At 40.4% G+C, this 60215-nt stretch overlaps 9 protein-coding genes across 9 annotated transcripts; 5 read left to right on the top strand and 4 right to left on the bottom strand.

Moving 5' to 3' along the window:
* Positions 1-11457: 11457 nt before the first annotated feature.
* MELLADRAFT_42023 (uncharacterized protein) lies at positions 11458-12908 on the bottom strand (the record flags this gene model as incomplete). Its single annotated transcript, XM_007405454.1, has 6 exons — positions 11458-11524; positions 11596-11743; positions 11810-11960; positions 12045-12359; positions 12456-12576; positions 12654-12908. The coding sequence occupies 6 exons, from the start codon at positions 12884-12886 to the stop codon at positions 11494-11496; spliced, it is 999 nt and encodes a 332-aa protein (XP_007405516.1).
* Positions 12909-16528: 3620 nt separating this feature from the next.
* On the top strand, positions 16529-17691 carry MELLADRAFT_74108 (uncharacterized protein; the record flags this gene model as incomplete). Its single annotated transcript, XM_007405769.1, has 3 exons — positions 16529-16582; positions 16656-16733; positions 16820-17691. The coding sequence occupies 2 exons, from the start codon at positions 16673-16675 to the stop codon at positions 16963-16965; spliced, it is 207 nt and encodes a 68-aa protein (XP_007405831.1).
* Positions 17692-18567: 876 nt separating this feature from the next.
* Positions 18568-20786, top strand: MELLADRAFT_46921 (uncharacterized protein; the record flags this gene model as incomplete). The annotated part of the gene is made up of 6 exons (XM_007405770.1): positions 18568-18843; positions 18918-18930; positions 19031-19213; positions 19298-19681; positions 19806-20087; positions 20124-20786. 6 exons carry the CDS (start codon positions 18568-18570, stop codon positions 20681-20683), a joined length of 1698 nt encoding a protein of 565 aa, XP_007405832.1.
* Positions 20787-22726: 1940 nt separating this feature from the next.
* On the bottom strand, positions 22727-23621 carry MELLADRAFT_92283 (uncharacterized protein; the record flags this gene model as incomplete). The annotated part of the gene is made up of 5 exons (XM_007405453.1): positions 22727-22793; positions 22858-22871; positions 22957-22994; positions 23070-23553; positions 23619-23621. The coding sequence occupies 5 exons, from the start codon at positions 23619-23621 to the stop codon at positions 22727-22729; spliced, it is 606 nt and encodes a 201-aa protein (XP_007405515.1).
* Positions 23622-37926: 14305 nt separating this feature from the next.
* MELLADRAFT_33545 (uncharacterized protein) lies at positions 37927-39143 on the bottom strand (the record flags this gene model as incomplete). Its single annotated transcript, XM_007405452.1, has 5 exons — positions 37927-38262; positions 38361-38498; positions 38578-38684; positions 38778-38893; positions 38980-39143. 5 exons carry the CDS (start codon positions 39141-39143, stop codon positions 37927-37929), a joined length of 861 nt encoding a protein of 286 aa, XP_007405514.1.
* Positions 39144-43673: 4530 nt separating this feature from the next.
* Positions 43674-45317, top strand: MELLADRAFT_59860 (uncharacterized protein; the record flags this gene model as incomplete). Its single annotated transcript, XM_007405771.1, has 1 exon — positions 43674-45317. One exon carries the CDS (start codon positions 43674-43676, stop codon positions 45315-45317), a length of 1644 nt encoding a protein of 547 aa, XP_007405833.1.
* A 1056-nt stretch (positions 45318-46373) lies between these two features.
* On the bottom strand, positions 46374-48031 carry MELLADRAFT_92280 (uncharacterized protein; the record flags this gene model as incomplete). Its single annotated transcript, XM_007405451.1, has 12 exons — positions 46374-46389; positions 46488-46565; positions 46640-46655; positions 46744-46789; positions 46866-46952; positions 47074-47085; positions 47173-47246; positions 47368-47383; positions 47470-47505; positions 47547-47677; positions 47758-47853; positions 47986-48031. The coding sequence occupies 12 exons, from the start codon at positions 48029-48031 to the stop codon at positions 46374-46376; spliced, it is 654 nt and encodes a 217-aa protein (XP_007405513.1).
* A 2059-nt stretch (positions 48032-50090) lies between these two features.
* On the top strand, positions 50091-52873 carry MELLADRAFT_115324 (uncharacterized protein; the record flags this gene model as incomplete). The annotated part of the gene is made up of 8 exons (XM_007405772.1): positions 50091-50204; positions 50291-50346; positions 50424-50891; positions 50962-51062; positions 51144-51284; positions 51394-51865; positions 51977-52373; positions 52496-52873. 8 exons carry the CDS (start codon positions 50147-50149, stop codon positions 52672-52674), a joined length of 1872 nt encoding a protein of 623 aa, XP_007405834.1.
* Positions 52874-56544: 3671 nt separating this feature from the next.
* MELLADRAFT_115323 (uncharacterized protein) lies at positions 56545-58346 on the top strand (the record flags this gene model as incomplete). The annotated part of the gene is made up of 12 exons (XM_007405773.1): positions 56545-56643; positions 56714-56744; positions 56807-56902; positions 56976-57020; positions 57090-57125; positions 57207-57222; positions 57282-57387; positions 57471-57482; positions 57547-57633; positions 57705-57759; positions 57839-57932; positions 57996-58346. The coding sequence occupies 12 exons, from the start codon at positions 56545-56547 to the stop codon at positions 58021-58023; spliced, it is 705 nt and encodes a 234-aa protein (XP_007405835.1).
* Positions 58347-60215: the final 1869 nt, after the last annotated feature.

The raw sequence follows: 60215 nt of genomic DNA, 5'->3' as shown, positions 1-60215 counted from the left end.
TGGATCTTAGTCCCTGTGTATCTATAGTGTTTTCTGCCCCAAAGGTTATTGCAATTAGGGGGATCATCAAAGAGCTACCCCACACAGGAACAGTGAATTTGAAGACAGTCCTCCTCTGAGGCTGGGTGAGACTGGGTTTATGAAGGAAGAAATAAAATGATATTTACAAATTTAAATCTACATTAAAACAATGTATCATAGGATCCTCCCCTCTCTCTCCGTAAATGTCCTTTGTTTTGAACAGTTTGTTACCAAATGTGAGAGATGCACTTCTGAAGTCTTAGCTGCCCAGAAGCCTTTTTGGGAATATTTGGTGCTGTGGGATAACTTGCCATAAACCTTCTGAGGCAATTATGTTCTTGAAGCTAGCAGCTGAGCCACCACATACACACAAGCCAAAACCCAGTCAGTCCATCAAGGAATTGACATGTGTGTTGGGATGTCTACTCTAGAATTTGAAAGCATGCATAACCAATGCTATGTTCACTGGAGCCTGTGACCTTTTGTAGGTCCTTGAAGGAGGCATATTTATCAAAATTTATTGCCACAAATGATCTGTTCAAGTTGCGGTGACAGCTCAGGTCAATTGTCATGCACACCATGGCAAGATGAGGGAGATGTACATTTCTGTAAGGCAGTAACAAGCTTGTTGCACTGCATGAAGTGACATGAAAAATCCTGCCCCGCAAGAACTTGTCACATCACATGGTGCACTATCTGGTTTGCGGCAAAATGCTCCAGGGTGGCATGTGTCATCAGTTCTGGGGTGACAACAGTATTGATTGGGCAGCAACATCAAGCCCTGAGAGGCAACAGAAAAAATGGAGCAGCAACATAGATGCCTTTGTGGCAACATTTACCAATATGTTCAGAAATAGAAATACATGTGTGGCAACATATAAACATGTGTGGCAACTCATATACATCTGTTGCAACACATATACATGTGTGGCAAGAATCAAGATAAGCACATGTGTAACAATATGATGTATTATATGCATCATTTGGGATACTCAGGACTGTGGAAATTTCTAGAATGTTCCAAGATTTCTGTACAATTGATTTTTTGCGTTTTTTTGCAAAAAAATAGCATCTTGAAACTAGGGTTCCAAAATTCCTGCTCAAGCCTAATAGGTTTGAGTAACATAATTGCACACTTGTGCAGTGTTTTTTTTGGCCAGGAAACTTGGCCATCATTTCACACTTGTTTGATTGTCATTGACACTTATGCTACTTTTGTAGACTCTCAAGACTTCACAGAAGGTTTGATGTATGAACTCACTGACATATGTATGTCTATGATATTCATGTCTGTGATATTCATGTCTATGATATTCATGTCTGTGATATGCATGTAGCTACCTGGTGGTGGAACTCTTGTGGGATACAAAGTAGAATCCGGGCACATGCCCGGCTTTGTGCCCGGAATTATTTTGGCAGTAAAATTTGATTTTCTGGGCAAAAGTCCGGGCCCAGAATTCTAATTTACTGCCAAAAAAATAGGGGCATTTTGCCGGGCACGTGCCGGGCTCTACTTTGTATCCCGTATATGGACCAGCTCTGTCCGCGCCTGCCTGTGCCCAATGACTTCCCGGGAAACAAGCAGTACGCACTTGGGTTTAAATAAGCTTGACCTGAGAAGTCCAAACAGCCCCATCCTGGGCCTGATCACCTAGAGTGTTGGCCCTATCCTGTCAACACAGCCTTGGAGCTACCCTGTTCAGCTCGATAATACGACTGGTGTCTCAGGACGGCCACATTGCCCCAGGGCCAGGTTTTAGCCTACCTGGCAGTCATTTGCAAGCACTTGGTTGGGGTTTGAAAGTTCAGGACCCAAAAAATTGTTGTGCCAAACACACTCTTGCACTTATGTGGACAGATCACACTTGTGTAAGAAGTTCACACTCTTGTGGGTGGATCACACTACTATGCTCAGATCAAAGTAGTATGGGCAGATCACACTTTTATGAGTGTTATGGTCCCAAAGCAAGCTTATTAGGTAGGGAAACAAACAAGTAACAAGATATGCATGTCTTATTACAAGTGTAGAAAGTAGTACCTGATGATCTTGAAAATAAAAGACAAGAGAGTGAATTGAATGGTAATCAGGCTGTGGCCACAACTTATGTTTTTAGGGATGATAAAGAGTTCATAAGGGGTATTGAGTGTTATACGGACAATTGGTAAGTTTTGGGTAATCTTTGTGAATTGGCAAACTCATTACATACAAAATAACTACATGCAAACAAAGAATCACATGTAGTCATATGAGTCATAAAATATAAGAACTAGTTAAATAGACAATAGCTACATGTAATAATTACCCTTGTGCTTTTTAAATCAAAAATTTTGGTATTCCATTGTATTTGAGTTCTTTCTACCTGTCAATTGATTCATCAATATCAAACCTATATCTGATATCCTGCAGCTTTACTCAAGTCATTCTATTTCCATTTTTCTTGTTCTATAGAATTCTGCCTATCCAGTTTCTGTTCAATCCACTGTTCAATCCAAAACCTTTTGAGTAGTCGGATATGTCAGGCTTGGTGAGAAAAAAATGGGATACAAGTTTGGGTGTGAATGACCCACATCTACATGCTTACTTGGTACTGGTTGAGACAAGATGTGGTGGATGAGAAATTGCATTTTTTGAGACATGTAGTAATCACACATGTTTCAAAGTTCATCACACAAGTGTAAAATGATGGCTGAGTCTCCCGGGAAACAAAACTACAAAAGTGTGCAATAATGGTACTCAGGACTATGAAGCTTGAGCCAGTTTTTCAAAAACCTAGATTCAAAATGGTTTTTGTGGGTAATGAATTGTACATAAACCTTAAGAAACTCACAGAACATTTTCCTGCCAAAAAACAACCTTGAGTTTAGGTTTGAGAGGACAAAGGTGCTGCAAACGCAATAGTCTTGAGTAACCTCAATTATGCATGAGATACATCATGTTGCTGCACATGTATATATGTTGCCACACATGATTGTAAATTTTGCCGCACAGCCATTTATGTTGGCATTCATGCTGCCCCAATTTTGTTGTTGCCTCCCAATGATTACTGTTGCCACACAAGAGTTGACAACCCATGCCACCCTGTAGCATATTGCTGCTCACCAAATAGCACACCACGTGATGTGACAACTGCAAGGAGTGCGCGTCAGTTGGGAGTACTCTTCACTAAGGATATGATAGGAAAGGTAAAGTGTGGTCTTCATGTGGTACACCCAAGTGAAGACTACAGCTAGGTAACCTCTAAGAAGAGGATTTGAGGAAGAGAAAAAGAGACTAAGGGCAGTAAAGAGCTAGTACACTCTAACCTTGTGAGACTGTGAGGGGCAGGCTTTACACTTTGGTGAACCAAAGATCCTGAAGGCTACTTTAGACTCTGTGTAATGGAGGAAGCTTTGCTGCTTTACAGTTTATTTTTAGAGGCTATGATTTCCTAGGGCTTGTAGAAATCAATACCAGGGGTACTCAGCAATGAAACCCATAATGCTCGAGTTTAGTCTTTAGACTACACAACTAATCACATACTCAAGGATCCTCTTAATGGGATTTCAAGTATAATGTTATTCTGATGTTGTGATGTGTTAAAAGATGGGGGATGACTCAAGTGAAGAAGGGGGGATTATATAGCCACGGGTGAAGTGTCAACTTGTGGTTGGCGTGTGATCCTTGTCTCAACTTGTAGTTGAGGCTTGGGTTAGGTTTGTTATGTATTTAATACATTATGTACATGTGTTTACGTGTTTATGTGGCTCTTGAAACTGAGCATTGAGATGTACTCATGGGTTCATACAATATCATCATAATATCAAATGTGGTACTCTTGGCCTGTGGTCCAGTAATTGGGGCTCAGGGCTGACACCAACTGTCAAAGGAAAAGAATACGTGGCTAAAATCATGCAAGTCTCCCACAAGGGGTTCTAGCTCACACCGCGGGAAATGTACTGTCGCAATCCGCGGTCCGACAGTTGGTCGCCGGCCAACCCGGGTATACGACAGTACAGGTGACAGAAGGCTTTCACGCTGCGACAGCTGCCTCATATACTGCGACAGCTGTACATAATTGTACACTACCCTGCGACAGCTCCCCCCTTATCAACTTCTCGATATCATTCACCACTTTCCTACGACCCACCACACCTTCTGAACAATCACCAAGTCAATGCCTCAGGCAATGCATATATGTACATGCTTGATAGCAAGGATTTTAATTTCAAGTTTCGAGAAAAATGTACGACGAAGTGAAATGAGAAGATCGTGATCGAACTTTCGAGGCTAGAACATTCTAGAGCTTCAGTCCTTTCAAGTCCTTTGAATTGATCAGCAGGGATCAGTATCTCACGAAAATACCCACTCATTGAAGGATTTCAGGGTTCTGCCAAGTCCTTTGAGGCGGTTGTATCTGCCACGCGTCATGATTCTAGCTCGTTCGAGACCTCGTTCGAGTCGTTTGGGAGTGGGAAGTGGAGGTGCGTCATTTGATCTTGGCCTTAGTACTGTTTTGGACAAGTATTTGTGCGTGACCGGTTGTAAATTAATGACCAAGGCGGTTCCAAAAGGATCGGGTGGGATGAGCATCGAGGGTGAGTAGCGTGAGTTACGGTATGTTTGGTTGAATTTATGTAAAAGTTGAAAATAAAAGGATCGGCCTTGGATGACCTTGGATGAATGATGAATTGATTGGAAGAGTCGCAGCACCGCTGGTTTAGTGCGCCTGCTGTCGCAATCCTCAAGCAGTTGTCGCTGTACAGAAGCTATGTGTCGCTGGGACTGTATGTTTCACACGTTGTTACACGTCAGACTGTCGTATCACATGATGCGACAGTACATTTCCCGCGGTGTCATCGGTAGAGCGCTCGCTTAGCATCTTCCATGAGAGTTGCGAGAGGCGCTGGGTTCGATTCCCAGGTACTCCATACAATCCTTTTTTACCATTCCCTTTGTTGCACAGAGGAGTATATTTCTTCAACTTTGTGAGCATCACCACTGAATAAGTATGTACTTGCGGAAAAGATATGACAGCATTTTACTCTGCTGGACCCAAACCAGTAAGTTACAAAAGGAATGAAATTGAGTCTGTGCACCAGGGAGTAAAGTTGTGACAGGTGTTGATGTTATGGTAAAAAGTATGATATGGTATTACGTCAAGTTCATCAGAGCTAGACTGATATGAATAGTGGTCCGAACAGAGAATGGTGGAGGCAGCCGTGTCTTTCTTTTAGTTATCATTTTCCTTTTTGAGCCAGAAGTATTTGTGCTAGTCAACTGGTTGTGCTAGCTCGCTTATTCAGTAAGAGTGCTAGTAGTCTTTTGCTTTATGTATGTTGCTTGATTCTTGTGTGCAATTCTGTCTTATATACCGGCTCTCCCTCTTGAGCTCCAGTTCCCTCCTCACCGTGTGGAACTGGATGGAAGCTTAAGAGTAGGTCCTTTTGACTTTCTCTCCCAAATGATTCTCATTATCACCGGACAGTACTCATGTTAGTGTGATAGGTCTCTTTTCTTACCTATCACATCATTCCTTGATCTGTCACAGGTAAGGCATAAAATCTCATTCTGCCAGTTTGTCTTCATTCAAGTTTGATACTAAAACTCCCTGTTGGTTGTTTGTGCAATGAAGTCTACTTGCTACCTCTGTTTTGTAAATGGCTAAGAACACGATGTACCTAATAATCAGTGCCAATACGTGAGCACTCTTCTCCTGTTCTAAGGTAGGCACACAGTGCCCGTTGAATGGGTCCTCGACGTTGAGGTCACATCTAGTGTGTAATTTTGTTCAAATTTTGTTCGCGTTTGTAACACATCTCTTTGAGAAACATGAACAAAGGCCAGGTTTTGCTCAGAGACAAAAAATAGTAACTTGACTCTTACACAAAGTTGTTCAGCTCCTTCTCTCTGAGTGCTCACCTACCGTCAGGGACTCCAAGGCAAACTACTCAGTTCCGACTGAAGTTTGAATTTGAATTTTCATCAAAGCAATTTGTTTTGCTGTTCTATCAGGTCAGTGCACTTCATTGTCGTTTTATGGTTGTGTTTATCCATACTGACACCATTGTTTGTCATGTAGCCATCATCTCTGCTATGCCTACGTCTGGTGAACGAGACTAAGAAGCTTCCAATCCGTGACGAGTCTCTTGATATCAATACCTGATCCAACAGTATTCTATCCTGGCACGTACTGAAATCACTATAGTGTGAAGAGCATAAACATCACTAATCATGTTCTCGCCTGTCTAAAATCCAACTCTAATCTGTTCCATGACGTGAATGATACCAGCAAAAAGAGATGCACCGACCCACCAATGAGCCCAATATCAATCATAATGGATGCATATGATGTTGACAGACTGTCTGTAAACTCAATTGTTCAGCCGTGAAGATTAAGGGTACCATCCTTCCACAACTTTATCACCACCATCATCAATATCATGATTGGCCCTATGTGGTTGGAAAAAGTGACAATCAGAAGAAAGATTCATCTTTTAGTCCTTGACAACTAAGCACCAATAAATTTCTCCAAAAAAAATTGAAACAAGTATTCCCAAAAATAAAGTCTGACAACACAAAAAACTTCAAATTCATTACTTCCTCATCTTTGTACAACAAAACTGCCATCCAGAAGAAATTCTCAGCAGAAAGGGTTTTTTTCTTCTTGGGTATATCAAATAAAACTTTAGAAAAATGTTTTAAGAAGTATTGAATTGTGTTTCAATCATCTCCATTATCTAAAAACAGCAATTCAGTGTCATTCCTTTTGCGAGCCCAGACATCAAGACCTTCATATTCTTTGATACAAGCCTAAAAAGAGATCAAACCAAAAATCAGTTTTCAATATCTCTTTTAATCATTTAAGTAACCCCAAAACAATGAATCATAAAGAGACAACTTCACATACTATAAGTCACATGCTGGGCTAATCGTTCATCATCTTCTCGTTTAGGTTTATCTAGTATCAAAAACATCAAATTGACTAAGTAATGCAGCTGGTAAATTGATATCATCTACTGGACTGGTTTTTGAATTTTATTGACCATGGAGTGGATTGGCTGCTGCTAAGATTGAGGCTCTTGCATTCAAGGTAGTAGTGACACCTGCTTTCAAAACCGAACTCGTTTGTTGTCCCATCACTTCAGAATCGCTGTTCAATCAGATTTGTCCATCTTAACAAATCCATCAATACAACAGATTCCATGACCGGCTAATACTAAACCTCCACCCTCTAAATCAAGCAAAGATACATAGTCAATATTCAAAAAAGTTCCAGAAGATATACAGTTCAATAATTTCTTCGTGTTCCCCATCCAGATGTCCTGAAGTTACTGGTATATTGAGAAAAAGTCGCAACAATGCTTTTGAGTAAGTTTGAGTGAAGGTGTATCTTGTGAATGACTGTGCAAGAGAGGTTCCGGTTTTGAGCGAGCTTCATCAGCCATTTGAACGGCAGGTATGTAGTGGTGTTTGATAAAAGTGATCAATAGCCTGGAGAATCTTTAGTGACTATGTATGTACATACATACACGTGAGCTGTACCAGGGTTTGGCGCTTTCTGCACAAAAACAAAACCCAGCATCATTTATTTCAAAACTCTCAGTTCATTGAGGTTGAAGAGGTAGTGTAAGTTCATCATAGTCTCAGCATCAACGCTTGGTCACACTCATTAGGTGTTGAGATTAAGTCAAAGGCTGATCTTTGACTGTATAAGCCCTTGTCCTCAGTCGGCGCTGAACATGGATTTTGTTTGAAAACGGTTCAATTGCGAGCAAAACTGTAGATAGCATTGTGACCTCGACGTCGAGGACGCATTCAACGGGCACTGTGGCAGACCTTTTCAAACTAACCTAATAATCAGTGCCAATACATGAGCACTCTTCTCCTGTTCTAAGGTATGCAGACCTTTTCGAACTAACCTAAAAGTTTCGGAGGTAATAATAAATGTGAGAAACAAGTTGAGCTCGAAGGCTCGTAGATAATGATCTTTAAGGAGTTCTCTTTCCCAAAAGATAATGTTTATATTACTATCAACTAACCTAATAATCAGTGCCAATACGTGAGCACTCTTCTCCTGTTCTAAGGTATGCAGACCTTTTCGAACTAACCTAAAGAGTCACAACACAACAACATAATAAAGAAAAGCACTCAAGATAAGAAACTAATAGTTGGATATCAAAGTTAAGAAATGTACCTAGAAGTTTCAGAGGTAATAATAAATGTGAGAAACAAGTTGAGCTCAAAGGCTTGTAGATAATGATCTTTAAGGAGTCTGACAATGTTGACAATATTAGTATGCTAACGGTAGTACGAGAATTTAGAAAAATGACTTACTCTCTTTCCCAAAAGATGAGGAAAGAGAGTCAGGAAAGGGGGCAAACAGACTATACATAAGTGAACTCAAACAAGAAACGAAAACGGTTGGGATTGATCAATGTTAGTGTTGATTGGGATTTCTCATCTGAGACTAGGAACAACACAACGCTTCTGTAACTCTACCATAACCGGTCATGTCTTGATTGTATATCAACATGTTTTTATCTGCATTTTCTTTTTGTCAAGGTAAGTCAATAGAATGGAATAAACAAGGATATCAATCAAACACGTGGATTGCTATTGTCATTGTTTTGTTGTATGATAACAATTGAAGATAACAAGAGAGACCTGCAGAAAAATACAGGGACATTCCAAAAAGTGTGACTTGAACTCAGGCAAGGAACATTTTCAGTGACCAGACACAGCACAATGAACCAACTGTGCTATAACAATGTTGGCTTCCCTATGCTTACTCTTGCTCCCAACCCATTCATTTGTGAAGCATATTATGTGATCTGGCACATAAGTTGCACACCTGTCACAACTTTACTTCCTGGCTCACATACCATCTATTGATTTTGAAAAGGAGATGATTTTGTTCCTTTTCCAATTGACTGTAACTGTAGTGACCACATAATTGTTCTAATAGTCATCACAGGTATGTATGTGCTTGGGGCCAGTGGACTAAACTGGTATTCTGTCTTTTCTGTGAGTGCTTGTACAATGTGAACACCAAGAATATGCTGGGTTTACTGATTCAACTTCGATGTGAGCATGGTTTTGGGCAGTGTGGTAGGCCAATATGTACAATGAGGTCCAACTTCTATCAATCATGCCTGAGGCTCTGGCCCAAAGCCTCCTCAAGGTGGCCCACCTATCTGGTTAAGGTTAGCCACTGCCAAACCCTATACATGTAACAAACCCCAAAAGTTTTTTTACAGATTGAACCATTGCCAAAAGCTGTGTCATCCACCAGGACCACCAAAAGATCTGAGTGAAAAACATGATTGAAAGTGGTCAAAATTCCCAAATACATAGCATTAAAACTGGTCAAAACCCCAATTTTGAGGTTGATCAATACCATTCTTGTTGGTAGGTTTCTACAAAATAACTCATAATAAAAAGCCGTCACTCACCAATGGTACATCACCAATAACAGTAGTGTCTCTTACTTGTCCCATTCCATGGGATGGACTCTTCAGCGGGCACTGGCAACCTCAACCAAGTGATCAGGGGCGGCTGAACTCTAAAATTCCTAATCATTGACAAGAGTTACATTTCTGCTACCTTATTGCATGCCAATCTGCACCAAGTTCATACTCAAGGGGGGAATGTCTCTGGCATTATAATGTCTTGGAAAAAGGCCTTTGACAAACATCAATCTGTACCTATCACATCAGTAGGTCCAAACTCAAAAACTTGACCCTCAAACCCCCTAGCAATACTGAGCACCCAAAGCTCTCCTTGTCAGCTCACGGTCTAAATGACCCTGGTTCAGCATGGGCTGGCCTGAGCAGCCCTGGGTCTAGGTCAGATCCTTGAGCAATATTGAGTGAAATTCTACAATGACAAGCTTGAGTATTTTATACCTTTGATGATGGCAGTGGATTGAGATGCTGGAAATTTACAAGGGTGGTGCAGCCCTGGTGACTTCCCAGGACTACTCTTTAGTGTCAATCAGATGATGTGATGATTGAATGTTGAGATGCCAACAAGACCATTCTGTTCACACCTATAAGATCTCAACCTAACAGTAATTTGAGTCAACAAATGCCTTGTGAATCACAGTAGAAAATGTACATTCAATAGACAAGTCCTCTATGCCAGGGGCAGAAACTTTTGCAGAGATGTTCCTGAAACTGTGGGATTGTTGTCAAACATTTTTGAGTATGTTCTTTGTTTTGATTTTGTGAGATCACAAAATCTAAATTTATCGCTACAAATTATCACTTCATAGTATAACAAAATCAGAACATGCACCCCCAGTCTAAAACAAGACCTGCTTGAATTTTGTCAAATAAAAGCATGATAAATTGAATATCATAAAAGATTGGATACATGGAACATTGATTGGGATTACAAACCATTGATTGGGTGTACTCACCTTAAGGATATCATATGTGTATTCCTGAAGGACTTTGACTTGATTGGCTCAAGGTCAACCATTGTGATTTTGAGCTTTACTTTTTGGTTTTTTTAAGAACAATGAAATTTGGTTGATCTTTGCTTCCAAAATCACTATTTTGCATCTTTTGAATCAAGATATGCATAAATGTCATAAATCAGAACACCTATTCAGGTGTCCCAAATCAAAAATTTGTTGGTTTCATGAAGTTTTGTTATGCACAACTTCTCTAGATGTTTAAGAAATACATGTAAACAATTGAACTTGAAACCCCTTGATGTATATTATCCACAAAACCCCTGGAAAGTATATACACACCTCTGCCAGCCTCTGCCTATGCAGTACCAGACAACAGGTGCTTGCACCAATACATTTTTCTACCTGTTGCTGTCCATCTCCTTGATCCATAGGTGTTTGGACTATTAATGTGTTTGAACACAAATGAAATTTACGTGGTATAATCTCAACTTAAGTTATCATCTTTGTGATGGGTCTTTGTATAATTTGCCCAATGATTTCAAAATCTTATGGTCTTCAAAGACTATTCCTGCAATCATAGAAGGGAAAGCAATAAACCAGTGTAAATGTCTACCAGTCAATGGTTTTTTGGCAGACTTATTTGATACATCAATCTGCCAAAACCCAATGCCTGGATAGTGGTCCCCAGGCCGGCAATCATTTAACAATTGGATACATTTTAACCCCGTTCAAGATCGTTGTAAAAAAAGATGCCTCCAAATTTGCCCTTTGGCTTCTCTGCATTCACTCATGTGAATGTTAAAATGTTTGACATTGTGAGATGATTTGCAATATTTCATCTGACAAATCATTAGGATACTTGATTGTAATAGTTTGGCAGTTTGATCTTGTCTCAAAAGCCCGGATTCTCGATCTCAGTCCATGTACCCCCTTACAGGCCTGGGCAGTTATGATAAAGTTCCAGGCCATTATTTTCAAAAATATTGTATTTTTGGCACCCAGGCAAATATTCCATGATGCCGCGTCAAGGTCAATCTTTGCAGAATGTTTTTGAAAACGACTATGTTGGCTACTAGAACAAAAATTTGAATGGGTATCCTCCACTGTAGATAGAAGACATGGTCAATCAGTAAACAAGAGGGGCGGAGAAAGAGAAGGAGGAAAAGCAACTGACTTTTTCATACGGAAAATGTTCATCAAAAAACTTGACGTGGTCAATAAGACGCCTAACCAGACATAAATTGCAATTCGCTGTCGAACAGGATCATCTAGTCTTGAGACAGTGAATGCTAATGTATAGGCAGCGAAGGCCGTAATACCATCTGATCATAAAGAGTGAAGATCAATAAAAGTAAGGCTTTGTCTGTGAGGGAGCGTGAAAATCTCACATAGAGCTGCAATCAATTGTGTTTCTACTCCATACTGATTGCTGTAACCCGGTGCAATGTATAATGGGGTACCACCTTGTTGACGGGTCATATACGGTGGGTTTCGAATCTGGTTCCACATCTGTCCTCCAGTCATCAACAAGATGAATGGCTGATGAATTGAGGAGAATTAAATCTGTCAGTTCTAACAAAGCTTGTGTTCGATAGGGTTTCAGGGGATCAAGTGAGCACATACAATAGTGATGACGGCCCAGATGTATCGACTACCGAAGATAAGAGAAAGAATAGGCCATGCGACTTTTGCAGTGATGAGGGTAGCAAGTACAACACAGACGGTGGCAAAGATTTTGCCATAGTCAGGTGGGCGCTTGAAGAACTCGGGAAGATGGGCGGATTGACCAGCCCATTGACTGAATTGTTCGGCTGTAAGGGCTGCTTGTCCCCCTCGGTTGAAGTCATAGCTGGCTACTTCTGCTTTAGGATCGGTGATTGCTTTGGGACCAACGTTTGGCAAGAAGTTACGGGCCTGAGGTGCTGTATTCAGTCCAAGCTATGATCCCATGAATGATAAAAACATCATGAGTACATCATCCAAAAATCACAGCATCAAAAAACTCGAAAGCCTAAACGGAAAGATGAAGCAAACCTTTTGGAATGTTCCCTTTCCTTCCTTGAAATCGAGCATCGCAAAGAAATGAGAGTCCCGGATCGCAGCAGGCTGTTTTTGCCATTGTTTAGCGATCAAATTGTACTCAACCTCGAACTTCCTAATCATCACATCAAAAGACACGTGAGCTCATCAGACAATTTTTTCAGTCAAATACCGATGGATTAGCAAACTTACTGGCACGGCACACATTGAAATTGAGAGCCAAGAGCCGTGAGGACTACAGTTACTGAGTAATTTCTTGATCCTGAAACTAGTTCATCGTAGAGTTTATCATTCAAAGGTGCTACACCTTTTCCAGCTTTGGTGAGTGAGATTAATTTTGAGATTCGATCTGGTTTGGGTGATTTTGCGGCCTGGATAGAAACAGAGAAGTAAAGTAGAGAGATGAGATGAAGAAGTAATAACATCTCCGGTGTGACTTTCTATTTGATGAAACTGAGAAGTGGAAGTCGAAGTCGAAGTGGTTCAATCGATCTCAAGACGACTTCCACTTCCACGAGTCAACGGATCGGATATCTCGCGGATACCTATCAAAACACATCACTTTAGTCATTGATAGCAACGGTTGCTTGTAGATAACCCATAACCATCATCTTCACCCTCTCAACAAGGAGAGCATGCACAGATATTAACGAATCCGATAGGATCCTCAAGTAAGTCGCATTCACAGACACATAGATGTAAATATAAAGTATTAATTTTCAATTCGTGTAGGTCCGTCTGACCACAACCTCCAATCTCTACAATTTATGCCACCGTGAATGACTCGAGCTAACCCAAAAGTTCGGCCGCTCTCAACCCATAGGATTGTTTTGCACTTGATGGGAAAAGTCAATGGGCGAAGCTCGAGTGGTGATCCATATCCTTATATATGTCACCGCTTTCAAGTTGAGGTGAGGGGACGATGGCGAGCGTATCATAATTCAAACTGCAATGATCTCATTGAAATGACGTCAATCAAGTTTTCGGCAGATTAGGACCCCTCGATCCAGCTCGCAACATCATCTGGAGCTCTTAATTCCTATCGTGACTTCTCAAACATGCATGACGATAAGTAAATTTTTATTTTTATTGTGGACTTTTTGTCCTTGTGACATATTATCCTTTCATGTACATCATGCCTCTAATTCGGTATGAATGAAGAGAATTTACGTCGCCTTTTGCGTTCCAGTGCTTCTCCTTCCGTGAAGCAAACCTCCTTGGAAATCTCAAAATTCAACTTCATAACTGAGGAAAAAACTTGGTGCTGTATAACTTTATTGGGGCTGATTGTTATAGGGACGCAGAAAGTCAATCTTTCTGACTCATTGCCTCTTTGGGGGGTACTTGCACCGCCTACACTTGGCGGACACCGCTCATAAGTTTATAATAATCGTTCACATATCTAATGTTTCTATGAGACTTTCACTATTGAAACACGACAAGGAAATCTTATCAATCGAACGAAAAAAAATCTCAATCATGTCGATGCTAGCCTTATGACCTGAGGTTATGTGCGAGTCGCGAGCTTGTTGCCTTGCTTATGAACCTTGTCAAAATCATAAATTTCTGATTTGTGCCTCAGATGATGCTCATCATGTATGTACATATCAAGTTGGACTTGAGGGTATTTGTTTTTGTTCAGAACAGCTTCCAAACAGCTACAGTTTATCAAGCTTGCATTTCGTCTTTCCATATTCACAGGATGGTTTCACTGCTGAATATTCTTGTGCCACCGCGTGAAGATATGCGGTTCGTGACTATATACCTGAAACGATCGTAAATTGACATTGCCTCTTGATCAGGCCACCCGCTTGTTTCAATCGATCAAATCACTCTCGAAGATAGATGAGGTAGAGAAATCAACGTACCCTTCGGGAGATCGGGAGACGTATTTTCATGGCGGTACACAAAAACAAACTCGTGTATGATGTAACGCTTTCTCATCTGGCCAAGCCTCGAGATAGAAGAAGAGCAAGCCAATCAGCTCAGCTCTCCTCCTTGCGGGTCTTGTACACTGCATCATCTTATGTGTTCAATTCATATATCTACTCCCACCTACAGGGAGTCGCAATTTAAATTTCGATCTAAAGTGTGCCAAGATAAAGGAGGTTGAGATAAGTGCGATGAGGCAAACTTAACAAAAGTCCCTCGCTGGCCAGTAGAGCCAAAAAACGAGGGACTTTTGTTCAGTTTGGCGATGAGGCTTCAGGTGACCTTCCCCCAGGGCTGCGAGAGGTCTTCACCGCAGCTTGGCCTCAGCGAAGAGCACCGCAATATTTTGAAACGCACAAATGAGCATCGCAAAAACACCACAGAGTAATCATATGGGGAATTTTGTGTCGGGTTGAACTCGATGAAAGACTATTGCGCAGTTTCACTTTTGTTACGCGGCTGCGAGTGTGCACCGCCGACGCCTAGATAATATGTTCATTGGAGGGTGATTTTGCTAATTCGTATCTCTTGCTCTGAATTGTAGCATGGTCCAAGGCTTGAGTAAATACAGGCTGATAGGTGAACAATCATTCTCAAGAGCTGATAGAGAAATGTCAGATCAAAGCTTGTGTTTAGAAGATCTGTGTCACTGAGATATATGTTTGATTCTGAAGCACGTTTAAGGGAAGAACAGCTTGGATGTAATCATATCAAAGTCACATTTGCAAAATGCTGATAAGAGGCCACTTTCGCATTCAGGGAACCACATTTCATATTCCAACTCATTCATTTGTTCATTTTACTATTTCAATTTCCAGTTATCATAGGATATTTGACGCACAGGCTTTACAACACAAGACAACACGTCATTTCAAACAAGATCAGCACAGAAAAACAACCACACTTGATCTTCGTGTTAATTTATACCGTTTTCGTCTTCATACGCTCGTGGTATTTATCTATATTCGCTTTCAGTGATCAACCTTGCATACTTACACTCGCTAGTCATTATCAAAGGCCCACATTGTTCAATATTTCACAGAACATAGCCTTCTTGTTTTTTAAATTACCTCTGGTACTCTACCGCATCATTTGACATTTTGTCGCATATCTATATCGATACCTATATATATACGTCAACCACCTCTTTGCTCCTCAAGCTCTTAGTATAATTCTGAGGTCGCGTATTAGATTGACTTCACAAATCTAATCAATTACTCTTTAACCCGACCGCCCAATACACTGACGGTTCGTCTTTACTTCAAAACCTGGACTGTGCTCCCTCGTTTTTTCCCCTCAGAACTGCGTTCGATCTTGTTATCTTTTACGATTTTCAACCTCGTTCTTACCTTTAGAAATTCCAGTAGTGTCACTTGATTTTATCCTTATAGACCTCATAAATATTCTTATCTACTGGAAATTCCATTAGAGCTTTTTTATGACCATGGAGCATTGGTATTCTTCGGTTTCTCAAGATTTAAAAGTCCCTATTAGCTCTTTGTCTGACCCTCCAACGGCTCATCAAGAATCTTTGTCTGCGGAGCACGCCGAATATACTTTGTCTAACATGTCTCCTCCATCTTCACGTTGTTCGAGATCTCCTCCTCCTCATACTATGACTCAACACCCTAAGTTAGAATGTTACACTCATGACACCGACCTATATGGCTATTTCCCCGAAGAAGCGCGTCACATTCCTAGCGCTCAGTCGACATCCGAACAGCTTCAATATCATCAATGGGAATTAACTCGACTCATCAGCTCGTCACAACCGAGTTCAGCTTATATCACCGAATATGCTCCATCCCCACATCAGTCGGTTCCACACAATACCTATGCAGTCGCTCCTTACGACGGTGCTCACCCTGATAGTGATAGCATTTCAGGGTACGCGTCATCATCTTCGCCTCCATCTACAAGCGCCCAAATCAACAATCATTCCAAGCAGCCTTATCACCCTTCGTTCAGTAAGAATTACATGGTGATCCATCAAGTTTTTAAACCTATGTGTGGCGAATTCAAACCTTGCGGAAATCCTCACGAAATTGCTAGTCATCATCAAGCTAGGGGGATGCCGAAACCCCATTGTTCTTCTTTTCTACCGATGGGTCAAGCTGAACTAGGAGGACCTGTACGTGCGCGTGCCGGAGCAAAAAAGTCAACCAAGGAGAATGTAAAGCGTTTCCCATGTAAGTAGAGCTAATGTTCGAATAACATATCTTATGATGAACCAGACGCTGATATCCAACCTTATCCTTACAGGTCCAGACTGTGGTAGAATGTTCGCAAGGGCATTCAACATGGAAACTCATCGAAAGACTCATATCGGATACCGACCTCGTAAGTTGAAGTTCAGATTCCTATCGCAATCCAATTTTCTATCAACTAACATCTCTTGGGATCCGCTTCTGCCTTTTTGAAAAAAGATCAATGCCCTCAGTGCCATAAGAACTTTTCCAGAAGACACGATCTTCACAGGCATCTTGTCGCTGTTCATAATGATCATACTAAGATTCCGCTGAACCCTAGCAAACCTGTTAGCTCTAGCTCTTTCAACATGACATCAGTTTGATTTGTCTTGGACGTCTTGGTCATTAGCGAGATCAATCATCCGCACCTAGGCTCAATGGTGTCCAGATTTTGCACAAGCTATACTCTATCCTTGCTTTACATATTTATTTGCTTGAATTTATCGGAACACTTATTAAACTGCATACAAGAATAAAAAAGAAGAACTTCAGGGGCGAAGAAAAGAAAAAAACATGCTCTACTAGTTTTTGGAAATGATTCTTTAGAAAGATCTAGGATCCATTTCATTTACTTTCATTTCTAACTCTCTGTAGCCATTCTCATAGTTCACAAATCCCCGTTTTTTGTATCTCGTCTCATTCTCTATCTTTTTTTCGGGTCATTTCAGGTTATTTATTATGGGAGTTGCAGGTCTTCCTTATATCTATTCTTCATTTTGTCGAATCATATCTCATTTACCATAGTCTGCTTGTAAGCAAATATCCCATTGTATTCTTGTAGACTACCTCTTCTCAATGGATTCCTGTTTCCTTCGTTTGCATCACGTTCTGTCTATCGTTAAGTTTGAAGTGTATTACATCTTTGTTGTGAATTCTTCAATTTAGAAACATCTTTGGGTAATTTTGGCTTTGATATCTTATTTCTATTTACTATTCCAGTGCCCTAAAATATGAGATTCTCTGTGGATCGAATGCCTTCTTAGTGTTGTCTGTATTCTCATCACGTATACGGTATATGAGATCAGAGGAAATTTATTGGTATTTCAGTGATGCATTTTTGAATGAAGGCTTGCATATTTCTTTCAGGCATAAGTTTTGAAACAAATGGAAACACTCGGAGTTACTAGCTGATGAGAAGGCTTCTGTTGAACCGGTTAGAGTTCTAAGCTGTCTTGAGATTTCGTTTTTGTTGCTTTCAAGAAATCTCGAGATTTTTTTGGCTACCTCCATGTTGTGAAGTTTGGACCCATATTAAGTTGATAAACCAATCGGTGCAATCTCGAAAGAATGAAATTTCTTTTGAAAAAATGGTTACGAATCTGAGTCCAGGTGTACCTTGAGCCCTTCCAATTTGATTGGAACAAAGCATTCAACTTTCGAAACCAGAAAGGTTTAGACGCCATTGAGAATAGTCCATGTCCATGACAGATTCAAAACCAACCAAAGTTCAAACTCTAGCTCTTGTACCCGGAACCTCCAAAATAGATACTTCAGATAAGTTGAAGCAACGCTTGAGAGATGATGCCTCATGATCCCAACCTTAAGCGGGGTGCAGGGAACACCATGTAAGTGGTAATCCTACAGAGGAGGCTACTTTCAGACAACACGATCAAGTATGGGTATGATGTCCATCACAAGCATCTACAGTCACAGTTTTGATCCATCCAGGGCTTCGTCACCCAAATCCTAAGCAAAAGGAGCGGTAATTGATAAAGTTGAATGGTCTGGACACATACTTTCGAAAAGATTTGTTGGCGGGTACCTCTGATGGGTTGCAACTTGCGGGTCGAGTTTGCTTCGGATCTCTGACCACAACTGCACCCTCAACTGAAATTCTCAAGCTGACAAAGATAGCTTCAATCGTTGGGCACTGTCGATTTGGACCCCAGTAACAAGTCTGACAAGTTCGTCTACGGTCATACGCGATGGCCGTCAAGTTTCCTGATAACTCAAGCACTTCTTCTGAACCTCAACCTAATACCAAGCGGATCAAACTGAGTCAAACCACAGATGCGACTGCTTTTGGTTCATCCGACCTACTTACTTCGGTTGCTCCACGCTTGAAACAAGAATACGAAGAAAGTGTACCATACCATCATGCTGTACTACAAGACATCTTCAATGATCAAATTCTTCGTAATGCGCGAAAAGAGATTAAAGAGAATTTATGTTTCACACCCAAGGAGACTGATATATACAAAGTAAGGCTAATTGATTCATAACCAAAACATTGAAGAAAAAACATTTATGTCGTTTTTTGTTTGATCCTTTTCAGATCTTTCAAACAGGTGCAGCATCATTTTTCGTGCGCACCATCTTCGCTTACGGCTAGCCCTGAAACAGAAGGTCTGAAGAAACAAAACTGATATCGTGACTTGCTCACTACAGGAGATCTAGCTAACTTGGATGGATTATCGGGTGAAGAGACTAATCAACTTCAACATGTCAAGTTGATTCGAGATAGTCTCTACTCTGAGGAGTTCAGAAACTTGTTACAATCTGTCACTTCATGCGGTCCATTATCCGGAAAACAGACTGATATGTCTATCAATGACTATCGCCAAGGCTGTCGTGAGTTTGATTGAGCTTGAGACTAAAGGATAGAACATGCGCCTACATTTCAAATTAACACCAATGCTATTCTGCCTTGTCCAGATTTGCTCAATCACGATGATGTGATCAGTACCCGCCGAGTTTCATTTATCCTCTACCTAACCGATCCTGATAATCCATGGGAAATGAACGATGGCGGATCCTTAGAGCTCTATCCAGTTGATCCAAAGACCAGTCAACCTTTACATACTCCATCTAAAAAGATCTTACCACGTTGGAATCAATTTGTTTTCTTTGTGGTACAACCTGGACAAAGTTTTCATTCAGTTGAAGAAGTTTACACGCCTAAGAAGAATCGACTGAGTATTTCAGGTTGGTTTCATTTTCCTAATGAAGGTGAGAAGGGATATGAAGAAAGTTTGAAAACGAAAGAGGAGGAAGATAAGAAATCCGAAAGCTTAGGGGCTAGTCTTCAACAACTTGTAAGTCACCATCGCTTTCTTTTCTGAGTCCGCGAGATAGCTCAAGTGGTAGATGTTGCTAGCTTGATTGGATGCTTATTTACCTGGTCTTTTGTTTTCATCTCCATAGACAGGCAATCAAGATCAAGACTTTACATTCCTTAACGAGCCGATTGTTGCCACTGAGAGCGCCTTCCTCACCGACGATGAATTTTCCTTCTTGTCAAAATATATCGACCCTAGCTACTTGAAAGCATCTGAGCTCGGCAAAATACGCAATAAATTTGTCGCAGAATCGACCATCAACTTGATCGAATTCTTAGACTATGGATTCTCGTGCGATCTTAAAAGTTCAATCCTTCTCAATGAAGCTCGTGATTTGGTCACACTTTCGAATTCAAAAGCGTCAGACCTTAATCCACCAGAGTTTAGTGGTCCACGATCCGAAATGGGTACACAGGTGAAAGGATGGGTAGTAGCCGGTCCACCACACAAACATCGTTATCTCAAGCCTGATCCCAATACATTAGCACTCAATCCTAGTACTCAAAAGCTAAACAAGTTGAAGGAATTGTTGGAATCTTCTAGTTTTCTCAAATGGCTAAGTATCATCAGTGCTTCTGAAATCTTGGCCCATAATGTTGCGCCACGTAGGTTTAGACCCGGTTTAGATTATACTTTAGCCACTGCCAACAGTTCACCAATCTTGGAACTTCACCTTTCACTTACTCCTTCACACGGATGGGAAGATGAAGAATTAGGAGGATGGGAATGTTATATGGCATCAACTGAAGAAGACGAATCAGATCCTGCTATTTATAATGCTCCAAAGATGGAGGGATCAGATGATGGTGATACGAACTTGTTAACCATTTATCCCACTTGGAATTCCTTCCACCTCGTTTTGAGAGATTCAGATATTCTTACTTTTACAAAGTATGTTAGTTATAAGTCTCCGCAGAGTAAATGGGATATCAAGGCTACTTATCAAGTGCAGGATGATGATGAAGAGGAGAACGAGGATTGATATGGTGTCCACTATGACTGTCTTTAATAAACTACTTTCTTGTCAAGCTTCTTCGTAGTCTTGGAGAGGTATGAAAAATGTAACCTGTTCACGACCTAGACTCACTTTTTACCTGGTCCTTATTGTACACGTCCCCACGCCTAGGATTTGTAATCATCGGGTTCGCGACAGGCCCCGGCCCCGCCGCTGCAGAACTTGAATGATTACGTAAACCACTTGGAGGGGACTGTACGTAATTTGCAAAGGAAGCGGTGGTTGCCTATCACACAAATCGCTGATCAGGATGAGATAGAAAAACATTCACTGCAACCCAGAATCCTGACTCGCACAGTTCTGACTACTGAAGCCTTTCAGGCTGTATGAAAAATTCCTTCATGTTTCAGTCTCAATGAGCAACACGGCAATAATATCCGTAAAATTTGAAAGTTGTTGCATATAACCACGTGTTGCGTAGCTATTTTCGTCCTGGCTATTACATTTGCTAGAAATGTTGTCACCCCTGGCACATTTTCATCACACGAATTTCGCCGCAGCTGCTGCGCGCAGCAGCGGCTGGTGACGCGGCCTGCTCAATCTGCTGGCTGTCATCCAGCTATTCCAAACCCAGCTTCATCCACCAACCCCTCACGATTCAACACCATCACGATCATCATCAACCATTCATTCCTTCTCGATAACAAACCTCAACACCATCTTAATCAGGAAATAGTATCCAGCAACATCCACAAATCACACGCTTACTTGGCCCTTTTTTGCAACGTTCACGACGTAATTTTCCTCAAATCCTGATTTGTCACTTTCATCTTTTAATCGTTCGATTTGAAAACCTCAATTAGGCACAATGTCTTATCACACTCAATTGACCCTTTGATTGACACCTGAGTGATTCCTTTAAACAAGACATGTCCAAATCAATACCCCCCTTCTGAGAGTTTAACACTTCCAAATGTGATAGATAGAGGATGAGTTATTTTGTAGTACGTAGACAGAATAGAATCTCAATTTAGTAAGAAATGAACGAGAAAAAATAAAGTATGAGATCAAAGAATGGATGTGGTCCTCTATGATAAAATCACTGAAAATGGTCAACAGGAATTGATGACTGGGGTCCAAACTTGTTGCCTTCCTTTTCCTCACAAGATCATTTTGATCGTCATTCTCCTTGAAAGAACAATCGACCAAGGCTCATAAGCAGTAATCGATTAGTGTTCAATTATCCTCACATGAGCTCTGAAGGACACTCCATTGGACACATGTATCATGAGATCTTGTCTTGATTTTCATCAAATACACACTTTTTCTCCAACAACGGAAATGCTCATATTGATTGATAAATGAATAGTAGTCTAGAAAGCGTCAAACCGAAATGAATCTTTTTGAAGTGAAAAGGTCATGAAGAATGAAAAAAAATGAATTTGGAAGCATTAGTGCTGATGCACACAAAATTCAAGCTGCTGGAATATCGATTCTGAATGTGTTTTGAGAGCAGGTAAGATTGGTGTTGGTTATTGAGAAGGAATGAATGATTGATGATGTTTGTGATGGTGTTGAATCGCGAGGGGTTGGTGGATGAAGCTGGGTTTGGAATAGCTGGATGACAGCCAGCAGATTGAGCAGGCCGCGTCATCAGCCGCTGCTGCGCGTAGCAGCTGCGGCGAAATTCGTGTGATGAAAATGTGCCAGGGGTGACAACATTTCTAGCAAATGTAATATCCATTGGCGTCTTGCGCTGAACAACAAAATAAACACGAGTTACTTTCGAACTTATCACTGCCCAGATGTGGTAAAACAATGTCAAGTATTCATTGTACAAAGATCGAGAACACCTGGGGACAACACGTTTAAAGCTTCAGAATGTGAATACCGATAGCCTAGCCTCAAAGTACATCAGTATCAATTATCTTGATTGCGCAGCCATCGAATTCTCGGCATGAATGAGAGAAAGTGAGATTGATTGATAACTGATTTGCCATAATTTCACCGTAAACGGATGTTACAACATAGATGGAATGAAACAAAACTGAATGTTAATACAAATTAGGCCTAACGTATAGGCTCTACTGCAGCCTTGTCTTCTTCCTTGCTTGCAACAGCCTCAACGGATTCGAGCCTAATGGACCGTGTTGTTAGTTTTCAGTCAGGATACAACTAGCAAAGCGGAGGTTTAGGCTTACGGCGTGGCTTGTTCCTATATGACCCAGTGTGAAATGATTGATAATGATCAAAAACAATTAGATAAGTTCATCGCGTGACTAGAACACAGACAGACTGACCGTGACATCTTCCGGGTTGGCACAGGCTCCGGTAGTAGCTGAACCGTCATGGATGAGATTGCAGCGATAAATAACTGCGAGAGCGAAGTATTATCAAGTAACGTCACACTCACAACAATCATTGGCTTCAGTAGCCGATAAGGTCCCAGCACCTGCTGTCTTCTCAGCTCCAACAGTCTCGGCCACGCAATTCGAAGGCGAGACTTTATCATCTTGTTTGGGTGTTTCAGATGGTAAAGTTTGTTGGGCAGGGTCGGCCTTGTCCTTTTCAGCGCTTTTACCGTCGGTAGGCGCTTGCGAATCCAGAGTAGGGATATCCTTTTCGGTTGTTTTCAGTGGTCCATCTAACACTTCACCATCGGTTGTATCATCTCCGTCCACTTTTCTTCGCTTGCGACGTTCAGATTCGGGAGTAAGTGGCTGATCTTGAGCAGTAGCAGTCGATTCCTCGACCTCCGCCGTCGCAGCTCGAGCACGTTTCTCTTCTTTCAAATTAGCCTTCAGCTCTTCCACGTCTCTGATGATGGTTGGCGCGGTGACTGGAGTGGTTTCAGTCAGGACAGTGGAGCCGTTTTTGGGTAGGTTCTCGGTTGAAGACTGGTAGCAGCTGGGTTAGTGATGGAGATATGTTAGATTCATATTCGAGAGGAAGGACATCATACCATATTGAGAAGAACAGTAAGAATGGCAGAGCTTGAGCGGTTGAGAATAGAGCAAAAGTCAAGGCGGACAGAACTATGTATTCAGATGCAATGGACGCGACTGCGAAGTTTGGGTAAGAGACTAGCAAGAAATTTTGGCGCGACGCGATTCAAAAGAGGAGGAGAAAGCGAGGGAATGAGGAGGGGGAACAGGTCTTCAAGATTGTGGCCCTCAAGTGTGCTCCTTATATCATGCTCGCGAGCCCACGCGTTCAACATCGGTCGAGTTTATTTAAGCGCGATATGCAGTCGAATACACATAGAGCAGTACAAAAGGGGGACCTTCCCTACAATTTTCCCTCATCAGTCATCCCTTTCCGCCTCGCTTCGCGCGTGTGAATTTACTGTATGATGGAATATCTACCCCCGCATTCATAAATATGCTCTGGTAGGAAACAGCGGAGAATTGACATAGTCTGTTTTGTAGTCAAGAGGATGTTATGTAGCAGCATATAGCAGGTGTGAGAATAAGAACTGCGTGCCAATTTCTCCACACCATATACTCCCGAAATTTTCATCTAGACTAGAGTGGGCATGCCTCAGCTTAAGAAAGTCCCACACTTTTGCTTGCGACCCGAGCCCCAGCAAGGGACTTACGTCAAACTTGCACACAGACAAAGGTCAGCAACAAGAGTTTGGCTGGGGAGGTCCTTGCAAGCTTTCTCTACCTTTTGTTCACCAAGAAATACTGCCAGACCCACAATGAACCTTGTGTATGGTAGTCTTGCGCACAATGTACACTATTTTTTCACCAGGAAGTTACATCCTTCTTTCCTAAAAAGCTCCCCAAAGATTGGCACTCAACAGCAGATATCACATGTAACTTTTCTCTTGGGCCCTAGATAAATTGTTGAGACCCAATCTTTGAGGGACTGTTTTGCAAGAATAATTCAACTTCCTCAGGAAAAAAGTGCAGATTGTGCACAAGATCACCACACACAATGTTCATTATGGTTCCTGCAGAATTCCTTGGTAAATTATAGGTACAGAAGACTTGCAAGGACATCAGGACATCCCCACCCAAATTCCTGTTCCTGACCTTTGTCTGCAGGCAAGTTTGGTGTAAGCCCCTTGGTGGGGCTTGGTTTGCAAGCAACAGCATGCAGTTTCATTCTTAGTTCTACAACATTTTTTAAACCATGATTGTAGGTTCTTTGGGTGGATAACTCCTGATTTGTTTGCCCTGATCTTCATTCACACACTCAATGACTGCCTTACTGATATCAGTTGTTGCTGTAGGACAACAATCCGCATAATGCAACAACAAAAGAAACCTAGAGAAACCATGAATAAACACTATGCCAAATCATCAATTTACCACTGAGTTAAAAAATCAAGAATGTAGAAAAATTTGAAAAATAATGGTTCAATCCATGTGTGTTGTCCCCTCATTCTGCATATTTTTGCATATTTTTGCCTTTAGTTTTGAAGATCTCCTAAATCAAAATGCTCACAGGAGATATCAGGGCAGAAACTCAAATCTGGTCCAAAACTAGCACCATGTGGGCAAAAACCTATTGAAGTCTGGTTTTATCACATACACTAGTTACCATCCCAATAATCCTACTCAAGCCATGTCCTCTAAATTTTTTGTTCTTGTGTTCTTTTGTTCCACAATGATTATACCTGTTGTAACCATTCCCAATGTGGTAAATGACAGTCACAAAACTTATGTGTGTGTCAAACCTATGGCTAGAGAGTCCTTCACTATACAGAGACTTGTTGTTTGCATGTTAATTATTTTCCTCACTCAAACAACTTCTTTCTGTATTTGTGCCACCTTCCAACAGGTGCCTTACTCTCTCCAGTCACTCATACATGATTCATAGCCAGCACGCTTACCTACATCACTACTTTGGAATTATTTCCAGACACCTTCTGTTTCTGATTTTATCAAAACCTTTGATTGCCCAAAAATATGAGAATTCTTGTTGAATTGTTCAAATACTTGCAATTTATGAAAGCCACATAATGGGTCTACAAAGTTCATTAAGGTGCTGAAGCCATTGAATTTGTAGGAATTCTTTCTATGCTTATATCAAGGGTGCAACTATACTATACTATACTATACTTGACTATACTGGGTATAGTATATTTCAACTATACTATACACTATACTGGGTATAGTATATTTCAACTATACTATACCAAGTATAGTTCAAGTATAGTATAGTTGGAATATACTATACCCAGTATAGTATATTTCAACTATACTTCACTATACTTCACTATACTTCACTATACTTCACTATACTTCAGATACTTGACTATACTTTAGATACTTTGCTATACTGTATATACTACCTTATTTTGTCAATCATTTTTTCATTTTTTCATTATTTGTTGTATCATTGCATTGACTAGACAGTAGTTTATTGGATGGTTGTCTTTTACCGTGAATGATTCAAATTATTCAAAGAACCAACCAAGTCACTGCTGGTGCAATTCACTGGTTCATTTTTGGCTTTGTCAAGAAATTGCTCAAAAGATCAAACATACGTGTATGATGTATTGGTGAATACTTGACTATTTATAGTGTATCATTGGTTTCTTTACTCATTTAGTTGAATTCTTTGTCTAGTAGTTTGTAGTTTACAACTTATGATTACACAATTTAAACACAGAACCACCACATAATTTACTTATGATTTCTTGCAGCTTCCTCCTCCGCTAAACACAGAGACATTGTTTCTCCAGCAAGCTCGAACTCTTCAGTTAATCTGACCATTTGAGCTGTCCAAAGACAGGTACTCACTGAGCGCTCAATGGTTCTGGGCAGAAGCCCACCTCAATTGCGGTCACAGATGTCAGCTGCAGTTGAAAAACTTTGTTCAACAGGGCAGGAAGTAGCACTTGTAGCAAGATAATTGCGTGCCAAACTTGCGAGTACCGGATATCTAGACTTATTCATCTTATCATGAGGATAATCAGATAAGCACATTAGACCAGGATTAAATCAATAAGGAACCGAACTTACATTCCACCATATCAGAGCCTTCTTGGGATCAAGATCAACCTCCTTATCTGGGGCATCATCTGCTCGAAGCCATTGAGCAAGCTCGTCCGCAATTGGTTGTCTACCATCTTTGCACCTCAGATTGAAAATTTCATCATCAGAATCCTCGCTATGTTCTTGTTGATCAAGCAATGTTTGCTCTTGAGGATTCTGAAGTGAAAGTGAAAGTTCTCTGCAAGAAAAATGGGTTTTGAGTAGCTGAGTTGCCATCTTGAACTTGGATGAATTTGAGCCGAATGCAGTCGAAAAGAAATGGGTTCGCCAACTTGGGTGTAAGATAGTCGCCATAACAATTGTTTCACACTCAAGTGCTTCATTAAAGTACTTCTCAACACTAGTCAGCATGGCAAGGTACATTGGATATAATGTGTCAGTGTGGTTGCTCTTTGAAATCTTCTTCTTAAGGTTCTTCTGAAGCTGATAATACTTTTGAAGTACCATGCATCCAGTTGGTCCATCACCTTCCATATCTTTAGTTAGGTCAGCATAAACCTAAAGGAAATATATCAGTATGGGTACAGATTGATTGAAAATTTGTAAAACTACTCACTTTGAGCTCAACATTAAGGGCTCGAACAAGCTTCCAATCATCTTGACTGAAAGTGATTTTCTTGAAGATACCACGCTGATGGTTCAAGATAGGGTCATGAATAAAGCTTTTGTGACCCCCGTTAGCGGTGGTATTGGTACACTGACTGTCCTGAGGGCGAGGTGCCTCTGATTGATCTTGCTTTAAAATTTCGTCAATCACCTACAACAAAAGTGGTCTATAATCAACCAAGGTGGGATATATTCAAAAGGAACAAAATAAGCTTACATCACGAGCCTCCCATGCACGCTGATGACTCTCCCACTTGATATTCCAACAAATACCGTAAGCAGCCAGTAGATCACGGACAGTCAATTTCATTGCTTTGGCAATTGATCGGAAGTATAGACGATTAGCTGCAGATCCTGTTATCTTGCGAAGTACAAAATCGAGCTAAGATCAAAGAGTGCGTAGATAAGCTTTAGAACCTGATCAGATTTTGTGAATTCAAGAAAACTCTTACCTTCTTCAAGACACCATTCAATCTCTGTGCACGCGCTCGATCAGAAATAGTTAATTCATCTGCTTGAGCTTTTGCTTTCAGTCTAGCATCTCGTCTTGAATCTCGCCAAGCCTGAATATCAGGGATATTTGCATTGTTTTCAGAATCCTCTTCGGCATTGGCATTGGAATGAGAATCTTCTGGAGGGATCAATTCATCGTCATTCTTGGATAGACAGCCGTAATCTTCAAGCTCTAATTCAGGTTGATCGGCAATGTTGTTGAAAAAGGAAGGGTCAAGAGTTCCATTTAGCTCAAGCTCATCATGCTCAAGTTCAAGTTCAGTCGGATCTGGGTCAAGTTCAGTCAGATCTGCTGGAATTACAGGTGGGTTAGACTTGGCAGCTATGATTTCGTCCTCTGATTCCTCTGGAATGGTCTGTAAGTGATTGTCGAGTGGAAATTGTCCTCGGGCAAGATCTTGAACGCTTTTTCCAGTCCGACCTTGAATGCCAAGAGCTGCAAGGCCATTATTGACAACAAGTGCAATTTTGTGCGCGAAGCACCGGACATGCATAGTGTTGGGATTCCAGGAATAATTCTTGTTTTCGCTCTCAGCAATTGATTCCAGAGATTTCTGCATTGCAGCTGCCATTGTATTGTTGTTAGACCCAGAATCAGTGGTCTGAGAAAGCATGTAGAAACAGTAACACATATATAATCAGATTTGGTAAAGGATTTAAAAAGACCTGGGGAAGAGAATTAATGTGGAAGACTTATCTGTGAATATAGGCCATTCTTCTGCAAAAAGTTAACCATTGGAGCAGAGAGCCATTCCCCTTTGTGATACCACGATATGAGCTTGAGACCAAGATGATGGGAGATATAAGTAAAATCCTCGCCAATGTATGAGACCAAATACCCCAGGAATGCGTATTGATTCCCTTTTGTGGTCCAGGCATCATGTTGCAGGTTAAACATGCTCGTGTTGTTCTGGTATGTGAAAGGGAGGAATGTTTGAGATTTTTGGCTGGAAAGCAGAAAACACGGTAAACATACCTTTAATTGCCCAATAACTTTCTCACTGAGCACCAAGTATAGCCGATGGGCTTGAAGGGCTGCCCATTGTCGACCATAGAGATGAGCACTTGGATTTGAGTATCGGAACGAGGCTCGAAGTTCAGGATCTTCTATCCTTGACCAAGGTAATGCTCTTTGAAGCATCCAAAGTAGCACCATTTGATTCAATACTTGATTGTTGAATTTTGATCGACATTTTATCGCAGCTAAAGATGCTTCTGATATTGGTAAAAATCCACTATTGGTAGCATTCTTGATTTCACGAAGTTCGGCCACAGTGGAAGGAAGAGATAGGCCAGAATCTATTGCCTCCTCGCGTTTATTACATGATGAATTACCCAACTTTGAACTCTGCTTTGATCCATCACGATGGGCCAGAAGATTCGAGTTTGATGAGACTGCACCCCGCACATCCTGATTGCACCATTTACAATGGTATAAAGTTGGTTCTGCATCTGGAGGCTATTTATTTCAGAGGTTGAGGTGATCAGCACGAGTTAGTAAGGCAAAGTTTGTATAGAAGATATGGCTCACATCCTCCTTTGGACGGATAGGCCCCTCAAAATAGTCCAAGATTGGTTCAGTCGCAAGTACTGTTGATTTTGACCTTCGTGGAGCATGTGATCGACAGTTTTCTGCTCCAGAATCTTGGGCCAAGTTGATCACTGTTTCATCAAGCTATTATTGAACTGTTCAGTATGAGTAACAAATTATAGTTGCGATAAAAGAGCCTACCTCAAGAGCTGTAGTTTGCGCAGGAGCTTGTCCAACAGTCTTCTTCTTACTTTGACCATTTTTCTTCGCTGCAGATTTTGCTGTCTTCTTTGGAGTTGATCTTGACTTTTTTGTCCTCTTTGTAGAAGGTTCAGCCGCAGAGGAGCAGTCTGACTGGGCAACTGATGACGCTCTCTTGCTTCGACGAAGTGGCACAGGTGGTGGATTGTTCTCCAAACCCATATCTGTCTCTGGCAGATCTGACGCTTCGGTAGTCTCGCTGACATCTCTGGTACGGTTCGGCTGCCTCGATGGCCTCTGTGAAGTTCGGAGAGGGATCCCTGTGCGAGAAGTGGCAGATGGTCCCGATTGAGATTGTGATTGGTGTTGCTGTGACATGGGGAGGTGTCTGATAAGATCGAATATTGTTATTGATTCGAGTTGATCAATGCTGACAAATGATCATTGACAACACCAGTTTGTATGATCAAAATGTCACAAAGGTTTCGCTCTTGCACCAGTCAAGAAGCTGAAAACCTTTGCTTGCAGATAAGAGGAAGTTGGGCCGGATCAAAGCTTGAGTGTGTCAGGTGAGGAGCTGGTTGTTTAACTTGAATTAATCGAGCTGCAAATTGGATTGAGGAATTGACATCAATACAGAACATAAGTGAAATGATTGGAATTGAATGTTATTTCATAATAATAAGAGATCTTACAATATTTGAATGCTTAAACAGACTGCCAATCGATGTAGATTGAGGGTGTTTAGGTTGTTGTTTTATAAGTTTAAGTTTTTTAGTATCAACAGCCACTTTTTGTTGTTTAAGTACCTTGAAGTGCGACTTGAGTGGATGGAGTTGTGGGATCTTGTTAAGGTTGAATAAGTGAGATGTGACGATAGACTTGTTGTTGCTGATGTTGTTGATAGTCAAGCTGGATTGATCGGTTGTGAGTGAGATATGAATCAGGTGTTGTTGACCAGCGACCTGATAAGTTAGATTCTTCCAATATCGGGAGTATAGGCAATACTTCCAAAGTATAGATTTAAAATCTGTTACTATACTGGCTACACATGTAGTATAGTACAAAGGACCGATACTATACTCATAGCCAGTATAGTACCGCAACCTGTTACTATACCCATCTATACCGATACGGGTATAGTATAGTTGCACCCTTGCTTATATAGGGTTCCTGCTAGGTACAGCTCTTAATATATCTCACCCATTCTTTGAGGCACGCAACTGCTTTATGTATTGTAAAGAAACAATGTGGCATTCAGAATGTCAAGACACTACATGTTTTGGAGCAAAATTGATGTTTTTATTGGTCTTGCAAGGTCACTGTCTCAATACATGCCAGTTCTGGAACAAAAAATGGGTTTCTGACTTTATATACAATGTGGTTGATGTTTCCTTTTTCTAAACTCAGCGGTAAATTTGAGATTTGGTATAGTGAAAGTATCTGGTATATGGACCCCTAATCACAGGGGCCAAAATAGATACTCACATACATGTGAGCGTTGTAGACTTTTTGGAATTCTCCAAAAAAGATTCATTTTCTTTCAGATTGATTCAATTCACAATCTTGTTTGTGTTCAGGTGATCATCCTGTGGTTCTCATATTTTACTTGACATTTATTGAGAAGGCTCATTTCCATCTTGGATGAGCAATAACTGATTCCCGATGAGTACTCAGGATCAGCTCATGAGGCACTGAATACTCAGCAATTTGTTCAAAATGAAGATGAGCACATGAACTATACCTTCCTGAGGCTTCATTTTTCAGTGAAGAAGCCTGCCCAGGGGCGTCCCATTTGAGCTGCTCAGCAAATACTCAGTAGCATCCCCTGACTGGATCACTGATGGGCCGGACTTTTCTCAGACTTCCTTGCTAAGGAATGAAGCCTGATAAAAGTGTCATCCCATCTGCTCATTGCTCAGCTAATCCTCAGTGATATCCCCGGATAAAGTTTTTCACACTGAGGGGCTGAGATCAACTGAGCAGCCCCTCAGCCAATACTCAGTGACATCCTTTGGATCCTTCTGATCCGGCCAGGAATGCCCCTGAGGACTAGCTGAGCAGGCCCTCATCCAATGAGCAGTGAAATCCTCCGGATCCTCCTGATCTCAGGGATGCCCCTGAGGAATAACTGAGCAGCCCCTCATCCAATGAGCAGTGAAATCCTCCGGATCCTCCTGATCTCAGGGATGCCCCTGAGGAATAACTGAGCAGCCCCTCATCCAATGAGCAGTGAAATCCTCCGGATCCTCCTGATCTCAGGGATGCCCCTGAGGAATAACTGAGCAGCTCAGTTGAACAAGCAGACAGGCCTCAGGCTTCATTCCGGAGCCATCAAGCTTGAGGCAAGCTTGGCGCTCTGTGATCCATCTGGGGGATACTTCAGAGACTTAGCTAAGGGAATACTCAGTTCAGCTCAGCCCCTAAGCTACACATTGGTGGCATCCCTTGGAGCTTACTAAACCAGGGAATGCCGCTCAGGATCAGCTGAGCAGATGGATCAGCCCTTCCTCAGACTTCTTTGCTCAGGAATAAATGCTGAGGAAGGCTTAGTTTGTCTGCTCAGTTCCTGATGATCACGTAATCAGCTGACAAACAGAAAGAAAAGGAAAACAAATGGGAAACAAATGGGAAACAAATGGGAAACAAATGGGAAACAAATGGGAAACAAATTGGAAACAAATGGGAAACAAATGGGAACAAAACAGGAAAATTTCAACGCTCACATAGTTGTGAGCATCAATTTTTGCCCCTGTGAATCCTGCAAAGTAATGTCTTAAACTTTAAACACACCTATTGGAGAATATTTTCACATAGTACTGGGCTTCCCTTGAGTCCCTTCTCTGTTTAATGGTGGCTGCTCCCATTTATAGTACCACCTATATGGCCCACTTGAAATCATGTTATTCCATTTCAGTAAACCAAGAGTGAAAGTTATTCATGGAAGGAAAAGCAAGTTATTGAAGGCAGTTAAAAGGCAAAACTTCATGAAGTTGCTTGTTGATGTCTGAACAAGTGAAATAGGCAACAGAAAATTTTGTTGACCAATTGGTTTCAATCATTGGTATGTTATGGTCCTGTCTCACTGTGTCACATTGATGGAATTAAGGGAAAGGTACCAAGCAATCAGGTTTTTGGATTGATTGTCAGATGAGGACTCTAGTACAATGTGACATAATACAAGTTATATCTAGAAGCTCAATTGTGACATGTGATTCCTCTTTCAAATGTGTTCCATGTAATTCATAGCATGGTAGCCCTTAAGCATATTTGAGTCATTTATGATCTTGGTTCAATAAAGGTCAACTGCTTGTACAGCAAGCTTTTGATCAGTTGTCTCATTCAATGGATAAAGCACATTGATATTCCATCACATATCCAGGTGATTTTGTATCTAGTTTACCTTCAAACTATCCTCATAATAATGATTAAACTGCAGATGGATATTGTGTTTGCACTTTGCCCCACCCTTTCTTTATCCCAAATTTATAAAGTATTTGGGACCCAGCCATTACTTTTCCCAAGGGCCTTCTTCAAAAACATATCTCCCTAGCAATGGACCAAAGTGCATGTAGGTCCACACCTTGTGATAGTAGTTTTTATTTAGAGAAAGCATCACATATCTAACTCCACATTTGATGCGGATACAAGAATTTTGGTTCCATCAGTGGTGCTCCTTTAGCAGTAAAGCAGCTTGACACACCCAATCTCTTCATTCTACAACCAAGTTACTACTGTTATCCATTAAGTCCCAATATCCATTGCTTAAGTTTCAGTAAGCCAAAGTGTTGGTCACCATTGCTTTTGCCCTTATTACACAAGATGAACAAGACCCAACAATGCCCATGCAATATACCTAAAACCTTTCTCTGGCAAACTTGAGATGATATTGAAACCAGTTCATCAGTTGTTTTTGTCCCCATTATCTTTTAACTAATTTCAATATAGACATCCTATTGACAATTGGCCCAAATGTCAAAGGACTGTGTACCAACACCAGTAAAGCCATCTATTATCCCTTTTGTGCATATGTTCCAAAAGTTGGCCTTCCCTGCACTACCATAGTGAATTTTAAAAATGTTTCACAATCTCCATCAAGAACTTCAGCTACTTGTTAACAAACTGAACAAAAGTGACTGTGTACAAACAATAGGAAATTTTAATAACAAAAATGGACAACATGATTTGTAAATCTCATCTGCTCTATTTGATTTTCTGAACTTGCAAGTGTTGTTCTTTTGTTTTTAAAGTGTTGTTGAAGATAATTATGTTTTCTATATTTAAAATCCAATTACTCATAGTTTGAGGAGATTATCCTCACCACAGGTAATGTTTACTATGGTTGAAGGATGATGTCTAAACAACAATCTTCTTTGCTTGTATCTGCAAAGCAACCAAGCAATTGCTGTCAGTGGATTGTTATACTATTCAACATTATGTTAAGACTGTGATTATTGAGCGCACATCACAAGACAAGACCAGAGTTAAAAAATCTACAGGTTAGAGACTAAAAACTTCATAAACATCTATAGGTCCTGAGACATTAGGGTGGTTCAAGAAGGGCTTTTGCAGCCCTTTTTTATAATTTACATTTTGTTTGGGCTCCATAAATTTTAAGTAAAATTTTAAGGTTGTGAACCACCTTTAGAGGTGGTTCACGGTTTTGTGATCTCATAATTGGCCTTAAAATTTTTAAATCCTGTCCCTGAATTTTCAAAAGACAGGGACAATTGAGCCAAAAAAAAATTACTTCCATTCTTTGTCTTTTTTGTTCCTGGATTCTAACAATTTTTGGTCAGGAAAGGACCTTTTTTTCTTGTTTTTTTTTCCAAGGTCTTCCTCTTTCATTAACAAAAAGTCTGCACAAAAACACAAGAAGACGTGAATGAAAACAAGGCTGAAAAAAAACGGTTGGGACATTGTTCCTGAATTTACAAAGCTGTAAAACTTAAGTTTAGAGCATTTGTCACTTTGCAATCAAGCTTTTTAAGGATTGAGCAACCCTAAAAAGACTGATTGCAACTCAGCGACCACGTGGCTAACGGTTCTCTTCTTGAGCGGCCCTATTGAGGGTTCTAGCTTCAATATTTTAATCTTGCTCTTAGAGGAGGAAGCCCACTTATAGTAATCATTGTATGAGGTCACAATGAAAGTACTCCAGAAAGGCACAAATCACTAGACAAGAATTTTAAGGCAGTAGGAGAAGAAAACAAATGAACATATAATAAATGAAGAATGATGATTGAATTGAATTAGTGACTGACAGAAAGGGCCTCTTGATAGCCTTCTTATAGTCTTTGAGTTGTCAGGCAAATGTGTAGATAAGGCATGATTTTGGCTTCATAATTGTCACTGCAAAGATAATGTATTTCTCTGAGGTGAAAAATGATTACATTTAATGTACAAGATGATTAAAAATGCATTCAGTCTGCATTGATTCTGCATTGATTCTGCATAAATTCTGCATTATTAATCATTTTGTGCATTGTATCTAATCATTTTTCACCTTGGAGAAATACATTATCTTCGCAGTGTGTGTCACAAGAGCCTACAATCAATGATGATAGAATCATGAGCATTTGAAAGCATTAGGGCCTTCCAGGTTTGGACTGATCAACAACAACAAGTCAATCAATGCAGAAAAGTAATATTGAAGAACAAATGAATCCGGAAGGAACAGAAGGGAGCAAAACAGGGGAGACCACCAAGGTGGCTTCAGAGCTTGGAATGCACCTAAGGTTTTGGCAGGGTGTCTATCAATAGTTGGGTAAGATACTCTAGTCAATATGCTTACCAATAATTCCTGACAAGAAATCCTCTTGGTTACGTAGAATTTAAGTTATTCACTGATAGCTGGAATAAGAGTGAATAGTAATAATGTAAGATCCTACCAGAGATCATTAAATCATTATCATATCTGCTAAACCTCATAATAGTTCAGCACACATCTTCCTAATAGTAGGAGATTGTTTATTGTTTTCTCATGTTGTAGACTTCACTATCAGATTGTGTTTTTAGACATTTTCAGAAAAAATCTGAATGATATTTTGCATTTGAAAAATCTGGCACATCAAACCGGAAAATAAAATGTATAACAAAAGGAGGAAATAATATCTGGAAGCAAGCTTGAATTGGAGATTGGAACAGCATTGTGGATTCAAGAAAGCTTAAAAGCACAGCAAAAGATGCAATTACCAAAGTTTGAGGGCCAAGTTGAAAAGTGTGTAGGACCTGATATGATGTGCTATCCCAAGGCATGTTTGATAAGGGAGATTAGGGAACAGAACTCATGTAAGTCTGGTTCATGTTCTTATATCTTCCATATCTCAATTCTGTTTTCACATTTCATCAAGCATATTTTTGGGCATCTCCCCTTTCAAATTGTATGCACTCTTCTTGATCATGATATTAGCTGTGAAGTTTCTCATCCTACTTATGAGCATGCTGATTATAACTCAATTGCAACACTGCACATTCAAGGTAGAGAGGCAAATGTTGAGACCTTGAGGCATGGTTTGTTGGAGAGCACACACTGTAGGGAATTTGGGATCATTAATATGGAAGCAATGCCAAGAGCAAACACTCTTAAAAAAACCACTCAGACTTGACGGTTCATTATACAAAGAGGCCAAGTTCAGAAATATTCCACATACAGACAAAGTCTGAAATGATTACCTGCAGCAGTGATTAACTACAGGTAGAATGGGAAGCAGCTTTGATAGGTCCTGGTGGGCAGATTCTCTGATGATAAGGATTACACTTTGGAGGGATTTCAGAAAACCTTCCATGTTTCAAATTCAATTGAGCAATACTGAAGAATATTCCATATCTACAGTCAATTTCACAAAGCTTGGAAAGAATTCTGTGCCAATTTGCCCAAGTTTGGCGGGCAAAAGTTTCCAAGCTTTGTAAAATTGACTGTAAGAAGATAAAATCTGATTGATTTCAATATAAGATTCTCAGGAGCGGGTAGAAGAAATTCTGGAAAAAGTCTTTGCCTCTTAGTTATATCTTTTCTCTGTCATTTCAGGGCAAAATCTAGAATTTGCCTCCTCTTATACAATCATTACAAGTTTTCAATACTACCTTGGTACTCTTTGCCTTTGGAAATTGCCATTGCATCAAAACACTTTTGATGCTGTCAAGATGCCACACTCTTCACCTAATGTCCAATCACTGTCAGCATTAAAGAGGTTCCTTGATGGGAATCAGCACTGGGCTGGGAACAATTTTGAGAGTAGAATGGGTCATGAAGCCACCAGCAGTGGCCATCTGAGCAATAAAGCATATGTTACATATGTGCAAATCTCTGAGTGAATACTTAGCTATCATCTACATATAGCTCCACTCAGCTACCTGCTCATCCGGTTGAGAAATTCACATGTAATACGTTCTGTAACTTCATTACAATTGCAACAAACCCCCAAAAAAATTGACTACATATATCACAATGGCTACATAGGAGATACTTATGAAGATATTTAGCCGTAACAAATGGGGAATTTGGTTCCCAGGAGTCATATTCCCACCCGGGAATCTCTTTAAAGCTGGCAGTGAATGGTCATTGGCTCATCCACTATCCGGTGATACAAGTATTTCAAAGACTACAACTCACACAATGCCACTGCTAAGTGAGAGCATGAGGCAAACAATCATTCTCCTTCATGTTAACTCTTTAAACATCCCTTGCTCAGCAACCTGTAAATTTCAGCCTTGGCTCTCATCTCTACATTCACTTGTTTTGTGTTTATAAGCCTGTTTCATTCAACTCAGACTTATCCAATTTTTTTGAAACACTTGTTCACAAACATGTACATTATTGCTGAGATTTCTCTGGACAATGCAATCAATGGTTCTGAGGTACTTCCAGTTGGTCTCTTGTCCAGAGTCTTGGTTTCAATTTGACATTGACATTTTTTGGATGAAGTGATTATATGCAGCAAACCTGTACATAAAACAGATCTGCATTGACTTTGTTTTACTTTATAGTAATAAGAGATGAATATGGGGGTCACAATTGACAGCTTCACAAGGATCCTATTTTTGAGTGAACTGGTACATGAGCTGTAATCTTTCTTCTTTTCTTGACATGGATGTCTTGGAATGCCTTCCGGTTACCTTTTGAATGCTGATGGTTTGTCATTTTATCTTGGCTAGAGGGGTGTTGAGGAGGATACATTCAAGCTTCACAACAGTGCACAAGTTTGTAGTAGAATGCTGAAGTCATTCGTGGTATAGCACACACAGTTTGCAACGAGAAGCAATTAGTATATTTTGGTTGGGGGATCCTCTAGGTGGGGTCTGTCAACTTGATTTGACTTCAAAACAGGTTTGGAACAGATGCAATGTATCTTGTACAGTTCGACTTCCGTTTTACATGACATTCTTCATCGATAACGTCAAGTCTCTTACCGATCTTGTACAGCAGCTAAGCCAAGGGCAGGATGCTTTTTAGAGATTTGTTCCTTGATCAGTGCATCCACTTCTTGTACCCTACGACTACCTATCCGGACCACTCTCATGATCTCCTCAACGTCAGATGGCATTCCGCCAGACTTATTGATCACACAAATTTCCCGCTGAGCATTCAGAGTTAAGGTCATAGTCCCGGTCGAGAGTTGTTGTTCGAGCCGAGAAGGGTCGAGCAGTATATATGAGGCTGGTAGCTCGAAGAATGCGAAGGTGAGACATATGGGTAGATGATGCAGTGTCAATGGGATAGGTAGACGCTCATCGAAGGAGTGCTGCGGAATTCAAACAGATGATGTCAATGCCGAAAGAATCAGCCGTAAGAACACGTCAGGATGAGCTTCACGACTAATGAACCAAAGTGAATACTGACCACTGTGATTTCTTCGCCGACCAATGTGATATCTGGCCGTCGAAAATTCTGAAGAGCAGCAATAGCTGCGACCGATGCACAATCTAGCATATTGCCCTCGTCATTTAGAAAATGAAGGTCAACTCTGATACACCATACCTTCACGAGCGATAAACAAACAGTTGTGGATCAGTCGTCTTGGCGGTACACCTTTTGCATCAGACACCGGTCAACCCACCTTCTGACCCGCGAGAATACACAGAGCTTCTCGATCAATCACGCCACTTCGGACCAATGTTTTGTCCAGTAAGCGAGAGAGGTGAACTTCGTCTTCTGACGCGCGACCTATATTTCCGAGCGCATATGTCGTCAAATTAATGGAGCAGATATTCCGAAAGGTGATATTTTGGAAGGGTGAGACGTAATTGACCCACCTACCGATCTCGTAAACGAAGCTAGCTAGAGGATTGATTTCTGCAGAAACTTGAAGAAGGCCTTCGAAAGGTCTATCTGGTCTCGGCCTTGTTATGGTAGCTGATACATGAGCAGAGACTCTGTGGAGAACGACGGCAAGCATGAGGTCAACAAGAGAGTACATCAATCAACCTACATAAGAAGAGGATAAAGAAGACTCACCCACCTAGTCCGACCCAGAGAACATTCCACAGAATCCCCATCCTCTGATATCAATAGAGAGATGGGACGTTGTTCAAACGTAGCCCTTCCGTCCAAGCGAAGGCCCTCTCGAAGCGCATCCAATAAAAATTCACGCTCTGGAATTGAAGCCTCGACCTCTCGGACCATTTTGAAAGCCTTAGTTTGCCTAAGTTTGTTGGGGAATCAAGGTGACTGCTTTCCAAATGATGTTTTGAGATTGTAAAGTTCCAGAGATGTGGAAATTTTTCGAAAGTGGGAGAAGACGAAGGCGACAAAACCATGAATCTTAAGGAGGTTTTGGACTTTGTACAATACCCTAACACCTAACATGCCGTAAACTGTTCAAGCATGGAAATCCTCCTTCACGATGGCAGTCTGGACTCTGACTTTTTTATAACTTGCTACGCTCCTCTTGCATCCCTTCAAGACCTCAAGTAGCGCCTATATATATATTAAATTTCACTTAATAAACTCCCAATAAAGCTACATCAACGGCACTATAAAGCAAATATTGCAGGCTAGTGAAAAATTGCTTGTAAGTCAAGAAAGCAAGCACATTGTGTTCAAAAGCTCACCGTTATCATAAGTTAGGTGAGGATGTGGCCCGAGGGATGGATACCATCATACCTACGATTAGATAGCGCCTTCATTGGCGATTGCGCTTCCCAAAGTCCAGAAAATTAACCCCGTACACAGGAAAAGGGAAGCTGAGGCCAAAGCTAGCAAAGAGCAGATGCCTGCAGTTCCCCCTCACCTATTTGTCACATCACTCGCGACAATTGAAAAATTGGAAACTCATTCCACATACTGAAGACCTGCCATTCAATGAAGCTGAGAGCAGTGACAAAGATCCAGACTGACAATGAAGGATTATGTTCATCTGCAAACGAAGATTGCTGGTAAGTTGACCAAGTATGACTGCAATCACTCAATCTCGCCGAAGAACACGCGCCTTCTTTTATAATATGGTCACGAAAAATAGTATTATATGAAAGCAGAAGAAATCTGATCTCACTAGCCAGCAGAAAAAACTTAAGCTCTGAGCACTTCCTCCAAATCTCTGGTGACTATTTCATCCTTTATATATTACTTCAGGTACTACAGAATATCGACTCGATTCCTTGGATTCCACTTGTCTTTACAAACTACATAACAGAAAGCAAAAGAAACAAAGAGGAATGAAATGATGACAAATCTATTTGATAAGAGAAAGAAAACACGAGTGATTGATTTGCTAAAACATTGTATGATATGTACCATTAAAATGAGATAATATTCTCTTTGGATGGAGTCATCTCGATTTGATAATGTTGAATGATGAGAAGTTGAAATAGCTGAGTTCAAAGCTATTTGATAAGACTCAGAGGAAAGCAGAAGATGAAAGTTTTCACCTCAAGCTTGGTACATGCGAGTAATATAACCTCTGTTATTTCATTGTAGCCGTCTTTGAGCTTCCAGATTCATAAAATGATGTTTATGGCTTTTCCAGCTGGATTCATTGATCGATTACCAGGAATGGCCTTGCTATTTTTTAGATGAACTATCAAAGCTGCAGGTCTGACCCAAGAATTCAATTTTTGTTCAGAAAGTCAGAGCAGGCCAGGCAGACCTTGATCCCAGTAGCTTGCTCGACAGAAAAACGCAACAATGTACATGAAGAAAATGTGAATAAAATGGTACTCCCTATATATAGAGCCCATGGATTCAACCTGGCGAGAACGGGCGAATCTCTATGATTTTGATTACCAAGAGGTTATGTTAGTAACGAGCAAAACACCTCCTAGCAAGAGAAGAACTGACGTTGGTTGAACGATGTGAGTTGGTGAAATTTGTCCCCAAAACAAACAATGAACTTTAGCACCGGTGTTTAACTTATGTACTTCTTCGGTTGTTCCTATGTGCTCAGGTTCAATGCTGCTTCATGAAGCGAGAAGAGAAGCACCCGATGAAGAGGTTAAAATTGAATGTTTGGTCAGTAACAGTTTGGTTGACTTGTGCAAGGAGAGTTACACCATAAGTTCTTGATCATGATGATGTGTTTGTTTTTACATATATTTAACATCTTTTGATCGATACAACATAGTTTCTCTTGAATTGACCTAGAAGATGTTGTAAACTTGAATCTGCCCCATTCCGACCGTCGGTTAATCGTCATCATCAAAGTTCCCCTGTCTCCGCCTCAGTCTTCATGCGCCTCGTTTCTTACCTTTCTCTCTGCAGCCGTCAACGCATACAAGCTGCTTGCGCAGGTCAAGAAAGCCTTTCACTTCAACTTGAGATGAATCAATGTATCTTTCATGTTGCGGATGAGTCGATTTGGACGAGATTGAACTGAGATCAGGAGGAGCAAGTTGACAGGTTGAACTTGTATGCATCAAATCCCACTGGCAGGGGTGCCGAGCTAATCAGCGAAGGGTGCATGCTTCATTCCCCCTTTTGAGTTTCTAGGGAGGTTGTGTGTGATTAATGCCATTGCCGACCGACTTAACGTATTGCTTCCATTGTTACTTGAGTGGTTTCAAAAGCTTTGCTTGTTCAAAATCCAAATAAATCGATGCACCGTTTCCAGCTGATGACCTCCTACGCTATCATACCATCTGCTCAATGGTGCTTTCTCGGGTATCCTTTCATCCTACCGTTATCCTCCTAAAAAACAACTCACAGTCGGCGGTTATAATCCTACTCTCCTAAAGGATCGATAGCATTGTACACTACAACCCAAGCCCCCTGGAAGTATTCTAGAGACCTGTAAGGAAGACAGATTGAAGAAGATCCTGTCCAGCTTCTTCGACACACCCTTGCTGCTAGAGCCAGAGCACTACTACAACATACCAGATGCCAGGGATATTTGTTTGTCAGAAGAAGAGTTGGGGTGAAGTTAAGTTCGATGATGTTTGAATATCTGACTGTATTTCTTCAGATTCCATGTGAGGAATTCCAGTCAGAAAGCTCTAAGCAAAGAAATTCTCCAGCTGATCCAAGCTGAGATGCAGAGTTTAAAGAAATCAGGTAGCATAAGCTGACAACTAGCTTTGCTTGGCTCATAATCGCATCTCACACATCCGCCCATCTGCCCTCAGACTGTAATGCGGACAGTTTTGTTTGGTTGAAGCTTCACCCACCCACTCACCCGGTTGGTTGGTTGGTTGATAATGATCGAGTTGAGATACAAACTACAATCCTCTGGATAGCTCTTAGACGCGTTCGAGAAGAGCAACATTTGAGAATTCAAGTCTGAGAATCGAACCTTCCCAATCCCAATTCTACATATTTCCTACCCCAATCAATTTATATATTCTATCCTTCCCAAACTCGACTCCCATATCAGATTTCCTCTGTTTTGCTTTCTTCCCTCCCGCTTGCCAATCTCTTTGACTCGAGCAGGTAAGAAAGTTAGACGAGAAGGTACAATACACACTTCATTATGTTTAGCATTCTCTCATTCTCCCTTTTCGAATCAATGACCACCACAATTACCTTTGCTGATTAGCCTCTTACCTTGATACCCTTATACAGTTCATCTTGCACTCTCAACTTGCGGTCAAATCTCTACCCTGCTTGTAACGAAACGCGACGTGACGACAAAGCTCTAGAGTACAGGAGCACGAGTCAACGAATATCGATTCATTCCAGTCTATTTGTTTTATGAGCACACTTTATCAAACTGAATTCTATGCCACCTATTTCACGATCCATCAAGGTGTGACAGCATACTCAACCAGAAACAAAATCTCAAAGCTGAACCCCTACTGATGATAGTCTCTTCCTTCTACATTTTGACTACAGAAACTCATTCCCACTTTTTACGACTCCCTATTCGGTCAACGCTAAGCGCTTTCGCTGAATATTTGTATGCCAGCTTAGATCCATCATCATATAGACTCCAACAATTGTCTTACTGTCCACGACCTATCACGTCGATAAATTATTATCTTTCTTAACAGCAGACAATTCCACCGCGTTCTATAGAATTTCTGTCAAGACTTATGAGAAAAAGCTTACCCACGAATACCTAAAGAACTATCATGAATTATTCGTGTGGTGTATAGATCTTACACGATTCCTTTCCTCTCGATACCACAGACTTTTCAACCCTTAGTCTCAACCTCTAGCCTTTTGAGTCTCGTCCAGTTCTTTTATCACGCCAGAAAAACGACACAGTCATACCACCGAATCCCACCCAACTTCATCATCTTTACGTGTTTCTCAGCTTTTTCCCTTGTATACAGTTCGAAATTCGTGTCCTGAGGAGCAAATACTGTCAGCATAGCAACACCATATCAGGTCAGGAAAACTCGTCAAGCTAGAAATCAAACCCTCACTTGAAGATTTCAATAAAGTATTCACAGCGGTTCCCTCTTCATTTTCACCAGGGAACAAAAGTATAAAAAGTGAGTTTCATTTCACAATCCTGCATTTCAAACGCGTTTCCCCGCTCAGCATGCAGAATATCGAAGTGCATTCTGAACTCACACCCTGTGATGATCATCTGACCGGGATATACCTGAACTTATCCACCTAGATCGACCTATCACCTCACCGGTCCCAAGATCTTGGTTTTCATTGTTCCTTGAGCAATTAAAGGTATTCAGTTCTTATCAAATTGCTGTGAACAAACTCAAACTTACAAAACTCGTGTCGATGGTTCTTAACTACAGGATAAATTATCTTTCCATCATGGAACAAGCCATCAGACATGATCAACAAAATTCCAACCGCACAAATGAAAATATCACGAATCCTGATCAATTTCAAATTTACCAATCTCCAACAAATCGCGAGATGCATGAAGCAGATACCTCTATGGATGAGGCATTCTTTGCCCCTATGTTTCCACTTGGCCCTACAATGTATAATACTTCAGCTATTTCGAACTCACAATACCAAAATGGACCTGATCATCATAATAACGATGAACAAAGGATAATTTCATCTGGATTAGATTATCACCTATCTAACAATCATCAACTCTCTCTCGATCATATGCGCCGACGTATGGATAATGATCGCGATTTCAGGACCCCTATCTCAAACACCAATCAAGTTGGCATCCATTATGACGGCATGGTTCAATACGACCCACGAGTACCATTACTTTCACCCCCTTCTATATCTCAAGCACACGATATGACGCAATTGAACGATCACGCATATTCACAGCAGTACTATTGGAATCAAGTCCCGAATTATTTTCCGCGTGATCCTACCTCTATGATGATCCCCGACCCGTTCGAAATTCAACAACCACAGCCAATTATCCCATCTAACAAAAAGACCATTGCCTGCCCGCAGGTCACAAACCCTCAGCAGATACCATCGATACCAGCTCATTACATGGAACCCAATCAACCCTGTGACACTACAAGATCAAAACGCTTGAAGTCCTCACGCGAAGAACCTTCAACTCATCAAACTTGTCCATCAGCCGATACGTCCTTTTCATCAAGCACCGATGAGAGCAGTCTCAACGAACTTCATATAATTGAAACCTCAATGTCATCTTGTGAATTACTTGAACCTCCCAGTTGCCCGTCTTCTTCACCGCCTCATGCCAAACATTCTTCAACAAGTACAGAAGTCTTACCTCTTCCTCTTGGTCCTTCAACAAACTTTTTCTGTAACATCAATCAAACCTATAGCCCTACTCAGGAACCATTACCCATCATCGATACCCACAAGAAACGATCTCGTTCAGGCACGAATGAAAAATCTTTCAGTGCACCATCAACGATCCTAATTCATCAACAAATCCCTAGCAGCTACGCTACATGTCCTTCAACGACTGCTGTACCTCTTGACGAGATCGCACCAGGCTTGAATATCTCACAGGTATCTGGATCAACGGTAGAACAAGCACAAGACGAGCGTTCAGTTACAACGCTCACTAAACCTTTGGCTCCCAAGACCTGTACTTCAGTCGAGCCGACCCATTTTGATGAAACAACCAAGCCTGATCCATCCCAGAATTTGACACCGATTAAACAGTCCAAGAACCAAACTCGACTCAAACGACGCAAAAAAGTACGCGGACCAACACTATCTAGTTCTGATAACCAACCACAGCATAAAAGAGATAGATCCAATAGTATCACCAATCAAGAAACACCACCATCAAAACAAGAAATGATCAGTCCAGAAAGCTTAGAAAGAAAACAGTCTATACAAAAAGCTTTAGAAGCATTAGATACTTTAACTGATTATCTTTCAAAAGATGTAAGTGGGAATAATGATCGTAGTAGTTTTGCTACACCTCAACATTTCTTCGTTTTAGGTGAATTAGGTGGTAGATTACGTAGAAGACTTGATTGGGAACGTGAATAAGTTTTGATTTGTTTTGATTTCTCTTAATTATTGAAAGTCTGTGTTTCTTGTGAAGGGTGAAAAGAAGGAAGGATGTGTTTTTTTGAAGGCTTTTTTTCTTGAAGAGATGGACCTGAAGGTATTTTAAATCAAATGTTTAATAAAGAATCTTTTAATGAGGGGAAAAAACCAATTGTATTTCCATGTTAAAAGATGTTGATTTCCAAAGAAAAAATGAAGAGTTGATTCATATTTAATATGTGTGTGTGTGTAGACTGTTATAAATTTTACTTAAGTTGTATCTCTCCTATTCCCCCCAAAAAAGATGAGTTTAGTGTTTTTGTTGTGTTGTGTTTTATGTTTCTAATTTGTAAATGTGTGTCTTATGTGTTTCTTTGTTAAATTTGTTTTTCTTTCTAAATAAGTTTTGGATAGGTTATCTTTGGAAAGCAGAATCAGAAGAAAGAGATGTGAATGGGATAGGTTTACATGATTGGTAGTTTTTTTTAAAAATGACTTGTTTATTTATTGTTTGAAAGAAGATATCTTGATGTGGGTAATAATTATCTCAACTCTCTGAACTGAAGCTGGTTCTTAATCTTGCATGATTTCTGGTAGATGTCCACTGGTGAGAAGAAATACTTTGAATTTGACCCCACTTGCCAAGAGTCTCTATCTAGTTATCAAGTCCAATGAACCCTTGGTGCAGTAGTAGAGATATTTCTGAACAATTCGACATGTCCGCTGATTACTTTTTGAAATCACAAAACACAAATAACAGACACCATGCATCCTACACTTGTACTGGTATCTTATATATATATTTCACGCACGCGTAGAAAAAGAAGTGAAAAAATGAAAGTATATACTAAAATCAATAAAAATTGTGTACATACAAGGATCCCATTCCAGGATCCGCACAAGATAATAAAAAGAACTAGATGATAAAGATGGTGTCCAAATTCATAGGGTAAGAAAGAAGCAAGACTAGTTTAGCCACATATATGAAAAATAAACATGGGAATGAAAAAAGTCCATATTCGAGACCTTCGTATATTCGATCGAAAGTTCGGAGCTTTAGTCCCTTTGGAGGCTAGATGGACTGAAAGACACGTAGGTTTTGGGATGCGATAGAAGATGCGTCAGGTTTTGTTTCATACATCATACTGAAATTCAAGAGCTATTTCTTACCTCAAATCAATGATCGGTAAAGAAAAGTAGCTGGTCTCCGATGTGAGTAAGCTGGCAGCTGCACTATACCACCCGATACTGCATAGCAACATTTGATCCATCGAGTCAGTTCTGGATTCTCCATGAGCTATCTAAGTGGAAATGACACTCACCCAGAAGTGACGAGTCCTTATGAATGATACCCGTAAAGATAAGATGAGATATCGTTCATCAGGCTGAAGTCTACCTTGTGGAGCACAACGAGATCACGACTCACCAAAGATTGCACCGATTTTGGTGAAGATGGTTACGGTAGGATAAAACTTTCCCAACTATAGAAAGATAATATCAATATCAATAAATTTTAGCTAGTTTGACATACAATAAAAGTGAACTTACACCAAGTAAAAGGAAAGTAACATCAAGGCAGAAAAACAGTGCCACAAGTGCTACCGAGGAGCGCAGAGAGGCGACGAGTAAGATAAACTAACGAAATTTGCATCGCAGATATATGCAACCGTCAGCTCGCGTTGCTTTTCACAAGACGTAAAGTGATGCGAAGTTGGATCAAATGAAGAAGTGGCCAGTAAATAGCTCAGAGACTGACTGTAAATATGAACTGAGAAAAGGTTTGAATCGTCAATAATTGAAATATGGCTTCTTCTAGACTTTCAACTTATGTTAATCTAAGATCAAAGATACTAACCCATGTCATAAGATATAAACCAAGTGCCTGATCAAGTTGAGCAGCGGCGTGTCCAGTGTATGAGGAAAGAATACCTGAGCTCGGCCAGAAGATTAAACCAAAGCTAAAGACACAATTGAAAAGAGATGAGTAGGTCGGCCTTTCGTGCTAGGTATGTCATGATTTAGAAATCCTGAAGAGGGATTTAGGTAATACCTGATCCAAAACCCGCCTACATTCCACGAGCAATGTCATGAAAAGAGTCATACTCGCGTAAGTTATAAGACAGAAGAACATCTATTTGAACAGATAACTCACCGTATGAGGAGAAAGCAGTGGCGCCAAAAGTATTACCTGTCCACAGCCAAACGATAACCAAAAATCAGTCAGTTAACCTGAGATGATTTTGTCGCCGTTGCAAGCACTTTCTGGGCCTCCCTGTTACTGGCGCCTACACTTCTGATCGTTTGACAACACTTACCAGCCGCAAATTCCCACATACCAGCCAACAACTGTACTAGACCACCTAATGAGAGCGCAAAATGTATTTCAAAATGAGTATGCAAACTGAAGAACCTTGAATGAATTCCTGAAAAACGGACGGACCATAGCTCAAAGCTATACCGACGATCAAGTTGGGAGTCGTGATCCCGCGACTTTGAAGGTTAAATAAGGATAGCAAAAACGTCGTAGCCGCAAAAGCTGAAAGATTGAGAATGAAGCAGAAAAGATAAAAAAAGATTAGAATATGTGTGAGATTGATTGATTTCGAATTTGACGAAGATCATCATCAGGTATTGATCAAATCAAGAGTAGCTTTGTGGAGAAACCGACCAGATAGACCCAACGGAGCAGGATTGGCGAACTGGATGACGATCATAGGGTCAATAAATCCGAATTCAACAGAGAAAATCTGGTAGAGATAAGAGGTATTATATTTAACAAACCCTGCGATGATGATAGAAGGTTGAAGTCTGAAGCTGCGAAAGTGCTTCGAAGGAGTCTTGTTTTAGATTAGATGAACTTCTCATGATACTTAGTTTTCGAATGGAAATATCATCACTCCGATGAAAAGGTGTTGTACTCGAGGAGATGGACATGTTGGTATTTGTAGCTCTTCTTTGAGTATGTATTCTGTAAGTCGGGGGGCTTCGGATCTTGTTCATAAATTAAATGTAATGAGTAATAAATGAAGGGCAAGAAAGGGAAGATTAAGGATAAAGGGAGATCAAACAAAGAACTTTTTAAGATTCGGTTAATGGGTAAATAGAAGATGATTATAGTGGATTTGAGCCGGTTGAGAAGCGAATGAAGTGAGTTCTCTTGGCTACAACTTCAAGCATTTGAGAAAGCAAAAAGGGAATTGGGGGATTCTTGAAGAAAAGCTCAAAGAAACTGAGACCAGTGGGTTATCAATTCATTCACTCGCACTGGGACTGGGTAGGTAAGCCGTAGAACTAGAGAGATATGCAGATCACCGAATGTGTATTTAAGAATACGGTACAGGTTTGTGTGTAGTCAAGAAAGATTTATCACGATGTCGCCGCCTTCAAAGGTGGGAAAGCAGATTCACAATCAAGAGGCCAGTTAAACTAAATCACCGAACAAGCGCCACCCACACACACTACCAGCATCCCGAGTTTAGGGCCATCGATCATAGGAGATGGATACACCATCGAAGCGCGCATCCCCTCACCCATGAAAACTTCGATTTGATTGAATGGCTTTTGACTGAGAGTGTGAGAAGAAAGCAAAATTGGCATGGATTCAGGAATATCTGAAGCGAGCTCTTGACTTGAAAAGGCAGTGTCGGACAAGTGGGATTAAGTAGAGCAAGGTAGATTGGTAGGAGATACTATCGAGTATAGCTCAATTCACATCCTCCACTTAATTGATTCATACCGGCCGTATTGGAGAACGTAATCGAGATGCATGCTTTGAATTTATTCCTTCACAACACCAGTTGGCTTGTAGAATTGACAACAGATCTAAAAGTACAAAAAGTACAAACCATATAAACCCGCATGTCTTGTCAGGAGTACACGTGCAGAGTGCAGACTGTGCACCCTGAGTGAGTCTGGTCCATATTTCTGACGAATTTTGAGGAACAAGACCATGAGAGCTGATGAAAAGCCGGCCCACTAGTATGTATCCCGGAACCGCGGCTGCATCCACTTCTATCCACTCCACACTAAGCTGTGTTGCTCACCTTGGACGGTCGGACTATGCACAGTCTCAGATGTTTGAACATAGAGAAGCTCTTCCGAGTTGTGGTGCATATAGAGCCGTCCAACATTGTCCTTTCTGTGATCGATCACTTAAGTTTTGATCATGCCGATTAGAACCCTTGTCCGTCTATGCATACATGGACCAACGAGTCATCGGTAGTCCTTCCGTTGCAAGACATATTGTATGTGTGTGCTTTGAGATCAATGGGGTGGTGTCTTCTTTGATTATCGACCGTAGTGCGTATGACGACAATTCAGCCCTATTCAACCCGTCCACGTCGATCGATATCCGCCGATATTTCAAAAACAAACACAGACCAAATAACTCGTCGATCAGTGGTGATGGACTACGGACAAACAGAATTATGTATGAAGCGGGGGATCTTGATTTCTTAGAATCGCTGCAACAATCATTTATGTAGCTGATAGGTAACGAGAGCTGCCTTACACAAAAACCTTGGGTGTTTTTTCTTTGGCTCGATACACGCGCTGAAGAATATTATATCAATGAAGGGGAACGCGAATGAGTGCACATATCGGCTTTCTTTGGCTTCTAAATCCAATTTGCAAATCGACCTTGCGCTTGCTCCGGTCTTCCCAGAAAACTGATCCTGTATCAACGGTCCGGGTCCCGTCCCGACCTGTTGACAGTATCCGGAATCTGAGATGAGATATGTCACATGTGGAACCGATTGAAAATTATCAGCCTAGCAAATTCAAATTCAAATTCAAAAAAGACGATACTCTAAAACTCACTCAATTTCAAGATGCCAACAATTGCCGTGGAAAAAGATAGGTTCTTGAATGAGTTGGGAAAAAAATTCAGTCAGTTGATCATCATTCTTTTAGCTGTTCATGTAGAATTTGAATGGTCCTGACGAGATCAACATCATCTTGAATTGTTTTGGTAGCTCATCAGGAATTTGATGATATGCTATTTGACTATGGATTGGAACTAGACGAAGATGTCAGTGAATTGAATCGAGGGAACTATTTCAATTTGATTCACACACTCATTCACGATCGCCAAACCAAAATCTATAGACATCTTTAACTACACCCGATGAGAAACCATACAAGTTAAAGATCGAAGTGCCGGCCAATCGATACGATCTACTTTGTCATCAAGGACTTGTCTTATCACTTCGAACTTATATCGGAACCTCTCCTCCTCCAAGTTTCAAGTTAGTGGTACCAAAACCTGAGAATCAATGGAAGGTTATCGTTAGGAAGGAAACCAGTCAGATCCGTCCTTTTTTCGCTTCGGCTATCCTGAGAGGTATCAAATTCGACGATCAAAGATATAAAGATTTTATCGATTTACAAGATAAACTACATGGTAATCTGTGTAGGAAGAGGACATTAGTTGCGATCGGAACTCATGACCTTCAAAAGATTGACCACTCTAAGAAAGTGATCACTTATGAAGCGCTTCCACCTACCGATATCAAGTTCGCACCTTTGAATAAAGAAAAGGAATACGATGCTACGGAGATGATGACACTTTATGAGGTAAGACTTTCTTTTTTTCGTCATTTTGATGGCTTCTTTCAGCTGAGTTAAATGGATTCGTATCATCCAGTCCGATAAACATCTCTCAAAATACCTGCATATCATCAGGGACTACCCCGTGTATCCGATCATATATGATAACTCTCGTACTGTCCTTTCGATGCCACCCATGTCAGACATTTTTTTTTCCTTTCCATCCTAGCATTTGACACGAGACCCTAATGCAATGTCCCATCTTGACGATGACCACAGAATCAACTCTAATCGCACCAAAATTACTCTTGACACTCAGGATGTCTTTATCGATGTGACAGCTACCGATCAAACTAAACTTGATATTGTGATCAATGTCATCATCACAATGTTCTCTCAATACTGTTCTGATCCATTCACGTAGGTCTTTGCTCTATTCCATCTGAACTCAAGATCTTGACTATTCACAAGAGAATATACCCGAGGCTCACTCCTTTTGTGATAATGTTGCGTCGTATGAATATAAAAGAGTTGAGCCAGTAGAGGTTGTTTACGAACATGACTTGGCATCATCCTATCAGTCACCAAAAATCGACCCTCAGACCTTTGCCATCCGTCAATCCTATATTAACTCTGTCACAGGCTTAAAACTCAGTCCTGAAGATTCATGTAAACTACTAGCCAAAATGGGACACAATGCTTCATCATGTGTATCAAAAACCGATCTCACCAAAGCCATCAACACTTCCACATCCGAACAAATTTCTAATGCACCTTTATCAGATTTAATCATCGTTCAGGTTCCTCCAACCCGACCTGATATTCTTCACGAGTGTGATTTGGTAGAAGACGTAGCCATTTCTTATGGTTTCAATAACCTTCAACAAACTTTTCCAAGTACGAATACGGTTGGAAAACCGTATGAGATTAATAAGCTTTCTGACCTTGTTCGAAAAGAATGCGCATTTGCTGGATGGCTTGAGGTTTTACCTCTCACTTTGGTTTGTGATTCCTTGTTTTCTTAATTACAGCTTGAAAGGAACAAGATGAAGATGATTGTCATCACATCAATTTACTTATCTCGATTGTTTCTTTTTTTGTTTCATGATTAGTGTTCGCACGATGAAAATTTTGCTTTCTTACGTAGACCTGATGATAAAACAAAAGCAGTTGTACTTTCAAACCCAGCTACCATTGAATTTCAAGTAGTACGAACTTCATTATTACCAGGATTATTAAAAACGATCAAAGAGAATCGAAAAGAAGCATTACCGATCAGGATCTTTGAAGTCTCTGATATAGTCTTGAAAGATGATACATTAGAACGTAAGGCCAAAAACGTAAGAAGGTTAGGTGCTGCCTTTGTAGGTAAAAAAGCTGGGTTTGAAGTCATTCATGGCTTATTGGATCGGATCATGGCCATGCTTGAAGTGAATTGGAGTGGGGATGATGGATCTGGTAAAAAGAAAACTGGTAAGAAAGGAGAATATTATATTGAACAATCTGAAGGTGATTTAGCTATTCCATTTAATCCTTGACGTTTCATTTGAAAAACATCATGAACCCTAGACTATTGACTTATCTGGAGCTTGCTAAAATAACTCATCATCATCATTTTGGTTTGCATACAGATCCAACATTCTTTCCAGGTAGATCAGCTAAAATTATGTTCAAACCGATCTCAAGTTCATCGAATCATGAAATCATTGAAATCGGTCAACTTGGAATTTTACATCCTGATGTTTTGAAAAACTTTGAATTAGATTATCCTTGTTCGACTTTAGAAATTGATTTATTACATTTCCTTTGAACGAAAAAAACAATAATACATCTATACTTTTCTTGAAGGGTTTTTTCTCTTCTTGCATTTAGGCATCTGCTTTTTTTTAAAGAGGTTTTAGAAAAAAAGCTTGATTGTTTATGACAAACTTGTTTTGATTTTTGTTCGCATCGTTTAAGCTTTAGGGTTTAGTGAAATTAATGCGCCTGTAGTGTGATTGAAGGAGCCCAAAATCCTGGTAGTTCACACCAGTTGATAACTTCACGAGGCTGGCTTGACACGCATACATGCTTGAGATATGGTCAGTATTGAACAAATCAAACGTCTTTGGGTAGATAACAACTACCAGGGGTTCACATGCTTAGGTTACACAAATATCGATGATGGACGATGACTCTGACTTCTGAAGGTGCTTCATGTATGTATCAGGTCTTAAGATTGTAACTTGTTTGGTTCATGTCAATGCAAAACTGTCAAATCTTCATCATTGTGATCTTTTTGAGCCAAAGTATTGAGGGAGAAACGGAAGAGATTCGAACCCGCGACTAACCCTTTTGGGATATATGTACGTTGAAACACGGGAATTACGTCATGGCGTGTTTGGTCTCATACTCGAACGTCCCCCTCGCCTTTTACTAGGGAGACCCGGGGATCAAGCACAAATGCCATATTACCAATCTTTCGCAACCACCTTGGTGGTCATGTTTTTGTCTACTCACTCACTTTTTTTTGACCTCTACTGAGGTAATCTTCAGGATAACTGAATTCGAATGTAAGATTTGAGGAAGAGTTTTTTTTGTTGGCTGAGAACTACAAGCTGTGTTTTACAAAGAAAACCGATCGTTTTGTTTGACAACCTGAGTTTATCATATTATAAGTCTTTGACCAGTGATTTGATCATCTGGATGATACATAGATTCGATAACCAAAACCCCAGTTAAGGGGATTACGATGGACGTGGGGGATTCGTTTATGAATTTAAATCTTCCATGATGCCAATGGGCTATCAGATGTAGTCAAAGGCTTTTGAATAGTCATCCTCATAGTCTCAAGTTGAGATATTCATGAGAAAAATTTAAACGAGAAATTGCTCAAGAAGCAGTCAATGAACATGAGACCCAATTGACCACCAGCTTTATAGAAAAAATGTTTCGTATGACAAGCTCAGTCTTTTTCAATAAATTTTTTTACCTAGAGTGAGAAATTGGTCAAATGAACTCAGTTAAGATGATTTATGACTTTGTGGAGTGGTTCGTATTGAAGACAAAGCAATGTTATCGATTTTTTGAAGTCAAAGGCTGAAGGTAAATTCAAGTTGTAAAGATGGGAAACTTGTATGGATTTCCCATTTGCTCAGCGGGCTCATGATAAGCTACATCCGTTTCAGGATCAACATCTTCCTCCATACATGCGGTCTTTTTTCTCTCTCTTCATTTTCTTTGTCCACTTCTTCATGTCCATCTTACCCCCTTTGACTTCAACAAGATTGGCTTCGAGTAGAGCAGCTGGATAGATTTTAACTTTCCTTCAATCTAGAGTGGTATCAAAACAACTTTATTGGTGAACGTCCGTTGTGGATCTTTCTGTTGTTTCTTCGAAGTTTACATTTCCATGGAAAATTACGTACCGAGACTTATTCAATAAGATGAGTGCATGATCAAAAGCAGAACACAGTCGAAAACTTAACTTAACAAAGTGTTTGTTGGAATGCTAATTTTCAAGAACAACATAGGAGAAGAAATGAATGAATGTTTTGAATGATACTGAACTTGATTGACACCATGAGTTTTGATGATTGAATCATCACTTGAATAAAAGTCAATCTTACAGGGAATCATCGGGAGTGAGGCATGTGAGAATTCGCTGTGTCTATGGTTCACTTGACCATATAGGATTGACCAGATGACTCGGTGCTGCAGTGACATTGGCTGATGAACGGCATGAAATCAAAGATCATCTTATCAAGTGAAGCGCAAGAAACCTCAAGAATTGTTTTGGTTTTTGATGAATTCAAATTCAATGATCTGTGATTGAAGTTGAATAAAAGTGGCTGCATTGATGATCCCAAGCGAATGCCATAGGATTTGATAGATTTAATTTACATAATTTCTGAATCACCTTTCTTTCTTTATGGTAATCATACAAAAGCCAATCCGATCAAAGATATGCATTTATCATTGTACTTACCACATAGCAAGACATAGCACAAGAGAAGGCTTGAATATGAATTCAAACATCAAGTTCATAACAAACTGATCACAAACTTCGTAGTCCATACAACATCACATATTGCAATTAGACAAATCCTCAGTGTGTAAATTAAAAAAACTGACGGAGCTCGAGCGGGGATATTTGTAGAAGTTAGTTATAGTGTGCCAAGATGGCTTACAATCCCATAGTGTGAATGTGATGAGATATATCTTTAGACTATAATCTGATGACGACTGGCTTACGATCAAGGGATTATGAGTTTGTATTTGTTTGTTACTGATCTAGACTCAGACTCAGACTCAGAGTTGTGTTGACCTTTGACCTGTTTGACATCATATTGTAACATCTCAACACCACTCTGGAGTCTGGTTCCTGAAATAGATCATTCGTCGGTTCCGATCAAAGGTCAAGAGTCAAAAACAGTCAGGAATCAAGTTAGAATTAAAATGATTTGAAACCTGACCTGAATTAAAATTCCTCAAACTGCTGCTAGTTTGGAATTGTAACTGTAACTAGAGTCTATGATCCGGATGATGATGATGATGATGAATGAGGATGATGACCATTCAAATCATATAAAAGGAGGTCATCTTTGGCTCTCTTTACCTTTTGTTCTTCACTTTCTTATCATTCTTCATCTTCTCTGTCTTTCAATCGATTACACTATTCACTTTATACCTTCTCATTTACCATTATCATCTTATCAGAGAACTTACCTCCATTAAACACAATCTCTAAAATCTTATCAAACCTCAACTTTACCAATTGTAAGTCAGTGGAGATAACTTTTTTTGAAGTCTTCTCGATTCTATTTTCTTGGCGTGATGATTATCCTCAAGTTAAAGATATCTTCTTGAGGAGAAGTACATATGTTGATGATGAATACATGTAAAATTTGAATTGGTCTCTTGGTCTTTTGCTTTCTTTTTTCTGTCTTACTCATTTCTTCTTGGTTTATCTCGCTACCAACATTCACAAATTGAGTATTTTGATACTAAGCAAAACGCTCTTTGACCGCTTAAATTGAGTTCATCGGTCTCAAACTTCAATATGAATATCATATCTGTTCAAATGCAAACTTCACATTTCACGCTCATCTCTCTTGACCCACTCACTCTGGGCTTACATCTCTTCCTCAGCTTGAATTGAGTCTAAACCGCCTTACTTCCTTACTTCTCTTTTGCTTGAATTCAAATATCACAAGATCATCTTTTTTCTCTTCAAAGCACAGGTGCTTCACACATTCCTATAGAGTTCAATTGGATCGATTCCTTGTTCTCCACAAAATCATTCATTGATAAACTGGATACATATACTTCTTCATTTCGTTACCTTGAGGCCCATATTACTCTTGGTTATTTCTCAATCGTTGTCTACACTTTAAAATCGTCATCCTTGATTTTCATTTACGGATCTTCATCATCTGTCTGATTCATCTTCATACAAATCAATCGTTGATAAGCCAGCTATATCTTGACTTGGTTACCTTATATTGCCTTTGGTTGTTCTTTCTCCATCGTTGCCTACACTTTAAAATTGTCATCCTCGATTTTCATTTACCGATTTTCGCCATCTGTCTGATTCATCTTCATAAGAACTCACCCAGATCTTTCGTATCTTTCCTTCTGCCTCACTTTTCTTCAACTCTGAAAATCCAAACCTATCAATCAAAATCAAAAAGACACATCAATGGCTAGCCACGAAGATTGCAAAGATCCTCAAATCATGACTACCTCAACTTCTGGTATGGAGAACTCTCAACCGGCCTTTCCTTACTATCATCGAAAGGTAAATTCATTTCTTTTATATATGTCTTTGTTCTCTTACAAGTTTACTAATCCCTTTTTGTTCTCTTTAGTTTGCCAACCCGGCTCCTTTGGGCTTATCTGGTTCGTTGGTCTTTCGACAACTTTTTCTTGACTTTTTCTGATGCGTTCTTTGCTTTGATCAGGCTTTGCGGCCACTACCTTTCTTTTATCCCTTTTCAATATGCAATCGAGAGGGATCACCACTCCCAACTTGATCGTTGGTCTTGCAATGGGATATGGTTTGTTACTCTCTCTGTCTTCTATCTATCTTCTTGTTTTGACTGATTCGGTTTTTGTCTCTCTCTCTCTTAGGTGGATTGGTCCAGTTATTGGCTGGCATGTGGGAATTCGCTGCTGGTAATTTCACTTATCTCACTTTTCTATCGGTACGCAATTAATTCTAAGCTCCTGCGATTATTTCTATAGGTAACACTTTTGGGGCCACTGCCTTCTCTTCTTACGGTAAGTGTCTCACCTTCTCATATGGTATCTTTGGAAGCACAACTCTGATCATGCCTTGAATCGTGTTGCTGGTCCTTATAGGTGGATTTTGGATCAGGTCAGAAACATTTGACACGTTCTGATTGGATCCTCATAACTGATGATCGATCCACATAGTTTTGGCCTCATCTTCTGGCCACAATCTGGAATCCTAGCTGCTTACACGGGTGCAGAAGGAACAGCTCAACTAGAGAATGCCTTGGGATTATACCTTTTTACTTGGGTTTGTTCTCTTCCCTCTTCTTTCCCCTCTGAGTTTGAAGACGACTAATCTGTTAACGTTTGCTTTTCAATTTTGTTTTTCAGTTTATCTTTACCGTCAGTCTGAGTTTTCTTGCTGAACACATGACACCGTACTGATTTTTTTCTTCGAGCGGTTTAGTTCATCATGCTCGTTGCTTCCCTTCGGTCTTCGCTAGCACTCGTCACGCTGTTCTTCTTTCTCGACGTCACGTTTCTAGTATTAGCAGTGAGTATGATTGCTGCCTTGAGTTTCATCATTGATATTGATGTTCCCCATCTTACCTCTCTTTTTTGTAGGTTGGTAAATTTTATCCCGCAACTACTCAAATTACCCACGCCGGAGGTGTACTTGGTAAGTCAAAGGAAGTCACTTTTCAACTTGGCGTCTACATAATGCTCATCTGTGTTTTGAATCTTGCATGAACGCATAGGTTTAATCACCGCCTTTATTGCTTGGTATGTTGCGGCGGCGAATTTGTTGACAGCTGAAACTAGCTTCTTCACTTTGCCTATTGTCGATCTTAGGTATGTCCCAATCTAAGTAAAACAAAATGTGATGGTTACTTATTCCTATGATTCTTTCAATAGCCGGGATCGTCGTACAAGAAGAGATTAGATCGCCTTTTCTCCATTTGACGGCACTCTTGAAAAGACGCTAGCTGTCGACCTGATCAACGTAGCAAGTTGATGATTTATTTTTACCTAGTTTTCAGTTGCATGGCATGTCTGGTTTCAATCTTCTTTGTTGTTTGTGGGTAAAGATTGTCTTACCACACTCTGTATATTTATCTTTTTGTTTGTCTTCTTCTTTTTGTTTTCTTCTCAAGCTCCAAGATCTAGAGATTGATTGATTGTAATCAAAGCTGAAATTGTTGAGCTGATGATTTTTCCAGTGGCGTGCTCTGCTGGATTACAAAAATTATTGCATCTTACTTTTTTTTGATGAATCATTGTATTGTGAAAGACTTGCGACTTGTAGAGTGAAACGAACATGCACCATTTCATTTTAAATCAACATCAGACTAGACTTGACTCTTTTGCTTGAGCTAATGGGGACAATTTGCAGCCCTGCAGTTGTGCTGATAGCCAAGTTGCCAAGACCGCCCTTGGTGCGGAACTTTTATTTCGGAATCAATCGCAATAGCAGTTTCCACCTATCTGATTGCCATTCATCGAATCTTGAGTAAGATTGCAACCAAGATTCTAAAAAACCCATAATCAATGAGAAATCTCTTAGCATGAATGTCCTCCATGACTACACCGTGATCATCCAGAATCCATGCCAGATTCAACATTTTTCTAGCGTACGTTGAATCATTTAACCTCACAAAGCCTTTCCATCAAGTCACTTTCCGCTTGATACTACACCACGGGGTAATTCGTACCATCGGATGGCGGTCATGGAATACCATCCGAAGGCGAGAAAGGCTTGGTGGTGGGGCACCGCCGCCAGATGGTCAGTGGCGCGGCGGTCGAACGGCGAGATCGGCTTACCGCCGTTAGATGAGTCATCTGGCGGCCTACAGACCATTTCCGAGCGAAGTTTCTCTGCCGATCATTGGGCAGCTGGTTGGCTCAACCTGTTTGCTCCCTTCCATGGCCATGCCATCCACCCCATGTGGGTTGTGGCATTGATGGTGAGGAAGATGACGAAGAGCTCCCAGACCAAAGAATGGATTCTAGGAGCTCTCGTGTTGTCAAAATAAAAATGGGTGGCTAGAACCACGGCTATGGAGGAAAGTGCACAAACCCAAATTCAATTTCACGGGATTGAGTTGGCGGTTTATAATGAAGACAGATCATCTTACCATCTTTTGCTCGCCAAAAGGCTGGTCAATATCTTGCCAGACCAACCAGCCAGCCTACCAGCCAAAATCTGGCCGAAATCCCAGCTTTCGACCAGAAATCAGCTGGTATAGCTGTACCAGCGAAAATCTGGTCGAATGCTGGGATTTTGGCGAGCGTTTGGCCAGATTTCAACACGACCAACTTTTTGATGGTATTCCAACGAAAAGTTACCCCGTGGTGTACCCAATTTCTTTGATGATTAAATTGAGATCTATAGATCTTCTTATGATCATGCTGTGTGCTGTGTGGTTATATAGTCTGATGATCATGTATTCTGCCTAAGTGTGACATCAGGTGTTAGTAATCATAATGATCTTCTTGTAGTGTTATTGGTATATAAGGACTAGACTTCTCACATTGTTGTTTGCATTCCTTTTCTCTTTACCAATTCTTACTCTTACACTACAAGCAGGTTTGCTCATGCTTCCTTCTATTGGTCACTGTGATTGTTATCACACTAGTCACTAACTAGAACCTTCTCTCAGTCTTCTATTCTTCTTGTGATTGATTATGTAGCATAACATTTTTAGTCTTATCACTTTTCCCCAGCTTTATTTCTGAAATCAGACTTGATCAATGGGCGCTTCTATTGTCATTTTCCTTACATTACCTCAAAACTATGTCAGTCAACCCCATATACTACTAGTCAGTTTTCCCCACAAGTTTTTCCCAGTTTTCATCTTTTTGTAGTTTAAACATTGACTGATGGTACCTTTCAATGTTAACTTCTTGTTGAAGTGTGCAATCGACATTACGGTGAACATCAAATTAGTGAAAAGGATTTACGAGAGAAATTGGATTAACAGAATATTGAAATCAAATGAAAGGAGAATTACATCATTAGTTGCCCCAATGAATTGAAATTACTGATTACTTATAATACTCTTAGATCAATTCAGTTCACTTCTCTTTCCCCATCTTTGGGAAAGAGAAGTAAGTCATTTTTAACTTTAGTTTCAA

Source organism: Melampsora larici-populina (genome assembly GCF_000204055.1).
Source record: "Melampsora larici-populina 98AG31 unplaced genomic scaffold MELLAscaffold_4, whole genome shotgun sequence".
Classification (NCBI taxonomy): Eukaryota; Fungi; Basidiomycota; class Pucciniomycetes; order Pucciniales; family Melampsoraceae; genus Melampsora; species Melampsora laricis-populina.
The sequence above is the reverse complement of the archived record's forward strand: the minus strand, read 5'-3'. Positions and strand labels throughout refer to the sequence as shown.